Source organism: Miscanthus floridulus, chromosome 2, assembly GCF_019320115.1.
Source record: "Miscanthus floridulus cultivar M001 chromosome 2, ASM1932011v1, whole genome shotgun sequence".
NCBI classification, from domain to species: Eukaryota; Viridiplantae; Streptophyta; class Magnoliopsida; order Poales; family Poaceae; genus Miscanthus; species Miscanthus floridulus.
Genome location: NC_089581.1, coordinates 135,186,821 through 135,258,609, shown reverse-complemented (window position 1 = coordinate 135,258,609; position 71,789 = coordinate 135,186,821). Strand labels below are relative to the sequence as shown.

At 44.3% G+C, this 71,789-nt stretch overlaps 3 protein-coding genes across 4 annotated transcripts; all 3 read left to right on the top strand.

The window, feature by feature from the left end:
• The first annotated feature begins 25,805 nt into the window (after positions 1–25,805).
• Positions 25,806–30,287, top strand: LOC136530633 (uncharacterized). The gene is made up of 5 exons (XM_066523360.1): positions 25,806–26,036; positions 26,160–26,233; positions 26,374–26,497; positions 29,372–29,647; positions 29,732–30,287. Exons 1-5 carry the CDS (start codon positions 25,917–25,919, stop codon positions 29,999–30,001), a joined length of 864 nt encoding a protein of 287 aa, XP_066379457.1. The 5' UTR covers positions 25,806–25,916; the 3' UTR covers positions 30,002–30,287.
• A 2,431-nt stretch (positions 30,288–32,718) lies between these two features.
• On the top strand, positions 32,719–38,765 carry LOC136530622 (uncharacterized). Its single transcript, XM_066523348.1, has 5 exons — positions 32,719–32,923; positions 33,034–33,110; positions 33,267–33,372; positions 37,861–38,124; positions 38,210–38,765. Exons 1-5 carry the CDS (start codon positions 32,816–32,818, stop codon positions 38,483–38,485), a joined length of 831 nt encoding a protein of 276 aa, XP_066379445.1. The 5' UTR covers positions 32,719–32,815; the 3' UTR covers positions 38,486–38,765.
• A 1,273-nt stretch (positions 38,766–40,038) lies between these two features.
• Positions 40,039–47,042, top strand: LOC136530606 (protein LNK1-like). 2 transcript variants are annotated; one of them, XM_066523341.1, is made up of 11 exons: positions 40,039–40,335; positions 40,748–40,777; positions 41,023–41,136; positions 43,232–43,701; positions 43,801–44,080; positions 44,174–44,245; positions 44,773–44,983; positions 45,101–45,366; positions 45,672–45,820; positions 46,347–46,482; positions 46,569–47,042. In XM_066523341.1, the coding sequence occupies exons 3-11, from the start codon at positions 41,113–41,115 to the stop codon at positions 46,680–46,682; spliced, it is 1,722 nt and encodes a 573-aa protein (XP_066379438.1). In that variant the 5' UTR covers positions 40,039–40,335; positions 40,748–40,777; positions 41,023–41,112; the 3' UTR covers positions 46,683–47,042. The 2 variants fall into 2 exon arrangements, with proteins under 2 accessions (XP_066379438.1, XP_066379432.1); XM_066523335.1 differs by having other exon boundaries at positions 40,040–40,335; positions 44,767–44,983.
• Positions 47,043–71,789: the final 24,747 nt, after the last annotated feature.

The window sequence follows — 71,789 nt, the reverse complement described above, 5'->3', positions numbered from 1 at the left end:
TTAATGCTGGAAAATATTGTTCATGCTGAAATATTACGAGAGAAAAACACTACTCCGGCTAAAAAAAAGAAGCGGGACAAACTGGCTTGTAGCTTAGCCAAATAAGCATCGTCCTACCTGAGAACATTCTGCAAGATTCAAGGACACTGATCATTTTTTTGTGGAACACACTCGCCCCACTTCCAAAGTGTCGTTCTCGGTCTGCACTTCCTTTGCTTCACGTGTTTCGCCATGGGCATCCAAGTAGAGTAGGCTGTACGCAACATTGCGAGGGGTCAGCCGAGGGCAGCCATCACATCCGAGCGGGCCCGACCGTGGGCAGAAGCACGGGCTAGCCATGGGAGGAAACCGCATTTAAGAGAGGCTAACCGTGGGTGCGGGCCTGCGTGTGCCCAGGTGTAGGCATTTGCGTGCGGCCTCCGACGTGAGCTCTAGCGCGGAGCTTCAAACAGATGTGGAGGTGGCTGAAGGTGGGCGGAGGTGGCTAAATCGAGACACAGTCTAGAGGGCGGTGTGGAGACGGGGCTGGAGGGTACGGTGACATCTACACGAGGAAGAAGATGATAAATTAGGCTTTTAACAGTAGCATAATAGATCTAAAATGGTCGTGTATCCTTTCTCTAGTCGTCTCCTACCAAACGCAAAACAGGGATGTCCATGTTCCCCAACCAAACACAAACATGTGATGGTCCTATTTTAGAAAACTAGAATGGATCTATCACATCTCTCTTTGTCTCCAAACCAAATGCAACTATGGCCTTACTATCGACAAATACAACGTCTATCATTGAAAAAGTACCATAACATAAGAAGTAGCAAGTGTGCATTCATCTTTCTCATTAGGCTTGTTTAGGTCAAGTGAGAGTTTGTGCTTGTTACTCTTGGTGATCGGTATCATCTAGATGGCTTGGTGATGATTGAGAGCTTGGTGATCTCTCGATGGTGATTTGTGAGAGGCCCAGCTCATGTTGTAAATGGTTGTGGGCGATTCACCGTGCTGGAGTGGCAAAGAATCAACCCGCAGATAGCACTTAGTCCTTGCACGGATCGAGTGGGAGCGATATCCTTGCACGGGTGCTCCAACGAGGACTAGTAGAGAGTGTCGACTCTCCGATATCTCAGAAAAACATCGTCGTGTTCGTAACCCTTCTCCTTTACATTTGAGCAATTTCATTCATGTCTTTACATTACTAGAATTGCCATACTAGTGTAGGGTTGGAACCTAGGATGCAAAACTTTTGTGCATAGCATAGAAACACAATCTAGACACAGGGGTGAAGCGGGCTAAGCAGTAGGTTTTAATTGTTGCGAGAAAATTTTAGATTGGCCCAATTCACCCGTCTCTTTTGGACATCTTGATCCTTTGTAGGACATCCTCAACAATAAAGTCAACTTGCTTGTTTATATGAACTTAAAAAAGAATAAAAATAGCATGCTAAGTATAAATTGTGTAAGCATAGACACATAAATCAAAAGAAAGTATACAAAGCTTAACTCTTCATAAAGAGTTAGCTTATGATTCTCTTCTTTTGATACGAATAAAATATTTTATAAAAGCTAGCTCTTTTAACACTATTGGAGCTGCCTTAAGTGGACGATTGAGTGTCAGTGTAGCTGCGCGTTTTTTTTTTGGCAACGTAGCTGCGCGGTGCTTGTGTGTGGCGTGTCCGGACTGGTTTCTTCATGTAATCCAAATGCTGGCAATTATATATAATCGGTTTTCCTTGTCCCACGGTTATTAACAGTATATACTAAAAAAAGAGTTAGTTTACATGCATGGAGCATTATTATATTATATACGGAGAGAGAATTAGATATTCGATACCACCGGAAGTCCAGAACCAGCAAAAGCTCGTCTTATCAGTCGACTTATAAGCTAAAATCTATAGTATTTTTCGCTAACAACAAATCAGTTTCAGTCGATTTTAATAGCAGCCGAACAGACCCAGATCATGTGTGCCCTATGGTCTGCTGGTCTCCACACGGTTTGCGTAGTTACGGTGCGCTCAAGACAGAGTGCTGTGTGCCCGCCCGGTGGTGGTTGACACTGGTGGACCCTTGTGCACGTTCTATATTCGCTTGTCATCCGCCAAGGACACATATTATATGCATGCATGGTTGGTGACCACATGCATGTGGCTCGACCTACGTACTATACTCTGGCTAGCTACTCTCTGTAGCTAGTCCAAAGTCCCTATTGCTATTTCCAGTGAAGGGCCACAGAGCACTCTAGCTAAAAAGGATTGTGCATATGGTCGGCTGGCTCGTTGTTGGCTTCTCGAAGAACATGACGGCATGACATACATATCATGCACGCGTCATTTTCTTCCATTCTATTTCTAGGTTTATGTATGTACAATTATAAGTCGACTTAATCTAGAATGGAGTGAGTACTAGGAAAGAACTGTTTCTAAATATGGCACTCATCCAAGACGACTTCGCGTGTGTTGTACGTGTCGGGTGTTTGTAGTTGCGACACGCATGGGCGCATGGCTCCCACACCCATCGAGGTTCGTGAAATTTTCGTATTTTGGTCTCTTTTGAAAACAATTTTTAGAAAAATACCAACGTCAAAACATTTTCTGAAAATAGACCATTTTTAAGCGTCTTAGCACATGACGCCGAGATATGAGGCTCGGCGTCGTGTCACTCGACGCCGAGGTATTGCCACGTCACGGACGACCGGGATCGTCGTCGACACGTTGGCGCGTGGGTCCGAGACGTCGGCGTCGTGTCATCCGACGCCAAGTACCCAACCTCGGCGCGGTCGGACTGCGCGCCGAGCTCTGGCCCCATCCGGAGCGCGGCCCAGGCGGCCCAACAAAGCACGGTGGCCCAGCAGCTCGGCGTTGGGTAACTTAACGCCGAGCCTCCAGACCTCGGCGTGACCCGACTCAACGCCGAGGTCTGGACCCTTTAAGCCGAGGCCCCCTTCTTCTTCCCTCCCCTCCTCCATTCCCCCACGGCCCCCACGAAACTCTAACCTCCAAAATCGACCCCCAGTGCCCGGATCTTGTCTCCCGAAGCTTCCTCGAGGTAATGGTCCCTCCCCTCCTCCATTCTATCCGCGTAGATGTGCTTATATTGTCCCTAATCATGTGGAATCATGGTTGTTTGGTGATTTGGTATATTTGTGTTTGCATTTGCAAAATGCATGGCTTAGGATGATTGAGTGCATTGTTGTTTAACTGTTTTATGTGATGAACATGTTAGGTTAGTTTGGTTTCTAGTTATTTTGGTCATTAGGGTTATTTGTTTATTGTAGGTGTCATTAGGGTTAGTTATTTGTTGGTCATTAGGGTTACTATGTATTTTATTTATTTGTTGATCATTACATTTCAATTTGTTATGACCAAGGCGTTTTGCCAAGGTACTCCTCTTTCCCCTCTTTCAATTCATCCATTTAGATTCGTTTGTTTTTGAACTTGGCATTATAGGTTTGGTTCATGTTCATGTCATTCGTGCAATGTATGGTGGTTCAAATGATTGAATGACCCAAATGTATGGTTGTTGGTGTTGTTGTTGTTGTATATGTTATGGTTTATAATCATTGAGTTAAATTTTGTGTTTGTTGGGATTCAAATTTGTTTAGGGTTTGTAATGAAAAGCTTATTTGGGAGGTATGGTGATGTAGTGTTAGTACCTTTACATTCGTTGCAAGGTACTTTGGATTGATTTTTTTTCTACGTAATGTTAGGATGCCAAGGCGTGGTAAAGCTCGTATTCCAAGGTAATCCCAATGTTTATTCATTATCTGTGCAACAAATAGAAAACCCTAGGTTTAGGTTTGGTTCTCCGTTAATATGACTAAATTCTTTCAATTGTAGCTATGGTCGCCAGAGGGCAAATCCCTACGACCTAAAGCCTCTCCCTGAAGGTGTTCCTCGACTAATGTGCTTTTGTGGTGATCCTTGCAAGGTAGACATCTCTGAAGATGAGGAAACATATAGACAGAGGTACTGGATGTGTCCCAATTATGCATGGGAACCTACAAAGCAACAGCGCCGTGCATCGTTTGTGAGGAATTTTTATTGTGTTAATTAATTTTCTTGTGATATTAAGTATTGCTTATTTATTTGTTTTGTAACAATTTGTTTTTCTTGCAGACCGTTCCACCACTGTGTGACTTTGAGCAGTGGATTGACACTGAGATCAAGGAGTCGGACAAGCAGCGTCTAAAAGGCCTAAAGGAGTGGGATGCGGAGGTTAAGGAGAGGTTTGAGCAGAGACGCAGACTGGAGGCTATAGAAAAGGAGCATAAGGAAGAGGAGGAAAGGAGGCGTGTTGCTGCGTACAGGGCGGAGAGGGAGAAGAAGCTTGAGCGTGTGCGCCGAGCGAAGGCAGCGATGGAGGAGAATCCCGATGCCGAGAGGAAGGGAAAGTGGCCTCGTTGCACTCAGTAGGTATTTGGTTCATTCACGAGCGATGTCGTGTAGCCCTGGACTTTTTTTACTATGTTGTAATGCACTCTGCTTTTATTTTAGATGAACTTATTCCCTGGACTTTTTTTATTATGTTGTAATGCACTATGATTTTATTTTAGATGGTCTTATGCCCTGTACTTCGTTAACTATCCTAAGACTGTAGTGGTACTGTTTGTATCACTGAAAAGACTACTTGTGTTGTTGCAGTCACTGAAAGGGCTACAAGTACTGTTGCAGTCACTGAAAGGGCTACAAGTCTATTTGAAAACTCACTGAAAAGCCTAGATTCGTTTACTGTTGTATCCGTATACGCAATGAATTAATATCAGAGTGATGTACTGCATTTAGATGAAGTGACAAAACACAGGTGTAGCCTTTTCAGATGAAATGACCAGTCATGGTTGTAGGCTTTTCAGATGAAGCATCTAGGCTTTGCAGATTCAATAAATGAGTACGCACACATGTTTTTTGTCAAGTAGCATTCATGGTGAACCTGCCTTCATCTCTATATATAGTGCTCCATGTCTTGCTCCACATCCACACAACTTGTTTTCTGGTTTAGTTTTAGCAAATGTCGAGCGGAGGTTCCTCGAGTGGAAAGGGTTTCGGTGGAGGGAGAGGAAAGGGGGTGAGGAAGGGGCCTCCGATTGTGTGGGAGGGTTCTCTGGGTCCTGATTCTTTTGAAGAACCAATAGAGGAATTTCCTTTGGAGAGGAAGAGTGACTTCACCTGTGAGAGACCTCTTAGATCATACGAGAAGCGCATTGAAGATTGGCCAAAATACCGCCACGGTTTGGATTGCGTTGTGCAGATGTACAACGATAATGAATAAACATTGGGATTACCTTGGAATACGAGCTTTACCACGCCTTGGCATCCTAACATTACGTAGAAAAAAAATCAATCCAAAGTACCTTGCAACGAATGTAAAGATACTAACACTACATCACCATACCTCCCAAATAAGCTTTTCATTACAAACCCTAAACAAATTTGAATCCCAACAAACACAAAATTTAACTCAATGATTATAAACCATAACATATACAACAACAACAACACCAACAACCATACATTTGGGTCATTCAATCATTTGAACCACCATACATTGCACGAATGACATGAACATGAACCAAACCTATAATGCCAAGTTCAAAAACAAACGAATCTAAATGGATGAATTGAAAGAGGGGAAAGAGGAGTACCTTGGCAAAACGCCTTGGTCATAACAAATTGAAATGTAATGATCAACAAATAAATAAAATACATAGTAACCCTAATGACCAATAAATAACTAACCCTAATGACACCTACAATAAACAAATAACCCTAATGACCAAAATAACTAGAAACCAAACTAACCTAACATGTTCATCACATAAAACAGTTAAACAACAATGCACTCAATCATCCTAAGCCATACATTTTGCAAATGCAAACACAAATATACCAAATCACCAAACAACCATGATTACACATGATTAGGGACAATGTAAACACATCTACGCGGATAGAATGGAGGAGGGGAGGGACCATTACCTCGAGGAAGCTTCGGGAGCCGAGATCGTAGCACCGGGGGTCAATTTTGGAGGTTAGGGTTTGCTGGCGGCGTGGGGGAGAAGAGAAAGAGAGGGAGGCCGGCGGTTTCAGAATGAAGGGAGGAAGAAGAAGGGGCCTCGGCGCGGCCTAAAGGGTCCAGACCTCGGCGTTGAGTCGGGTCACGCCGAGGTCTGGAGGCTCGGCGTTAAGTTACCCAACGCCGAGCTGCTGGGCCACCGTGCTTTGTTGGGCCGACTGGGCCGCGCTCCAGATGGGGCCAGAGCTCGGCGCGCAGTCCGACCGCGCCGAGGTTGGGTACTTGGCGTCGGATGACACGACGCCGACGTCTCGGACCCACGCGCCAACGTGTCGACGACGATCCCGGTCGTCCATGACGTGGCAATACCTCGGCGTCGAGTGACACGACGCCGAGCCTCATATCTCGGCGTCATGTGCTAAGACGCCTAAAAATGGTCTATTTTTTAGAAAATGTTTTGACGTTAGTATTTTTCTAAAAATTGTTTTCAAAAAAGACCAAAATACGAAAATTTCACGAACCTCGATGGGTGTGGGAGCCATGCGCCCATGCGTGTCGCAACTACAAACACCCGACACGTACAACACACGCGAAGTCGTCTTGGATGAGTGCCATATTTAGAAACAGTTCTTTCCTAGTACTCACTCCATTCTAGATTAAGTCGACTTATAATTGTACATACATAAACCTAGAAATAGAATGGAAGAAAATGACGCGTGCATGATATGTATGTCATGCCGTCATGTTCTTCGAGAAGCCAACAACGAGCCAGCCGACCATATGCACAATCCTTTTTAGCTAGAGTGCTCTGTGGCCAGTGGCGGATCCAAAGGGGGGGCTCCAGCCCCCCTAATTTCTTGATTTCAATGCTAATTACTGTAGCAAAAACTTGATTTCACCGTTAAATCTTCGTGCAAATCAACATCTCTGTTGTTTTAGCCCCCCCTTATCCCGCATCCCACATCCGCCACTGTCTGTGGCCCTTCACTGGAAATAGCAATAGGGACTTTGGACTAGCTACAGAGAGTAGCTAGCCAGAGTATAGTACGTAGGTCGAGCCACATGCATGTGGTCACCAACCATGCATGCATATAATATGTGTCCTTGGCGGATGACAAGCGAATATAGAACGTGCACAAGGGTCCACCAGTGTCAACCACCACCGGGCGGGCACACAGCACTCTGTCTTGAGCGCACCGTAACTACGCAAACCGTGTGGAGACCAGCAGACCATAGGGGACACATGATCTGGGTCTGTTCGGCTGCTATTAAAATCGGCTGAAACTGATTTGTTCTGAGCAAAAAATACTATAGATTCTAGCTGATAAGCCAGCTGATAAGACGAGCTTTTGCTGGTTCTGGACTTCCGGTGGTATCGAATATCTAATTCTCTCTCCGTATATAATATAATAATGCTCCATGCATGTAAACTAACTCTTTTTTTAGTATATACTGTTAATAACCGTGGGACAAGGAAAACCGATTATATATAATTGCCAGCATTTGGATTACATGAAGAAACCAGTCCGGACACGCCACACACAAGCACCGCGCAGCTACGTTGCCAAAAAAAAAAACGCGCAGCTACACTGACACTCAATCGTCCACTTAAGGCAGCTCCAATAGTGTTAAAAGAGCTAGCTTTTATAAAATATTTTATTCGTATCAAAAGAAGAGAATCATAAGCTAACTCTTTATGAAGAGTTAAGCTTTGTATACTTTCTTTTGATTTATGTGTCTATGCTTACACAATTTATACTTAGCATGCTATTTTTATTCTTTTTTAAGTTCATATAAACAAGCAAGTTGACTTTATTGTTGAGGATGTCCTACAAAGGATCAAGATGTCCAAAAGAGACGGGTGAATTGGGCCAATCTAAAATTTTCTCGCAACAATTAAAACCTACTGCTTAGCCCGCTTCACCCCTGTGTCTAGATTGTGTTTCTATGCTATGCACAAAAGTTTTGCATCCTAGGTTCCAACCCTACACTAGTATGGCAATTCTAGTAATGTAAAGACATGAATGAAATTGCTCAAATGTAAAGGAGAAGGGTTACGAACACGATGATGTTTTTCTGAGATATCGGAGAGTCGACACTCTCTACTAGTCCTCGTTGGAGCACCCGTGCAAGGATATCGCTCCCACTCGATCCGTGCAAGGACTAAGTGCTATCTGCGGGTTGATTCTTTGCCACTCCAGCACGGTGAATCGCCCACAACCATTTACAACATGAGCTGGGCCTCTCACAAATCACCATCGAGAGATCACCAAGCTCTCAATCATCACCAAGCCATCTAGATGATACCGATCACCAAGAGTAACAAGCACAAACTCTCACTTGACCTAAACAAGCCTAATGAGAAAGATGAATGCACACTTGCTACTTCTTATGTTATGGTACTTTTTCAATGATAGACGTTGTATTTGTCGATAGTAAGGCCATAGTTGCATTTGGTTTGGAGACAAAGAGAGATGTGATAGATCCATTCTAGTTTTCTAAAATAGGACCATCACATGTTTGTGTTTGGTTGGGGAACATGGACATCCCTGTTTTGCGTTTGGTAGGAGACGACTAGAGAAAGGATACACGACCATTTTAGATCTATTATGCTACTGTTAAAAGCCTAATTTATCATCTTCTTCCTCGTGTAGATGTCACCGTACCCTCCAGCCCCGTCTCCACACCGCCCTCTAGACTGTGTCTCGATTTAGCCACCTCCGCCCACCTTCAGCCACCTCCACATCTGTTTGAAGCTCCGCGCTAGAGCTCACGTCGGAGGCCGCACGCAAATGCCTACACCTGGGCACACGCAGGCCCGCACCCACGGTTAGCCTCTCTTAAATGCGGTTTCCTCCCATGGCTAGCCCGTGCTTCTGCCCACGGTCGGGCCCGCTCGGATGTGATGGCTGCCCTCGGCTGACCCCTCGCAATGTTGCGTACAGCCTACTCTACTTGGATGCCCATGGCGAAACACGTGAAGCAAAGGAAGTGCAGACCGAGAACGACACTTTGGAAGTGGGGCGAGTGTGTTCCACAAAAAAATGATCAGTGTCCTTGAATCTTGCAGAATGTTCTCAGGTAGGACGATGCTTATTTGGCTAAGCTACAAGCCAGTTTGTCCCGCTTCTTTTTTTTAGCCGGAGTAGTGTTTTTCTCTCGTAATATTTCAGCATGAACAATATTTTCCAGCATTAACAATAAAAAATTTATACCAGCCGAACACTGCCCTTGCCCTTGCCTGTCTAAGAATCAAACACTGGGACAACTTATCCCTGGCCCGCCCTGAAACCAAACGCTAACGCCGCCGCGTGTAACATATATTGTCTAAGATGCTCATAAGGATAGCGTGTATGGTTGCCCTGAACCAAACGCTAACGACGCGTGTAAGGTATGCTATCTAAGACGCTCATAATGATAGCGTGTATGTGCGTGCGTTCAAAGAGATAAGTGCTTCGTACCACAAAGAATGTCATTCTCACTTCATGAGGATCGGAGTCCAACAATCTCAACTTTGACCAAATATATATTAAAAAATATTAACGTTTATGGTGCATAATTGGTATCATTAGATGAATCGTTGGATATATTTAATGAACTTATCTAGAGATATAAATATTACTAATATTTTCTATAAATATAGTTAAATTTAAAAAAGTTTGACCGGCACAAACCCAATAGCTTTCTTCTTTTTGGGACGGAGGGAGTACGAGGACAGGATAGTTGATTTTTTTTGAAAAAGCATGGGTGTCGGTGTTTTCGGACCACCGACGAGTAAATTTGTATTTACGCGTCTGGCCCGGATGGTGTGCTCGGAGGACACAAGGGTTTATATTAGTTTGGGCGGTCCCTACGTCCAGTTCGTTGCTGCTCATGTGACCGACACTTGGTTTGCAGTAAGGGTTACAAACAGGCGAGAGAGGGAGAGGATCTCAAGTCTCGGGTGAAAGGAGTGAACGGGTGCTGAGAGCTCGCTTGCCGCTCAACCGTGTGCTCATGTCGTGCTCTTGTGTTCTGACTTCGTGTTTTTTTGCCCCCCTCCATGAGGTGCCCTGCTTCTCCTTTTATAGATGAAGGGAAAGCACGGGTTACATAGGAGGAAAAGTAGAAGAATAAGAGAGAGAAAAAGGCTTTTAAGGTTGCTAGGTCCTTCTTCCCCTTCACGCGGGTTCTGCTGGTCCTATAGATGTCAACAGGGACGGCTCCATGTCGTGGCCCGGTTCGTCACTGGCGCCATGCGCGGCGTCATCTGCCGGACATGGCGTTCCACTCTGTCCTAACGGACGTCGTGGTGAACTGACGTGCATGTCAGCGTCCGTACGAGGATTAGGCAGAACAGCATCGGCACGCCCGACACTGTTCTTGATGTGAATCCCCTGGTATGGCCCGTCACGGTCATGGGTTATATCAAGGCGTGCCATCCTCTTCCCTAGCATCAGAGTTTTGACCCAGGCCCATATGCTTGGACCTAGAGTGGTTGGCGACGGTATGGGTCCCCGTCGGACGAGACGGAACCCACGTCCTCGAGGTCGGGCGACACGGAGCCCACGTCCTTGAGGCCGGGCGAGACGGAAACCACGTCTTTATGGTCAGACGAGACGGAGCCCACACCCAAGGGATCAGCGAGAGGGAGCCCGTGGCCTTGAGGTCAGGTGAGATGGAAACCGCATCCTTGGGGTCGAGCGAGACGGAGCCTGCACCCAAAGGGTCAGGCGAGAGGGAGCCCGCGGCCTTAGGGTTGGGCTAGATGGAGCCCGAGGTCGGGCGAGACAGAAACTGCATCCTTGGGGTCGGGCGAGACAGAGCCTGCACCCAAGGGGTCGGGCGAGACGGAGCCTGTGGCCGGATGAGTCAGAAACCGCGTCCTTGGGGTCGGACGAGACGGAGCCCGCACCCAAGGGGTCGGGTGAGACCTTTTAATACGTCTCGAGCCATTCAGAGAAGTCAGCATGGGCGCTAACTTCCTTGCTTTGGGTATCCCTACTATCGATACCCGATAGTAGCCCCCAAGCCTATGGAGGAGTAGAATACTCCTTTGGAGGCTTTTCCGGATGAGAGGACTCTGAGGACCTTGGCCTTCTTTTTTAGCCCACGGCGTGTCCTGGTAGGACGGCGATTCTCTTTTGTTGTGATCGGTCTTCTAGGGGGCATGCAACCGTTGAATTTGAGAGGTCAAAAAGATTGTTCTTGATTCTGGTCCCCTAGGATCCGATCGATCTGCTGTCATACTACGCCTACGCGTTCGGTCTCCTTGCGAGTTCAACTTCCCTCGAGCCCCCGCACGTAGCAGGGATCTGGTCGAGGGTCGGCTCATCTTTGCGATTGTCATCGCTCAAGCGATTTTTCAATAAAACGGAGGGGCTGAGTCGTGCCATGTCAAGGTTCGTCGGAAGAAGAGGAGGAGGAGGAGGAGGAGGATGACGGCTCCATATCGCCCATCCTGTGGGATGATCTGGCCACCGGGGACGAGGACCCATCTTCGCCGCAGGTGGGGCCCTTCTTGCGGCATGCCACGAGGCAGGAGGGGAGGACGTGCCCCTGGAGCCGACGGAATCAAAATGCCCCGCCCTATCCGGACCTTCAACGGTAGCCTCAAAACCGACGAAATCAGGCCACATCGCCTTGTCTGAGCCTTCGATGATGGCCCCGGAGCTGGCAGAATTTGACCACCCTGCTCTGTTCGGGCCGTCTATGGTGGCCCCAAAGTCGGTAGAAATAGGTCACCCCGCTCCATCCAAGCCCTCGACGGTGCCTCCGAAGTCGGTGGGAAGCTGCCGTTCTGATCTATCCAAGCCCTCCGAGCCGAGGGAGTGCTTGAAGTGGCAACGTGCCGATGAGGAGCAACTGGGGGTCAAGCAAGCCAGCCCCAAAACATCCTCGCATGATTGCGTCAGGGTGAGTCAAAAGTTTTTTTTGTCTTTTTGTCTTAACGAATTTTTGTCATGAACTGACCATCATGTCCCTTGCAGTGTCAGAGGACGTGGGACTCTCCTACGGCTTGCTCCAAAAAGATCCTCCTCCGGCAAACGCGCCAGGAGCCAGCTGACATTGCACCGGTGGTGAGCGTGAGTGGCATTGGGGCGGACACGGCATCGACCGAGGAGGTGCGGCCGATGGCTGTATCTATGGGAGAGCAGTAGGAGGAGGGAGTGTCCGAGGCGCCCATGGTGGGCGCGGCGTGGTCAGTCATGTCCTTAGCGTCGCAGGCGGAGGTGGCACGGTCGGAGTCGTTGTCCGTGCAGGTGGCCGTGTCCACAGCGGGACCTGTGGCATCCTTCACGGATGTGGCAATAGGGCAGGCCTCTATGTCTGCATCACCCACTCCCTCTATCGCTAGAGGAGCTGCCACTACAAGATAGGTTGGTGCCGCTTGAGGTTGGCGCGGGGACGTCCCGGTCTCTGGTCTGAGTGGCTGCCCTTGATGACGCACCAGAGGAGAGGGAATGGTGGAGCGTCCACATGGAGGTTGGGGACACGGTTCATGCCCTAACCACCATGCTAAGCTCAATGCGCGACATTGTCATCCCAGTTGGCCAGGTATGATATGATCGTGCTTCCGACCCTCATGTTCTCTTTCCGTGCCTCTAAGTCTTGTCTTCTTCATAGGTCCTTATGGTCCGCAGCCGGGAGAAGTCCTAGTTCCTTCCTAAGGAGATGTGGCAGAGTGAGGGGCTAGCTGCACAGCTCGCTGCCGCCCGTCAGGAGGTGGCTGAGCTTGCCCCTACCGTCCGGGAGGTGGCCGACCTCCAAGTCAGGGAGAAGGATGCTCACGATGATGCCCGTGAGGCCGAGGAGAAGCTCACAGCCCTGATCGAGAGGGTGCGCATAGACGCCATGGAGGCCGAGCGGCTACAGATGGAACTGGAAGATTTGCTCCGGGCCATAGAGGAGCTCCGCATAGGGATTGACCTTGAGGATGAGCTTTAGAGGGAGAAGGACCTAAAGGTTGCAGCCGATGGCGTGTCCGCTAGGCTCGCCGTGGAGGTCGATCAGCGCCAAGAAGAGGTCCGACACCTAGAGGCCGAGGTGACCCAACATCGCGATGAGGTGCGCAAGCTTTGGGTGGACGTGGATGGTAAGTCTTTGGTTTCTCTTGTTGTCTTTATCCCTAGAATCCATGGTAAGCCTTTTGACACAGTCGGTACGTGACTTGGGTAGGCCTCGACGACAAGCTCGGGGCAGAGGTGGTGAAGAGCCATGGCTTGGAGAAGGATATCAGCGAGGTGAAGGATACCCTCTAGAAGGAGAGCGATGAACATGACAACCTACGTGTCGCCGTCCAGCTGGTCTGTGACGAGCTCAAGCTGGCCCCAGAGCAGGAGACAAGCTCGCTCGCGGTTCACGCCACCTAGATCATGGACCGAGCATGTGACATGTCAAGGGGCGCGCTTCATTTTGGCATTCACCGGTCATTCGCGATCGCCCGTTCTCATTAGAAGAACATCGATCTGGCGATGATGAGCTAAGGCTTCGCGCCCATCTATACCGATGTTGAGCTAGACGACATCGAGAAGGAGGTGGCCCCCCTGGTGCATGACCTTTCTGTCAAGATAGAAGATGAAATCATCCCCCCGAGGGGTTAGTTTAGTTAGATAGGTCAGGCGGCGCATTTGTAATAAGCTGACAAGTTCCAACCCTTCTGTTTCGTTTAAACAAGTTTATTCTTTTGTTTTGGTTGAATAAATTTGTTCTTTCTCTGTTTTATGTGTAAAAAGGGTTAATGTGTTCTGACCCTTCCTATTGTTAAGACCGTAGAGCTCGAGGTATGGGCAAGAAACTCTGATCATGCTGGTGAGCAAGAGTGCTGTAGCCGCTGGGGCATAGGTTTCTTGCAGTCCAACGAGTTTTACTCAGCGTTCATTTCCACAAACCTTGTCTCTAGGTTTTTAACGTGAGAAAGGGTCGGGCACGGTGACTGTCTTAGAAAGGATATATATATACCTTTATCATCCCCTGAGTGAGGCCTGATCCCTTGCCGTTGCTGGGGTCAGGTTTCACTAAAGATCGAGGAGACGATAGTGAAACTTGTACGAGGAAGCATTTTTTGTTTCAGAAATGTTATTCTTAATTTTTATATGTGCCCCTCCCAAGGATCTGAGCCATCATCCTACGATCGTACATTTGGTCTCCTTGTGAGTCCAACTTCCCTCGAGCCCCCACACGTTGTAGGGCTTTGGTCGAGGGGTCAGCTCATCTTTGTGATCGTCATCCCTCAAGTGTTTTTTTCGATAAAACGGAGGGGCTGAGTTGTGCCATGTTTTTCCTCAATGCAGGAAACATGGTGCTCAATGAGCTATTAATAGGCTAGTCTGAGTGGGGCCCTGGCGTCCCGTTTGTGGGAGTCCGATATGGGTCAGCTGGTGACCAACTCTAGATTCTCAATGGCCAATCCATATAGTTCTTGGGTCCGTTCGGCCGATCCCAAGGGCTCATTGCCTTTCTTTGAGGAAAAACCATGGATTGGGAACCGACCAAGACTCGAACGTAGACCGGGATACCCATGGCGCTCATGTGCCCGGGTACTGGCTGCAAGTAGGCCCATCCCTTTCCACCCCTCACTCTAAGGGTACCCTAGAGCGGCTGTGAACCCATCGGAGGGCCAGCCTTTGAAGTCCTAGGCCTGAATGGGCCGTAGGAGCGTTTTCAGCTCTGTATCCCACCTTACCTATGATGGTCCTCATGCCTATCTATACCGATGCTGAGCCAGACGACATCAAGAAGGAGGTGGCCCCTCTAGCACAGGACTTACCTGCAGAGATAGAGGATGAGATCATCCCCTCAAGAGATTAGTTAGGTAGATAAGCCAGGCGTCGAACTTGAAATAAGTGGACAAGCTCTTAAATTTCGTTATGACCAAACAGATTTTTAGCTCTTCTTCCCTTTTTTGTAAAAAGTTTAATGTGTTTCGACCCTTTCCGTTGTTAAGGCGGTAAATCTTGGGGTGCTAGTGAAAAAACTCTGATCATGCTGGTGAGCAAAAACGTCGTAGCCGTTGGGGTGTAGGTTTCTTACGGTCCCACCAGTTTTACTCAGCGTTCGTTTCCACAACCCTTGCTTCTAGATCTTAACGTGAGAAAGGGTCGGGCATAGAGAATGTTTGATGGGTAGATATACTCTTTAATGCGTTCTGACTCTTTCTGTAGTTAAGGTTAAAAAGGTCAGGGTGCGAGCGAAAAACTCTAATCACGCTGGTGAGCAAAAACGCCGTAGCTGCTGGGGCGTAGGTTTCTTGTGGTCCGACCAGTTTTACTCAGTGTTCGTTTCCGCAACCCTTGCTTCTAGATTTTAACGTGAGAAAGGGTCGAGCATAGAGAATGTCTACCAGATAGATATGCTCTCATCAGCCCCCGAGTGAGGTCTGACCTCTTGTCGTTGCTGGGGTCGGGTGTCACTAAAGATCGAGGAGTCGATAGCAAAACCGATAAGAGAAAGCGTGCGTAGATTTAAGGGTAAGAGCAACGTAGGTGTTCGATGTTCTAGGCATTGACTAAGACTTTGCTATCGATGGTCCTGGGCCCCTTACCTTTGCTGGAGTCAGATGTCACTAAAGATCGAGGAGTCGATAGCGAAACCAATAAGAGAAAGCATGCGTAAATTAAGAGTAAAATCGACGTAGCTGTTTGATATTCCAGGCATTGACAAAGACTTCATCATCGATGGTCTTTGTAACACCTTTGTGTTAATCATTGCACTTGGCATTTGCATTTCATGAGCACAAGCATCATCCAAGCATTCATGAACAAGAGCATATGAAATTTCATCTCATTCTTATACATTATCACAAGAAATGTTGATTTATATATATGTTTATGCTTGCAATTATGTATGACCAATGTATGAGATGGTTGTCAGGTCTTGAAAACACCCTAGACACATCTAGGATGGTAAATAGAACAATGTTTGTATTCATGACCTAGGCCAATTTTGCTTCTAAGTGTTGGTTTCATTTGAAATGTCATTTTCATGATGCTAGTTTGACTAAAGTTGAACAATAGCTTATAGTATTTGCATGGTTGTGTAACCTAAATGAAAGTTGTAGTACTTGACTAGGGTAACAACTTTTATTATTGGATCAAGGTCTAATTCATTGCATAGCATGCTCAAAAACAGCTCACAAGTTTCAACAAAATGTTATTTTGAGACTTGTGAAATTTTCTAAGTGTGGAATCGGTTTTCAATTTCAAAGTACCTCATTTTGGAGCTCTGTAGTTTGTTAACCAATGAGAATTAGATAATGGTTCATAAAGCAAAGTTGGATATCTCATGTACCTCTACAATTTTTGTTATTAGAGTTTTTGCAATGGATGAATGGATTAGGAGTTACATGGGGTTGAAGTTACGCTGTTAGACGTCGATCGCGGCGACTGAACTTGCACCTGCACGCCCGGCAGTGGCCAATCGGCCATAGGCCATGGCCACCGTGTGGTGGCAGCACGTCGGCATTGGCCCGGCCGATCAAGCCAGTGCACGCGCATAAACGTCGCGCATCCTCCACTTCATCCACTCGCCCGCTCTCACTCCCTCCTGCTTGCTCCACCTCTCCACAGCACCACGCCGAGCACCACCACAGCTCCGCCGTAGCCGCTCGCCACCGACGTAGCTCCACCGACCGATTCATCTCGGCCATAGCTGCTACACCATCCCATCCACCTCCTCGAGCTACCAGCACCGCCTACCGACCATAGGTAGAGTGACATTTCGCCTCGCGTAGCCGCCGTTGTGACCGGAGCGCCGCTACGCTCACGGCTCACCGTGGCCCTGCCATCCCACTGCATCATAGGCCTTCGTTTTCTTTGGTCCATCACCGTGCTATAGTCTAGAAGCTTAGGCCAAAGTTAGGGATGACGCCACCACTTGACGACGTCGGAACGAGTCGCCGACCCGCGTGCGCTTGCCATGGTCGACGTGGCACTCGAGCTCGCCATTGTCGAGTTGGTTCACCGTCTCACTCTTTTCTCGTGCGCCTTAGGTCAAGTAACCCTAGGCCTCGCTAATGGCATGATGGAGACGCGTGGGTCCCCGTTGACTGCGGGCCCCGACTGTCAGTCTGTTTAGTGTTTGATTTTCTGATTTATTTTCCAGATTTGAGTGCATGTTTCAAAAATTCATATCTAGAGCTAGGAGTGTCCAAATGGGGTGAAAGAAAAATTTCTTAGTTTCATCTTGAAGTGTAACATTTGATAAAAAATATGAGATGCACTGTTTCTGGTATTTTTCTGATAGAATAAAATATAGCTATATAAATGCTTTTTAAATGGTTTCTATCTTATAAATTGCATAACTTGAGTTAGAAAAGTGATAAAATTTTTATTTCAATTTTGCTGGTCTTGTGTTGATATGGATAGCTAGGAAAAATATTAAACCTACTTTAAGAATACTTTGAATATGGTCTTCATATTTAATCCTAATTAATTGCTAGTTTCTAGTGGAATTAATTAAGGTAAAAATACATAACATATGGTCATGCAAATTTGTACACATTAGTCTTATGCTTGGAGTAATGTAATAAAAATATTAAATCTATTTCTTGACACTTTTCACTGTGTTAAACTATTTTTGCTAAAATAAGCCTATCTAACTTATTATTTTTGTAAAGGTACTTGTATTTATCCAAATAGCATGAGATTTGTACAGTAGTGTATTAAGGTCATTTTTAGTCTACTGTAATTTTCTCAGAATTTATTAAGTAATGGAAATATTTATCCTTTAAATCACCTTATTATTTAAGGAAATTAATAAATAGATATAAATAAATTAGTTATGTTTAACCATGATGTTTTCTATGGTGCTTGTGATGCGTATGATCTGTTGATGTTATTAATTAGGCTTAAAAGCAACTGGTAGTATGCAACTAGTTAATTATTGCTTTATAATTCAACTAGATGGCTGCAAGTATAGTTTTGGTTGTGATGATAATTTCATGATGATGATGGTCTTTTCTATAAAACTTGTTAATAACAAAGTTGTAGATAATTTACTGATCTACCTTGTGTTAAATTTTTATAGTGATAGGCCTTATGGTTTAAGAATTATAGCTGTTAAAATTCTATTGTCCGAAATGCTTGCTCTCTAGACAGATTTGAATGATTGAATTATTTGATCTAGATAACTTCTGAATCACATTAAGATAATTAAAATAAAGTTGTAGGCAATTTCATAAAATTTCTAGAATGTCCACAACCAAATTATTTTGATGTGTATAACTCTAGTTACAGTCTATACTAGTGACTACTATCTTGTAGTCCAGAAAATGATTTATAAAAGTGTTTGCTTAAGAACTAGGGAAGAGATATGCACCTACTTAGTAAAATAAGATGCAACTTGTTATTACTTTAATGCAGGCCGGGCCTGAACGTCCTGGCAGTTGGTTGTCTCAGATTGTGCGGCGTTGGGCGAAGCCACGAAATGTGGACGTGAGTTGTACCAAAGGTGACCTAAGATGGCCGTTGATCTGGTCTGCCTGGGTTTATGTTAGGAATGAATTCCTAGCTAGTTGAAATCGATTCAAATTGCTGTCTCTCTCGGACGGTGAGAAACTTGGCTAGCTTCAACATCATAGTAACTGTGTTATGAAATATGATGGTTCAGATGAACATAGAATTACTACACCGACTATGGTTACTATTATATGCTACTAAATGTTATACTGCATGTTTGGCACATGTTAGTTGCTAATCTAGAGATGAATAGCTATAATTAACTTGATAACCAAAGTATAATTATATAATTGAGTTAGTCGCTTTTATACAAAATATTGTCAAGCTACATCCACTTATAAAGCCTTGCATAATCCTTGGAGTCACCTTATTTTTTATTTATGACAGGTAAGTCTAGCTAAGTATCTTTTTATCTCAGGGTTTTATTCCCATTGTTGCAGATGGTACAGTTTATCACGGCTATTGCAAGAATTGCTTCTGTCCCGCCGTGGATGAAGAGTGAGTCCTGGATAGGCATCTCTTAGTAACCCTTCTTATATGCTTTTGTAGGGGTGTGATCGTGAGTTGGCACTGTGTTTGAACTATGATGGCAAATGTTAGCTTCAAACTTTAATTTGCTTCTGCTACTATTTATTGAACTTAGTTTGTAATAGCCTTAATTCGTACTCTGATGAATGAACTGTATTTGTGAACTTTATGTAACATGTGGTGTATGTTGAATCATGTACGATCTTGGTTGTATGTTGATAGTTAATCGAGACCCGTCGTGGTACTCAACGGACTACCGGGTTTATATGGGCTTAAGTATGACAGTGCGACCACTTGCGGGCTACCATTGTACTTGTGCTCTTATAAATTGGACGGTTCTGCTACAGCTGGCATCAGAGCAAGATTCAACATGAATTGCCACATATGTATTTAAAACAAAGGGTTTTGTTTTCCTAAACTAGTTTCTAGCCACTTATAGCTATATATATAGGTGTTTAAAACCTTGAGTTTGAATCTAAAGTGTGCCAGTGATCACTTTCCCTTATGCCTAGTTAAGGACTTCAGGTGGCCAATTAAGTACTAACTTGGGGTTTTTTTATTTTTGTCGTCCATACGGCGTGCTATTGTATGGATGCCATTCACTTGAGTGGTAATATATGGATCAAATACCTCTACGCCCAAGATAAGATGCCAATCATCATCACAGTGGCATGACCGCAAGATGTGAGCGTGCGGTCTATGGGGAGAGTTAGCTTTGATACTAAAGTATATATGTCTCATCTATATGCGGAGGTATTTAATTATGGGTTAGCTTTGATATGACTGTATATGCATATTTATATGTATATATAGGACATATTTACTTTTGGTATCTTTGATACGGAAGTATATATATATATATGAGTATATATATATATATGGAAGTATTTAGCTTGCAACCTAGAGCCCAGATTTACATTCTACATATATAATTGCGGGGTTGGGCTGAAATGAAATTCTTGTGCAGGAACACTAAAACATGTAACCCGACTAGTTACGTTATATATGAGAGAACGTATGTATGACACTGTATATGCCATAGAAGTTTTTAAATTTTCCTAAGTTTGTGAGAACGTACGGAACATGCATGCATCATGATAAATCATCATTATTACATACTTGCATTGTTCCTCCCCTTATAAATCTCTTATTCGGTTATGTAACTCTTATCCATTATGACTTTATGTCACGAGAGTTGCACCATGTTGTTGGTATAGATGGCAGCATCAGCTGGAAGTGAGAAATTCCTATTGATGTTTGGTACTCCTGCCCTACTTTGGAGAGTCTTGCATTATGCGGGGTATTATGAACCGCCCCTCTATTACTGGAATGAAGTATACCTGGAGGGACAACCATGGTATGAAGTACAGCTGACCATACCAGCTCATAACCAAGCACCCTTTTGGCAGGAATGGAAGGTGGAATCCGAAGGAAGAACTCCTTGGGAGGCTGCCTAAGTAGTGGCTTTTGAAGTGCTGAGTCAGATTAGTCAGCAGCACGAGGATGAGCTTACTGGCAGTGCCGTTGGTACTTTTCCTCGGGTGGATCCATCCACGATAGTATGGACACAGCGCAACAACAATGCGTTGATCCGAGACCGAGATGAGCGGGCAGACAGTTCTAGTCCTGCTATGAGCGCAATGTTTGTAGTGATGAAGATGTTCTACACTCGTTAGGACACCAGGGACTTCTGTCACAAATCCTATACCACCTGCATGGATAAGCTCATGAGAGCCGAAGCTGCACAACGTAAGCTAAAGAAGTATGTGCGCAAGCACAAAAAGGCAGCAAGTGAGGCTCGATGGGAAACTGATCAAGCTTATGTAGCTTTGGGAAATCTCCACAGCCAAATGGAGCAAGTTGATTAGTAGAGGGCTGCTAACCAAGAGGCAAGAGCAGATGATCAAGCCATGTGAGCAGGACTGCGAGAGCAGCTGGAGGCCACCCGTGCCAAGGCGTTCATAGCTGTACGCCAGCGGATCCTAACAAACAACTGTGCGGCTATGGCAGAAGCAGAATGAGATAGGACCCAAGCCTTCAATGTGTAGCAAGACCATGTCAATAGGGACTTGCACCAGCAGCTTGCACATACCTAGAATGTGGTGGTTGATCTTCAGCATGAGGTGCATTTCCTGAATAACCAACTGTACCCTATCCTTAATGAGGAAGAAGAAGATCCAGTGATGTTGGTCGAGGTTGATGGTTGGGAGGAAGAAGAAGTAGAGCTAGAGGATGAGGATGAGGCTATCTCTGACCTCGACAGTGAGCACACGGAAGATTAGAATCACCTAGTGACTAGTTAAAGTGCTAGATGTATCTTTATTATTCATGTAATGGACTTGTAGTTGGAGTTTCGTATTCATGATTTGACTTCCATGTACTATTGGCACTTTGTATGTGGTTTCACTATGGATTGAACTTTAATGAAATTCCAGTTTCATTTTACTGGTGGTTATGACATGCATGTTAACGCGCTGCGAGCATGATAAGTGATCAAATTTGGGATATCATGTTGCGAGAATGAATTATTATGACTCTATTTTATTGTATGAATTTAAGATTCTCTCTAGTAATTTCAGTTGGGCATGATTATACAACTCATCTGCAATTTCTTGACTTCACCCAATAATCACTTATTGTTGCAACTTTGCAAATAACTCTCACTCACACTGGAGCTGGCAACGACGGTGACTTACCACCACCGCCACCATCGTCTGTGAATGAATTCTTCACACAGTTCTTGGGTAGTCAAAGAATGATGGAGGAAACACTGCGCCTTATTGCGTAGAATACCGCTCACGCCCGTCAGCAACAACAAGGGCCTGAGCCAAATTAATACAGCTCTTTCAAGGATTTCCTGGACATCAAGCCTCCTATCTTCAAGGTGGCTGAAGAACCGCTTTAGGCGGATGAATGGCTAAACACAATCGAGCAAAAATTCCGTCTATTGAGGGTTATGGAACATCAGAAAGCAGAATATGCGTCCCATCAGCTGCAGGGGCCAGCCAGAATATGGTGGACCCATTTCGTGTCATCTCTACCTGCAAATTCTTAGGTCACAACGAAGCAATTTAAGTTAGCCTTTAGGGGACATCACATTCCCCCAGGGCTAATGCGCATGAAGGCACCTGAGTTTATTCGACTCACACAAGGGACCAAGACCCTTACGGAGTACATGCATGGTTTCAACAACTTGTCCCATTATGCCCCAGGTTTTGTTGATACAGAGGAAAGGAAGGTTGAAAGCTTCAAGGGAGACCTTAGCACGAAGCTAATGAAAACTATGGCCAACTCGAGGTGCACCATGTATAATGAGTTCATTAGTGATGCCTTGACTCAAGAGAACCAGAACAATCTGCATGTAGTGGCGAAGGGCCACAAGAGAGCAGCTGAGGCAAACACCTCAGGATCTTCCTAGTCTAGAGCTTCAGTGGTGGCTAGGCCATAGTTTCGTCCACCTACGCCCAAGTTCAGGCCTCCTCCGCCAAAAGCCCAAGCCAATCGACCTCAAAAGGTGTTTCATATGGCGTTCACCATTGCCCTACCCAAGGGAACGGAGGGCAAGGAAGCTCAGCAGGACCCAGGAGCAATTAGCCATGCTTCAACTGTAATCATTTGGGTCATTGGGCCAAGGAATGCACCCATCCTAAGAAGAACAACAATCAAAATTAGGGTAATTAGAGACAGGCAAATCCTAAAGCATGTCCTAGATACATGCATTACATCATTGTTGAAGAAGTTCCTGCGGGAGAGGTTGTCACAACCGGTATGTTTCTTGTTAACAAACATCCCGCCATTGTTTTATTTGATTCTGGAGCTTCTCATTCATTTATGAGCCAAGCATTTGCATCTAAGTATGATTAGAAAATAATTGAGGTAAAAATGGGAGGTTATAGTATAAGTTTGGCTCAGGCTACTATCTCTATAAATCAGATAGTCAAGGATGTGCTCATGTCTATACAAGAGAGGGAGTATACAATGGATCTAATAGTATTGCCTGAATTAGCCATAGATGTGATCTTAGTCATGAGTTGGATGAGTGACCATGGTGTTCTCATTGACATATCCACTGGGACAATTATGTTGAGAGAACCAAAGGGAGGTAATGCTTTTCTAGTACCACTTCCCCAAAGTTTTGATCTCCAAAACTTGTCTTGTGCTATCCAAGCCACTATACTTTGTGATATTCCAGTGGTTTGTGAGTTTCCTGATATATTTTCGGATGAGTTGCCAGGTTTACCGCCTGATAGAGATGTGGTATTTAAGATTGAGTTAGTGCTAGGTACGACACCTATCTCAAGGAGACCCTATAGGATGCCACCACATGAGTTAGCTGAACTTAAAATTCAGTTACAGGAACTATTGGACAAAGGTCTCATTCAACCTAGTTAGTCTCTATGGGGATGTCCAGCTCTATTTGTAAAGAAGAAGGACAAGTCCTTGAGAATGTGTGTGGATTATAGGCCGCTTAATGCTGTGACCCTTAAGAACAAGTATTCCTTGCCCCGTATCGATATCTTGTTCGATCAGTTGGCAAAAGCAAAGGTATTCTCCAAGATTGACTTGAGGTCAGGCTATCATCAGATTAAGATCAGGCCAGAGGATATACCTAAAATAGTTTTCTCCACTAGGTATGGTTTGTACGAGTATTTGGTCATGTCTTTTGGACTGATGAATGCTCCTGTCTACTTCATGTATTTGATGAATTTAGTATTCATGCCTGAGCTCGATAAGTTTGTGGTTGTGTTTATCGATGATATCTGAATTTATTCGGAGAATGAGGTAGATCATGTAGAGCATCTGAGAATTGTTTTGTCCAGATTGAGGGAATATAAGTTATATGCCAAGTTTAGCAAGTGTAAATTTTGGTTGAGCAAAGTACCTTTCTTGGGTCACATCTTATCTAGAGATGGAATTTCTGTAGACCCATCTAAAGTACAAGAGGTCATGGATTGGAAGGCCCTAACTTTGGTTCATGAAGTTCGGAGTTTTCTAGGGTTAGCAAGCTACTATCATCATTTCATTCCTGATTTCTCCAAGATAGCTAAGCCCATGACCAGGCTACTCCAAAAAGATGAAAAGTTTAGTTGGATGCCAGAGTACGAAGCTGCTTTTCACACCCTAAGGACCTTGCTAACTACAGGTCCTGTTCTAACAGCACGGGTGGCAATACCTCGGCGTCGAGTGACACGACGTCGAGCCTCATATCTCGGCGTCATGTGCTAAGACGCCTAAAAATGGTCTATTTTCAGAAAATGTTTTGACGTTGGTATTTTTCTAAAAATTATTTTCAAAAGAGACCAAAATACGAAAAGGAGAAGTGGTTGTGCATCCTTAGTGGAAACACTGGAGATTATCATGGGCCAAAACATATCCTCAAAGAAACGGGCCCTTGAACAGCACGGGCGGCCTGTGTTATTGCCACGGTTCCTCTCCTCCCCCGTGGGCATGGGCCATCTCCCGCAGCCGACAGCGCCCGTGGCTCAAGCCAAGCCCACGTCTCGGGCGAGTGCTGGGAGGTCGCCGGCCGTGAGACGTGACGATGCCGGGTCGGCGCTGGCGACTTTTCGCTCGCATCACCATATGCTCAGCATTCTCAACAAAAGTCGAAAGAGAATGGATGGCACAGGCAGGCATCGACCCGCAGTCGTCCCCCACCACGAGCCGCCCGGCCGGCCTGACCTGACGCTAACCGCTCGTCCGAATTCCTACTCTGTTTCCCCGGCGAGTCACGTCAAGTGCGGTGGACAGAACCGACAAGCGGCCGCCGGACTCCGGCACGCGCCGCGCGTCTCCGTCGCCGCCGACCGTCCGCCAGCACCACCATGGGTGCGGTCTGCCGCGGTGACGAGCGCAGTGCCCGTGCGACGACGTAGCGTAGCGCACCTTCTTTCCGCCGCGCGCGCACATGCATGCGTGGTCCGAGGCAGGCAGGAAGCAGTGCATCGACGGCGATCCCCCACCTCCCAAGTCAACGGCACGTCTGCGACGGCCAGCCAACTACAGGCATCGCTAGCAGTGCCTGCGCCGCGCGCCACACGGCCAGCGGCGCGTGTTGGTTGCAGTTGGCAGCTGCAGCGGCCGCCGCGGACAACGATGCGGTACCCGGAACACACGGCACCTTCTGCTGCTCTCTTTAAAGTATTGGATTGGAATATTTCGTGGTGCAAGGCAAACACGCCATGTTAAAAAAAACATATGCAATGACCAATGAGAATATGAGATGCTAGTCGCTCTGGGCTAGGCCTGTTTGAGTTAGGAGGTAGAGCGGCGCTTAACTTGCAGCGCAGAAATCCATCGCGACAAGTGTTGGCGAGAAACCTAAAGATATATATATATATATTTTAGAAAAAAACTTGAAACCTAAAGATTTTGCTTTGGCTGTCAAATACTTTCACCAACAGTATTTGCTGTGGTACTTCTAAATAACCGTGGACCGTTGATCTAAATGGTTATTAGCACATATTACTTCATAAGAGGTAATATAAGGAGTACATATTTATATCTATTTTTAGTTTGAGAAATAGGAAAAATAAAATAAAAATATCTATCAAACAAATCTATATCAGCTAACAGTAGGGATATGCAGACTATTAGATATGAATGGATAACCCTCTAAATAGATTGAAACTGTCATATTTTTTAATTAATGAAAAATATGCGAACCATTTGCAACCCCTCCACCTGGCCCCCATGTCAGGCTTGTAGGCCCGAATCGCGGACCCCACCTGTAAGTGATTGCAAATTTAGTAATGGTAGGCACGTGCTGCGTCTCCGAAGAGAAAAGGATGCGAAGAACAGGGACCCCGCACCTTCCTGCCATCCTGCTGCTGCCGCCGCTACTCCAGCTCCACTCAACCTCACGAGTCTCACACCTCCCCCCCTCCTTTTTAGGGAGAGAAAGCAACGAAACGCCGAGAGAGGGGCGTGCGAGCGGAGCGGGAGGAGGAGATGGAGCGGGCGGCGCCGGTGAGGAGCTCACACACCTCCACGGCCGACCTACTCGCGTGGCCGCAGCCGCAGGGCCCCGCCCCCGCCGCCACGCCGTCGCCGCCGCGCCGGCCCGGCCAGGTAACAGCACCACCACCCTTCTTCGCTCCCCTCCTTCTCCCTCCACGCGTAGCTGCATCTTCCTTCCCCGATGCGTGCCGCTCTTGATTGACCATCTAGCTCGCATCGCTCCGTTGCGCGCAGCCGTCGGAGGCTATCAGGAAGGTGGTGTTCGGGGGTCAGGTCACCGAGGAGGAGGCCGGCAGCCTCACCAAGAGGTCAGATTGCTTCCTACTCCCAATCCCCGCTTCTTCTCCTGCTCTCGCGCGTGGTACTTCGATTCGGGTCAACAGATTCGTTCACCTCGATTGATATTGATGTGACTCTCATCCCTGATGAGTGATGACCGCTCCTCCAGGAAGCCGTGCTCCGCGCCCAAGTGGAAGGAGATGACGGGGAGCGGCATATTCGCTGCCGGGAGCAATGACGACGCTGGGGAGGCAGCTGCTGCCGCGAAGCCCGCCCGAACCGCCTCGCGCCAGGTGCCGAAATCTGTGCAAACATTTTGTTTGGATCGACATTTCTGCTTGATTGCGTGCTACATTGCTGTTTGGATGCGCTTGGATTCACATGCCATACTGGGTGGCTATGTACGTGGTACTTGTTCTACATATGCTGGCCATATACCCCCTTGTTTCATGCGCCATTTCACGACGAAATTAATGAAGCATATCTGTCACATTGGGTGAACATTTGTTGGGTTCAGTACGCACTTTTCGTCCATGTGCAATAATTCTATAGATCTTAGGTGCATGGTACTAGAACTGCAGTTGTGGGACACTCTTTGCAATGTGCGGATGTTTAATGACTACGACTGCTCTGAGAATGTTTTAACTTTGCTACCATGTTACTGGATTTTCCATGAAACAAATTAGAAATTGAAGTTTAATTGGTGGATGGAGTCTAGAAATTTTAGTGACCCACTGCATAAATGTTTGTTTCAATAGGTAATGGGTTTTGCTTCGCTACACCTCTTTTGCAGTAGTAACAAATCTGAAACCATAGTTACCAGGAATTAAGGAAAGTATTCTTGTACCAAAAATTTAAGTTAACTAACTCTGGCTGATACTAACTGAAAAGGCTAGATTGCAGATTAAAGTATTTCAGAACATGAATCTCTTTTTAGTCTAAAAATCTATTTTGATCTACTTGATTCATCCATGCAGAATTTGGACAGGAGATGCATGCCATGGCTCCTTACCTATCTCATCTCTGACAAAGTTTGGATCACAAAATGATGCCCATAATAGCAATTTAGTACTCCCTCTATTCCAAATTATAAGACATTTTGCCTTTTCTAATTACATAGATTTTACTATGCACTTAGATATACACTATGTCTAGATACATAGTAAAAGCAATGTATTTAAAAAGGCAAAAGCGTCTTATAGTTTGGAATGGAGGGAGTATATATGTGCAGAAATAAGTCTAGAGGAAAGCAACCAAAACCTATCCTGCCATCTACTGAATATAAATTAATATGGAACAATTGGTTGAGTATAAGAGGTCTGCATTCTTTTATGCTATATATGCATGGCTGAATGGCTCACACATGGGGTGTTCTTCATCTATGACTTTATCAAATCTCACCAAACTTGAATAAGCTGTTTACTGATTTTCCCCAGCATATGTGTGGTGCCAGCAACTTATCACATGGGGGATTCTTTCATCTTTGACCAGATCAAGTCTCACCTAGATTGAATCAAAACTGATTATTTTTTCAACAAATTGAGCAGCAACTTACAGTTCCAAATTTGTAGCAACCATAGTTAACCTATATTTTTTCAATTTGCCCCTGCTCGCAGTGATGGTGGTGTTGTTTTTTTCTTATAAGGTTGTCCAAAGCAAAATCCAAGTTGAAATAGTCATGATTGTGAATCAAAATGCATAAAGCAGAGGTAATGGTTCCAATGATCGTACCGTAATTATTTGGCAATCAAATCAATAATAAGCCTTTTCTTTATATTAACAGACCATAGTTCCAAAATCATGGTTCGTCAAGTTAGTGGTAGGGGTTCATGGTTCACCACTTTCAAGAAGTTGCATGCACCAAACGGTTCAACCCAAAAGTTTAAGGTGAGGGGGAGAGTCGGGCAATTCACTTATACTTTGGCACTCCCTCCTCACGTGTAGGCTTACTCAGGCCTCAAATGTGGAAATATGAGTTAGCTGTAATATATTTTATTTAATTATGCCCGTCAGGATTTGAACTCGAGACCTTTGGCTCTGAATCTCTGATACCATATTAAGTTGCATGCACCGACTAGTTCACCCAAAAGCTTAAGTGATGGGGAAGGTGGGAAATTCAATTGAGGCTTTCTCAGGTCTCAAACATGGAATAGGAGCAAACAACAATTATTTGCAACTCAAGCTTAAACTAATGGGGAGAGGTGAGCAATTCACTTCTATACTTTAATAAGGGGTATACCTCTTCGGTCTGTGAATCAAAACATGTGTTTGTGAATCACAAACGGGTTCACGGATTGGATGAAATGTATTAATGTAGTGTCAGTCAGATTGATGAGAATATGGCACAAACCAATAGCTGCAGAATATATGTTTAGAGGAGCCAGAGAAGAAAAGTGAATAAAGAAAATAAATAAATAAAAGAGAAGGAAACATAGATTGTGCTGCCATGTGCTGGCCCATCTAGCCAAATGTCCATCTAACGGAACCCTTATTCTTGTCTTTTCTCTCAAGTCTCCATTGCATGAGGAGCTGCTGCTTTCTTGTTTCCTCATCCACTTGTCTCTCTGTTACCGAAAAAACCAGAACTGCCACACAGAAATTGATCACTGCCGACCAGCATTGTGCACCAGAGGCTAGCAAAACCTGACGCCCATGGCCACCTCTCTCTCTCCATTTCTCAGTTTCATTGGAGATGGCCTGAGCAGTTTTTGGGTCATGTGGTGTCTGCTGATTGCGGGTAGCCCTCTTCAATGTGAGATCTGATGAAGAGTGATGGCTGCTCTTGCGTCATGGTTAGGCCACTGCTCTATGCGGAGTGACGGCTTCAGTGCTTGTTTGCTGCCATCAGGACTTTGGTTTGGCCAAGCCCCTGTGAACCACTGCCCTTAGCAATTCAGATTGGGCTCGCGTCTTCTGTATCGTGGTGTGTCCTACATGCACTATTCTGGTAACTATGTAGTCTGTAACAGACTACTGTTATTTAGTGATTCTCTTTTGGCTAATTTTGGTGTAGTGATTCAGTAATTAGCTGTGTGACTTCTTTTCTTTCTTTTGGGGGTGGGGGGGTCATGACCTAGAGTTTTCTGTCTTGTACTTGAAATGAATCAAGAAAATGAATTGTAAAGCATGATTTACTGGTGACTGATTCAGTTTCATATTGCCTGCAGGCGATCAGTACTGTAAGCCACATCTCGTTCGCTGAGGATGGAACTGATCCTCCCAAAAAGCCCACTTCAGTAGCTGAGGTGGCAAAGCAGCGTGAGCTTAGTGGTACTCTTCAAAGTGAGGCAGATAGTAAGATGAAGAAGCAGATATCAAATGCAAAATCCAAGGAGCTCAGCGGCCACGACATCTTTGCTGATACTCCGGATTCCAGATCTAACAGGGCAAGGAACTCATCAAATGGCAGCACAGCCTCATACACACCTGTCAAAAATACAAACGTATTGCAGCTGCAACATATCTGGTACTCCATTTGCCTTTTGCTGTTCAGAATGTTATTCAACTAATGTTGTCTTAAACAACAGGCGAGCACCTTCTCGTTTGGAGAGGCCAACACTGACAGCGTGACGAAGACAGCAAAGAAGATAACTGGCAAGAAGGTCAACGACCTCACCGGCAATGACATCTTCAAGGGAGATGCGCCACCAGCTTCTGCAGAGAAGCATCTGAGCACCGCAAAGCTGAAGGAGATTACTGGAAGCAACATTTTTGCAGATGGGAAGGAACCAACCCGTGAGCGTGTAGGTGGAAACCGCAAGCCTCCTGGCGGTGAGAGCAGCATCGCGCTGATTTAGCATATCCTGGAATGGTGATGGACCCTGTCTTAGTCCGGGACTCCGTGTCAACCCCTATAGGAGGATTTCGACCAGGCAGGCTGTTGGATCGATCGTCAGTTTGGTGTCTTGTTCTTGATCATGACTCGGCAGTGAAGAGCCCCGTTTTAGTCCTCATGATGATCTAGTTTAACTGTTGGTGTGTGCATGTTTGGTTTGGTTGTGAGATACCCATGCCATTCTCACGTCAGTGTGTAGTGTGTACGGTTGATATGTTTTTACAAATAATAACTTGAGTCTGAACCGAGCTCACGTCTTGCACCATCAAATTACTAGCAACAGCGGGGCGGTCGGCTGACCCAAAAACACTGTAGCGAATGAAAAGTTACTGTTTATAGAGGAATTTGTGAGAGAAAAATACTGTTCTGGATGAACAAAGAAGCGGTACGATGTCAGCCGAACGCAGCTAGTGTATCTACCAAGCGATTGGCTATTTTGCAACCTGAAAAGATGCACGATACACCTTGCGTGCAATCAATTTACAATCGACGGATATATGTTATACATCACCCGATAAATGTTCATATCGTCAAGATTATTATTATTATTCTATTTTATGATGTTTTGCTGTAGTTAAATTTACTGAAAAAGCATGACAGTCTTAGTGCTCCATTCTATCAAGGACATAAATTTGTTTCCCAATGACAACAATGAAAGTTTCAGTAGCGAAGTAATGTAACGTTCAAAAGAGAGACAATTTGTCGAAGTGGCTATTTTTAAAGTATTAATTAAACGTTTGTACAATTCAATAGTCCGAGAACTAGTGTTGACATCTAACATTTTCAAAAAGAAGGCGATCCTAGACTGGCTTGCAGAAACCGGGCCTAGCCGGTGTTCTAACTTTGTTAAATGTGGATATTTTTAACCTTTTTTTAAAACAAATTTTAAATCTAACACCATTGCTTTTTTATTTTCGAATCTGTTTGGCCACGCTTAAGTCTTTGGTGCTGCCAAAACATGCTGCCGCGCCACATGCATCGGCGTGACACGATCTACCACCTTGGACAAGATTTCCACGTGGAAATCCTTGCCATGCCAACCAAATTGGCGCGGCAAGCACAAACTTAGAAAAATTATATATTTTTCATATGATCTCGGATGAAGATGATATTTATATAAAAATTGTAGCCCTCGCTGAGATCTACAACTTTCTAGTTTTGAGTTTTTTGATTTGAAGTTGCTAAGATACTAAAAAAAATTAAATAAATTTTCAGCAATATATTAATCGCGTACAAGAGCTTGTCGCCTTGGAAAAAATCGTATCTTTCTTATATGGTGTCAAATGAAGATACTTTCTATACTAAAGTTGTAGCTCTCGATGGGATCTACAACTTTATAGTTTCGAGTTTTTCTATTTGAGGTCATTAAGATGCCCAAAGAAAATAATATAAAATTTCAACAACATATTAATCGCGTATAAGCTCTTGTCGCCTTAAAAAAATCATATCTTTTTTATACGATGCCAAATGAATATACTTTTTATATATATATAAAATTTGTAGCTCTTGATGAGATTTATAACTTTATAGTTTTAAGTTTTTTTCATTTGAGGTCGTTAAGATGCTAAACAATAATAAAAGGTTTCTACAGAATATTAACGAGAAGAAAATCCCTGCGCGTTGCTACGAGATTCTGCATGTGGCGCGGCAGTGTGTTTTGGCCACGCCAGAGACTTAGGCACGGCCAAATGGGTTAGGTTCAAAAATAAAAAAGCAACGATGTTAGATATAAAATTTGTTTTAAAAAAAGTTAAAAATAAAAAAAATGTGTAACAGGCTCTACCACTATACGTGTATACGTGATATCAGTCAAAAACAATATATAACACTCAATACTGTAGTGATATGATTTTCAATCGAATCATATCGGTTCATCTAATGCCATCATAACTCTTAAATTTACACAATCCTGCCATGCATGGAAATAATAGTTTTGTACTGGCCTATATGAACCAACTCCGCTCGTTAAGAAAACGAGCTAAAATTCTACATCCACTTGCTTGTTTAGCTTGCGAGCCAAGGCTCTCATTAATAGCTACAACCAATGATCATGCAAGAGCTACTAATTAGTTCCATGTAAAAAAAAGAGATCAATGCAAGCATTAAGCCCAAAAAATAAATACAATGCTTATCGTATATCAGTTTCTAGACATCAATTCATGCATATAACATACTCAAGTTCCATTATTGGCGGTTTAAGGTGTTGGACTACAAAGTACTTAGCCCTTTTTATCAAGCTAGCTTGTGAACCAACTCAGACTAATCTATAAACTTAACGAACTAAAATGCTAGCTCGGCTCATTTAATTAGTTGCTTATAGAGAATGTCCAATGTTCTACATAACCTCTACGATCATAGTGGGAATGCATGTGCCATTTTCTACCGGTTCCTGGATTCTAAATTGTGTCGTGTTGGTTTGTATAAATATATATAGTTTTTAATAATATCAATCTAAACAATATATATTTAGATACACAACAAAAACTATATATCGATAAAAAAATAAACCGAATTATAATTTGTAACCGATGGAGTACTAATTATTATCATATAATATTAAGAAGATGATGCTGAGTTAGGCGAGATATTTGCAATGCCAGCATGATTTACCTGGGACCCACTTCTTCAATTTGATGAGAGAGCTTACCGACATTCCGCCCCCACTTCCTCCACCTCATGAGTCGAGCCTCCGTGGACGACGCCGCATTTGCCTTGATCTCCAATCCCTTCCTTCCTTTGGAGAGAGAGAGAGGGAAGGAAGGAGAGGGGCAGGGAGATGGAGAGGGCGGCCCCCGTGAGGAGTTCCCACACCTCGACGGCCGGCCTGCTCGCGTGGCCTCACCCCGATGGCGCCGGGTCGCTGCCAGCACGCCGGCCTAACCAGGTGACCCCGCTCTTCTGTTCTCCTTCTCCCTGTTCCTCCACCGTTCTCCCCGCGCGGCGCGCTGCTTGTGATCGGCGTTGATCTCTTATTGTTCCTCGCTCGCCCTGCAGCCGACGGAGGAATTCAGGAAGGTGGTGTTTGGGGGTCAGGTCACCGAGGAGGCCGACGGCCAGAACAAGACCAAGATGTGAGATAGCTTCCGCGCCTTCATGGCCGGATTCCTCTCTCCGCTCCTGTGATTCGGATCTCAAGTCGTTCAATGCGATTGGTATCCGCATGCATGATCCCGACCCCAAGTGTGCCTGCTTACTAATTTCGGCTGCTCCTGCTCTGATTATTACAGGAGGACGACGGGCTCCGCGCCCAAGTCGAAGGAGATAACAGGGATCGGCATATTCAAGGCCGAGAGCGCCGCCGCCGCCGTCGCAACTGCCTCCCGTGATCGTCAGGTGCACAACTTTGGATCTGCATTCTATGTGGGGTGGGACATTGTTTGGCATTGATCTTCTGCACAGAGTACTCGTTGTGTATGCTGGGTAAAGATTTCCAAACGTGCCAGCACGGCACTACACGGCCCTAGCCCACCTAGGCACGGCCCGTCTGGGCACGGCACGACAGGCACCGTTAATGAGGCGTGCCGTGCCGTGCCACCGTGCCGGAGTTCAGGCCCAAGCACGGCACTAAACTTGCTGGATCGTGCCTGGCGTACCGTGCCGGCACGGCAGTCCAGCGTGCCCCGTGCCGGCCCTAGCACTGAAATTATAAAAACATTCATTCAAATCATAAGTTCACAGAGATAACTTCTAACTCATCAAAAACATCAGACAATGCCAGCAAAAAACAGCAAAGAGCAAAGAACAGCAAAGAAAACAGGCAAGTTTTGAAACTAAAACTAATTAAAGTAGGAGCTGTGCAATGGCTGTCTCATTAAAAACCTGTTTAGGTAAAACTCACCCTTGTGAGAAACCCTAAACAGGAAAAGAGTACAGCCAGCTCCTAAGATTGTTCATAAGTTTATTACATCCAGCCTCCAGCATGTCCAAGTCTTAATAGCTATTACAGAACCATTACATAAATGGGGAACTTAATCAACATTAAGATAAAGTGCTTCAAAGGCCTCTTCCAGCTCCTTATCCTCCACCATGTGCTGCAGTCTTGATTCAGCATTCTCCCAGTCCTTGATGCAGGTTAGTGCCTCCACAGTCTCAGGGTTCAGCCTCCGGCGACGCTCCTCGATGATCCTGCCAGTAGTGCTAAAGGTAGATTCTGAAGAAATGGTTGACACAGGCACAGTAAAAATATCTTTTGCAAGAATAGAAAGCACAGGATAAGTAAGCTTGTGCTCATGCCACCATTGCATGAGGTCAAAATCATCATCTAACTGGCTGACTGTGTCAGAGTCCAGGTAGGATGCAAGCTCACTAGAATTAGAAGCAGAAGCTGCCTGTAGCAAAGAAGTGGCAGAAACGCCCCTGGACTGATCAAGATTAGGAGGGAGGGAAGAACAGCCAGCTCCAATGTCAAGCTCATCATCATCATAAATGTCAGCCCAAGCTGTTCTTTTTTTACCAGAAAGGGATGCGGGAACAGCCATTTTGAGCCTAACAGAGCCATACTTTACATCATACCTGTTGTACATTCTAAAAAGAAGAGCTCTGGTGTCCAGCAACTTGTTAGTGTAATCAACATTAAAAAGAGAATTCAACTTTCTAAGCACTTTGGTAAAGCCCTTAATCTTAGCTCTTGGATCCAGTATGATTGCAGTTCTAAAGTTGTCAATGAGAAGATTAACAGCAGCCAATGCTTCCTTAACAATCAGGTTAATAATATGACAAGCACATCGTTGATGCAAAAACAGATCAGCACCTAAATACTCTTTAAGTATAGGTTTCAGTTTATCCATTGCATTTTTATTGGCAGATGCATTATCCAAAGTCACAGAAAAAACCTTGTTAAGTATACCATACTCAGCAAGGACAGTTTTAACACGCTCAGCAATGTTTTCAGCATTATGGGAGACATCAATCAACCTTAAACCAAGCACCATTTTCTCTAATTGCCAATCAGCATTAATGAAATGAGCCACAACAGACAGATAATCTTTTTTGGCCTTTCCAGACCAAATATCAGAGGTAACAGCAACAGATGAAACAACATTGTCTTGCAAACAAGTCATTAATTTTTCACGTTTACCATTGAAGTGCTTAAACAGATCTCTAGCAGTAGTTTGCTTAGAGACAGGTGCAAAGGCAGGGTTATGAGCAGTTTTAATGTAATCTTTAAAGGCATCAGTTTCACCAATCAGTAAAGGTAAATCTAGCCTAGCAAGCATACGAACAAGCTCAACACGAGCTACATCAGCATTGTACTCCCAGCGACGAACAGAACCATCAGGATTAAAACCAATTTGAGTTTGAGACATGCGACATTTCTCACGACGCTTAACACAAACCTTAAGATGTCGAGTAAGATGTCCAGTGCCATTAGCAGAATAAGCAGAGTACTGTTTCTTGCAATGTTTGCAAGTGGCAGCATACCTGACGGGTCTCGCCTTACCTGGCACCTTCTTGAAGTGCTTCTCAAAATCATCCCAGACAGCAGAGGTAGAAGGCCGATTGGAGCCTGCCACCTCACTGTCGCCACCGTCGGCTTCGGGATCGGCCCCTTCCCCGTGGATCGGGACCGCATCTTGGTCACAGGGAAGGGGATCAGCAGCAGACCGCCCAAATAGCTCGGCGCAGTCCTCGCGGACATCGTCCTCCTCATCATCCCCGGCTAACCCGCACATCCGCAGCTCGTCGTTCTGGGAGTGATCAAACTCCCCTTCATCAGCGTCGCCTACGCCTCGGGCCATCTTTGCCGTCTCCGGTTCCTCGACGGCTGCATCAATCAACAACAGAAAAAGACGGTTAGGGTAGGGGATTAGGGTTAGGGTAGGGGGTTAGGGTAGGGGATTAGGGTTAGGGTAGGGGCCCTTACCTCTTGAGCCGGAGCGCCGGAAACGACGATGAGATGGACCGGATGCACACCCCCGGTACCTCAACGGAGACCGGAGCCCCGGAGGTGGCGGCGGCCGGCGATGAGAACGACGGACAGAAGACGGAGATGCGTCGAGGATGCTAAGAACGAGTCCCAATCGACTTTCAGGGATGAAGAACAAGGGAACAGATGGAGATTGAAGGCGGGAACCACCAGATCTGAGAGAGAAGAGGGAGATTGAGGGCAGAGAGGGAAAGCAGGGAGATTGAGGACGGAACCCACCAGATCTGACCCCTTACCCACCGGAGAACGCCATGGACACGGCGGAGCAGGGGAACGAGGCGAGGATTAGGTAAACGGGCGAGAGCGAGGAGCGAGACGACAGCGGGGGAGAGCGACGAGCGAGACGAGAGCAGCACGAGGGAGACGAGAGCAGGCGAAATGAGCTAGGGTTTGGATGGTGCGGGACTGGGGGGGCGGCCGCGGCGGAGATTGGGGACGGAACCCACCGGATCTGACCCCTAACCCACCGGAGAACGCCATGGACACGGCGGAGCAGGGGAACGAGGCGAGGATCAGGCGAACGGGCGAGACCGCGAGAGCGAGGAGCGAGACGACAGCGGGCGAGAGCGACGAGCGAGACGAGAGCGGCGCGAGGGAGACGAGAGGTCGAGAGCAGGCGAAATGAGCTAGGGTTTGGATGGTGCGGGACTGGGGGGGCAGCCGCGGCGGGTGGCTTATGTACCGCAGCCCCGCCGGCGCCCCGCCATGCCTGAGCCGTGCCGCCCGTTGTAACGGGCCGTGCCCGGGCCGGCACTACGGGCCGATTCCTCGGCCCAGGCACGGGCACGGTACCGGGCCGGGCCAGGCACGGGCACGGCTGTGGCGGGCTAGGGCCGGACTAGGGCCGGGCTTTTTCGCACCGGGCTCGTGCCAGCCCGTTTCAACCGGCCCGTTTGGAAATCTTTAATGCTGGGGATAGTTCCTTTTGTTTCACGTGGCATGTCGACAGGATCAATGAAGAATGCCTATGAGATTTTTTTTGAAGGTTAATGCCTATCAGATTTGTTGCATAAAGTGCCGGGATTGATTTCCGGTTTTGTCAATGTTCAATAATGCTATAGATCTTATCCTCATGTTACTAGAAGTAGAGTTTTCAGTGTTCTCAAGCCTTGTTGGCAGATTTTTATTCAACAGAGTGGAAGTGCAAATCTGATCGATTAAAAAAAGATCTAGAGATTCTGCATTGTCACGACATTACTGATCTGATTGATTGAGATTCAGTTAACCTCTTATGCTGTTCTGTGTTGTTCTTATTTACTCTTCGTGAACCAAAATTGGTGTAAAGCAGAAGTCTTATGTTATTCTTAATTCTTATAATAAATAGTAGAAGGGCGGGCCTGGTGCAAGCGGTAGAGTCTTACCGCCTGTGACCGGAAGGTCCCGGGTTCGAGTCGCGGTCTCCTCACATTGCATAGGCGGGGGTAAGGCTTGCCACTGACACCCTTCCCTAACCCCACACAGAGCGGGAGCTCTCTGCACTGGGTACGCCCTTATAATAAATAGTACAGTAAAAAATATCTATGTATCGTGATTGAGGGGGGAAACGTAGGTCTGATCGTGATTTCAGTTCCAACCATCATATTATCGTGATCAACTACGGTTATTGTTTTTCATTAAAGGATGATCAACTTTATAATTAGCCACTTCATGTAACAGACTACAAACTCTTTGTCAGCACTTCGCATCTGGATATCTTTTGTTACCTATATGCCATAATTTGGTGGATCCATATAGTTAATTATGCATTTTATATTGTCTGCTGATGAGAGAACAGGAAAATGAACAAACGTTTCCCTTCTAAATGGCATACATATTACTTGAAAGAGATGAAGAAAAATTGATCATACCATTCCGTGTGATATGGTGAGACAATCAGCTTTTATAATAATCTGCAGGCTAGCCAGATCACCTTTTCTCAGGACGGGACCATTCCTCCCAGGAAGCCAACTTCAGTTGCAGGGGTGGCGAGACAGCGTGAGCTTAGCCATACCTTTGAGAGTGAGGGGGACAGTAAGATGAAGTGGCAGGTGTCCAGTGCGAAATCCAAGGAGCTCAGTGGTCATGACATCTTTGCTGATCATGAAGATCCCAAGCCCAACAGGTCAAGGAGATCAGACTATGGCAGCTCTGCTGCTCTGTCACCTGTAAAAAATGCAAATGTACTGCCCGAGCCATTTTGGTAGCTTATTCACCTTGTGGTGGTTCCAAACTCTACTGAACAACTGTCGTTATCTTTGTTAACAGGTGAGCTCCTTCTCGTTTGGAGAGGCCGACACGGACAGCACATTGAAAACAGCAAAGAAGAAAGGGACCAGCAACAAGTCTACTGATCTGAATGGCAAGGCCATCTCCGAGAGGGATTCAGCGCCTGCAGAGAAACAGCCTCTGAACCGCGCGAAGCCGAAAGGAATGAGCGGTAGCAGCATTTTTGCAGACGGGAAGGCCCCAACAACCGGAGATCATGCAGGCCGTCGGACCCGGCAGCCTCCTGGCGGCGACAGCAGCATCTTGCTGGGCTAGCGTGCATTGTCCTATGCCGCCGCACGGGTGGTTGGTCCGTCAGTCTGCGGCCTTGTTTTCGTGATCAGGCGATAGAGTCCCATCTCCAGTCCTTCAGATGATCTGGTTCACTTCTGGCTGGCGAGTGTATGGATTTGGTCTGTGTTGGTTGTGACATGCCCGATGGAACAACCCTCTATCCCTACGGCGTTTGGTGCCGTTTTGTTGTGTACAATGGATGGCGTGTGGTGCCGTTTTGTTGTGGATATGCGTTTGTTTGGTTAAATAAGGAATTGGTGTATGGTACCAGTAGTCCGATCGAGCTCACGTGCAAAGTGGGCGAAGTTGCAAACCCATTGCGCTGACCTCATCGAAGGTTGCATGATAGCGCCACATAACCAATGTGTCTTTTCATTGTTTTTTTTATTTCTTGATTGACATAGAGCAATATATCATCCACCAAGTGTCAGAAAATTAGGAATATTAGTTCATTTACCATGGTCTACTAAAAGTTTGAAACAAGACCCGGGAAATAAACTTTTTACCACTAATAGTAATTCTATCAGAATCTAAATTCATTAACAAAGTGGATTTAACTTTAGCATGCTCTCTCCTTTTCGCTTTGTAAGAAGTCAACAAATTTTCGATCTAACCAAATCTGTAGAAAAAACACTAACATTTATGATACCGAATAATTATCATTAGCTTAATCATGTGATATATTTTCATAGTGCATCTATTTGGAGAGATAAATGTTTTTTAAAAACTTAGTCAGGGTTTATATTGGTTGACTCCTTAGAAATGACAAAATGCACTCGTTTCGTGTTGGAGGGAGTATTTTGAGAAACAGAGACAGATATGGTTTCTGAGTTCGTAGTGGACATCTGGATGAGTGAAAAAACAAAATCAAAATGTATACTTGTTTTCCCATCACAATGCAAACCTCAGCACTGCTTGTATCAGCATTTATACAGGTTAGTTTATCCATATATAATATTAAATGAAAATGAAAACATGTTAAAATCGCTCTGACTGTGAGACTGAGTGTAAACGGAGCGGAGCGGATATGCTCTCTCTGGGCCTCTGACATTCCACGCGGCCTTTTGGCCCAAACAATAACAAACCAGGCCGGGCTGCCACTTGCCAGATACGACGGCGCGACCCAAACCGCGGCGCAGGTCCGGCCGTCCGAAACCCGCCCGGTTTCCCACGTCGGCCATCCGAATCCGAACCCAAAAGCCAAGCGGCGTCGTTGTTGCTTCGGCTGGGAAGTGGGAATGGGAATGGATGAGTGCAAGCGGAGCACCGAGCACGGCAAGTCGGCAGGCAACTTGCCCCGCGAGTCAGTCACGTGCCGGGCGCCACCTCCACCCTCCGGAGTCCAGAAGCCTCTGCCGCCCTCCCACTGGCCGGCGGGCCCCGCGGATGCGGACGGGTCCAGCCAATGGGGCGTCGGCAACTGATCGGATCGCGCCGGCGCGTCGTGTCCACTACCTCCGCGCCGCCCCGGGGCCCACCACGCCCGCTCCCAGCCGCTAGTTAGTAACCAACCCCGCCGCGGATACGCGCCAAAGCCAAACAATTTCTTTCCTTTTTTTTTTCTCCTCCTTCTTCTCTGAAAAAAATTCCTTCTGGTAATTTCGGTGCTCAAGACGCCCATCTCTCCTCTCATCGTCTCTCTCATCCATCCTGTGCCAAAACAAAACGAAAAAATACTCCTGCTGCTGCTGCTGCTAGAGCGATAAGAAAAAAAAAGAAAAGAAAAAGAAAGGAGGGTAAGCTCAGGAACCATCTAGAGACAGCGAGCGGCCCGTGGAGCGGAGCGAGCAAGCCTACTGCGCCGGCGGCGGCGTCCTCCCGAAGCAGAAGCGGTTAGGATCCATCCATCCCGTTCTTGAGTTCTTCTCTCCCCCTTTATTTGCTCGTTTCCTGGACGCGAATTCGGGCGTCGGCTTTGAGGTGGCCCCCGGTGCTGTTCTTGCGTCTTTTGTGTGGTGGGGCTGCGAGTTTTTGAGTTCCCCTCTGTTCTTGGGTCTTAAGAGGCGTTTTCTTTTTTTCCCCTTTCTTTTCTGGTGGTTCTGTGTTCGCTACCTTCTGTTTGATTGGTGTTTGGTGTCCTTGTGGCGATTCTTCATTCTCTCTGTGTCTGAAGGGTGTGTGTGTGTGTGTGTGTGTGGGGGGGGGGGGGGGGGGGGGGGGGGGGGGGGGGAATTGGATCTTTGGTGAAGTTGCTACTACTGTCTGCTGACTTTTTCCTACTGGTGATTTTCTTTGCTTTTGCAGGTTCTGATCCACAGCTCTCGATTCCGGAAGGTGAGAACATGTCCATTCAACTCCCCTGTTTCTTTGTTCTTTCTTGTATAGTTCTACTAGGTCCTTTTGGTGAGATGTATGCACCCCAAGGCAGGCAGGCAGGCAACTGAACGTGGCTGTAGTAGTTTTGTTTAGAATAATTACTGTTGTAGCGACCTGTCTCGGAATATGATTGTTTGTTTAGTTTACAGTTTCTTTCATTTTTTCGGGTAATTCATCTCATTTTCTCTCCTTCTGGTTTGTAGGAGTTGGTCAAGAACTGGGGATCCCGAGTTGAATATGATATCAAATCCGGTGGACTGGTATAGTTTCGGACCCGGATAGAATTTGCAGGGATGCCAGATTGGAGGGTGCGTGAGGTAATCTCTGTTTCATGAATTCCTCCTCTTTTTCTGCCAAAAGTTTCATGAATTTCTTGTTGGACAATTGGACATAGCATCTGCATTTGATACATGAGATTCTTGATGGACAACTGGACATAGCAATCTCACTACTTTTTTTAGCCACTGCATTTGATACATTAGGTTATAACCAATGATGTGGAATGTATTTGTTTGCAACTTAGGAAAAAAAGAAACAATTTAGAAATACCAGTGTCCTTAGATTTAGTGGATGATACCCAAGTTTTTCTAGGCGCTAGGCGAAATCTAGGCGATGACCCCTAGCCTAGCGACTAGTCCAGCCTAGGCTAGCCTAGGCGTTTTGCCAATTTAGTATAATATATAATATATATAGCATAATATATATATTTATATAGCAGAAATCATGAATAATTTAGATAGACATACCTTAGGTCCTTAGTCCTTACTTGTAGTTGATACAGAATAACAGAAGTGATGTTCCTTACTTGTAGTTGATGCAACAATCAACAAATTACAAACATACACATGCAATCAAAGCAATCAGCCAATCAGTATATGCAATCAGATTTCAGATTTCAGAAATCAAAGCAATCAGTATGCCTGTAGGCTGTAGCAATCAACCAATCTGAGTTTCAGAACATGCAATCAGATTTCAGAACAAGCAATCAGATATAATGATATATACATGCAGTACTACAGCAATTCACAGATTCATACTTCAGATTTTAGAAACAGAGGAGAGGAGAGCAGCAGGGAAATAGAGCAGAGCAGTTCAAGGGAGCAGAGCAGAGCAGGGGAGGACATACCTTCGGCTTCGGGCGCTGGGGCTCCGCCTGAGGGAGATGACCGCCGGGGAGGGTACTGGGCGGCGGGGAGTTGGCCGGCGGGGAGGCCCTTCGAGGCTTCGATGCAGGGAGGAGGACGAGCTGGGCGGAGACCGGGGAGGAGTGGAGGAGGACGAGGTCGGAACGGACTGGCGGGCGGGGAGGAGCGTCGGCGCCGGCGGAAGCTGCTTCCCGGCGGAGAGGAGCGTCGCCTGGCAGCGGAATAGCGTCGCGCGCGGCTTCGGTACCCATACGCGGCCTTATCCGTCGCGCGCGTGCGGCAATTTCCCCCCGGCGCCAACCTTTCCCGCGCGCGCTCGCCTGCCGCCGCGTAATATTTTGCGCGCGCTGGGAAACCCGGGCCGACTCGAGTCGATTCCGCGCCGCCTAGGGCTTCTGGGCGCCGCCGAGTCGCGCGGAGGCACCGCCTAGCGCCGCCTAGGCGCTCCCGTCGACTTGAGGGGCGACTACCCCCCTAGTCCAGGCGCCGGGCCGTAGCCTAGCGACTAGGCGCGACTAGGCGCGTCGTAGTCGTCGACTTTCAAAACTTGGGATGATACGATGTGGAAAAATCTGGAAGAACAATAGGTCAGTGTGTGTGAGGATAATTTTATTCAATTCCATATAACCTGCGTAGGTGTACAGGTTAATAAATCAGCCCGCCAGGATTTGGGACTCTGTATATAAGGTTCTTGGTACAATATACATGTTTATTCTCATTTCTATCAACTGATGTAAGAATGAATAATATTTCTATATTCTAGCATTCAAGCTAATTGGGTTATGCTTCAAATTTGTTCCCTGCTTAGTTAGCTTGAATGGCTTAGTTTTATTTATTGGTACTCAGCATCAGTTAGGTAAGCAGGTTAAGCCTTGTGTTGCTTTATGGAAGTGTCGGTGTTTATTTCATTGATGAATTGCGCTTGCCACCCATAATAGATCCACAATTGTTTTTGCTCCGGATATATGAGTGGGGGTTTAGTGGGCTAGCCCCTCATACGTGAAAGTGCCTAGTGTCTGCTTTGGTGAAGTAAGTTGACCAGTGTTTTAAATTTCAATGTTTGATTGACACGCTACAACTGTAGCATTAAATAACTTGATGTTGAACTCTGTAATGGATCATACCCTGGTCACAGTCAGCTGTTGTGTTGGACCTTGTCCACTAACAGTGCTTTGTTATGTTCTCTGGACCCTCGTTTATCTTGGCATTCCATTAGAGATGGCTAAATTTTTCTGCTCTAGGCCTATGACTAATAATGCTTTTACAGTTTGAAGGTAAATTCACTGATGAGTTTGCCCACAGTAATAGCAACGAACATGAAGGTGGAGTTGAGGCTCCTGGTGTCACTAGTAGTAAGAAGTTGAAGCATGCAGTTGCCAGTGAGAAAGTCCAAGGTCCCATCCCCAGAACAAATAGCTCAGATTCACCGAGATTTAATTCAGAGGACATCCAACGTGAGAACAGGATAGTATCCCAGAATATAAACAGTGCCGGTGACTGCATAGGAGACAGCAAAAATGGTTCCAATGCCTTTCCTTCAAGAGAAGAAAATACAGTCGCTGAAACCAGATGTCCAACAGATAACTGGAACTTCTGTCAGTTTGCACTGAGCAATGGTTCGTCCATTCTCAATAACCACAGTGCTCCGCAGGATAGCCTCACTTATGGAGATAATGATCTAAACTACATCGATTGGCCTGGCATTGATAATTTTGAGGATGTCGACACATTATTCAGGTATTCAGAACTTCTAGCTTACTCGTTAAGATCTTAATTTGTATAAACAGGTGATAACTCTATTTATTTTTTCCCTCTTTCTTTTTTTTTTAAAAAAAGGTCGTCTGATTCCACATATGATCAGCAGCAGCTGGAGAATGCAGATGGGTTGTCTTGGATTCCTTCTTCAGATGCTGTTTACTCTTCTGATGTTGCTATGCAGCAAGGGTTTGACTCGTCTTATTCAGATTATGGTATTCTGGATGATCTCTCAGCATTCCAATGCGCAGAAGATAAATCACTACTCTCAGTTGATCCTTCATCAGCTTTATGTGATAATCAATTCAATGATACCTACCTGTTCAATGAGCAAAAGAATGTGAATGGATATGGCGAACAGGCAAGTCAACTGTTCCATTTTCCTTCTGTATTAGTTGACTCAGTATTTATCTTCTACCTTCTTTAATTCTTGTATCTCTTTTGTCCACAATAGATATACCAAGGGGATGTGATGGAGTTGTTGCCCACTGACCAGATATGCAGTGGACATGAAAACATTGATATGGTAATTTCCTAGGGCTATTTAATCATTGAAACAACACTGAATCGTTGTAATCGATGCCTCAGGGGCTTTTTATTAGTTTGGGTTTAGTTTATGGTCTAAGCCCCTTAAATGGACATATAGTTGATTTAATGTTCTATTACAACTGACTGTGATGTGAAAACAGAAATGAAAAGGTAGTTAAGTACAATCATGCTACTTGCTTTGCTATTGCTGTTACTCCCTCCGTTCCAAATTCTAAGTCATTTTAGCTTTTCTGGATGCAGCTATGCACCTAGATATATGCCATGTCTAGATATATAGTAAAAACTATTATCTGGAAAATCTGAAACGACTTATAATTTGGAATGGAGTGAGTATATTTCTATATTTTTGTGCTCCAAGGCCTTTGCTTGTGTAGTTTTGTATTGGGTTTATCACTGGAATGCTTGTTTTTGAGGATGGTTAGTGCATAAGAGGTAGTGCCATAAGGATGGTAGATCATTATGCACATGTTCTTCATTGATTTAATGTCATGGTCCCAGTTGCAGGATGGAAACCAGTATTCATCTGAAAATGCAATTCAAGGTATTGAAGACAAGAAATTCTCTATAGTGTCAACTTCTCAGCTGAGCTCCTCTCAGAATTTACTGAATCAAAGGCACCACTTAGATTCCAGTTCACCAAGCAACATTACTTCTGAGTCCTATCCAGAAAAGTTCGGTCCACCTAGTGGTTCTTTTGCACAAAGGAATTCAAAAGGTAATGTTACAAGCGAAACGTCAGATGGGGTATTTTCTAGTTGTTCTGAACATGTTTGTTTATCTTGTACTCTTCTGGTGTGATTAGCTGATGTGACATTTAACTCTACAAATGCAGCGCAGAAGAAAACTGTGAACATGCAACCAAGACAGCCAACAAATGATAATGTCATGAACAGACATCCTCAAACATTGACAAGAAGAGCTTATCCTTGTGAGAACTATGAAACTGAAAGAAGAGGATTAGGGAAAAGAACTCTGGGGGATCCTCAAGTTACAATGGGTACTTCAATGGTAGTTGATGGCTCATTTGTATCATCTATATCCTCTGATAACTCAGTTGAAGAAAGCAGCTTTCGACAACTGCAGGATGCTGTTAGTCAGGTATCATGGGTTACTAGCTTCCTTTTCTTTTCTTTTAATGTCCCATGAATCAGAAACTCCAGCCTACAGCAGTACAGCCCCTTCATTTTGTTACTGCAAATTCATGCTGCGTTTGCAGATTTTTTTTAACTTTTTTTGGCCTTGCCTTTCTGATTTCTCTAAATGACCATAAATTTGATCAAAGGAGGGACCTTGGTTTTGGTAGAACCAAAGTTCCTGTTTTCATCCTTCCTCTTAGAGGAACTAAACTAGTTCTAATAAACTATGTACCGCAGTATTAAAGTTACTTTGCATGTCTGCTTCAGCTGGATGTGCAAACCAAATTGTGCATTAGAGATGGTTTATACCGATTGGCACGAAGTGCGCAACATAGGCAAGTTTTTCCAAATATGATGAACAGCAATGGAGATAGCCAGGATGTAAAGGATTTGCAGAATGCAGAAACTTCGCGCAAGTATGTCGTTTCTAACAAAGATCTTATCTATACTTACACAAGCATGAATCAGTATCTATGGCTTTGAAAACTGTAATCGTTGGCATTCTCCTTATTGTTTAATTAGAAACTTCACAGTGTTGTCTAAAGGCTCCTAATGCAATGTCTTTCGCACAGCCTGTTATCTCTAAAATATCATTTTGAGATGTTGAACCATGTACCAGAAGAACAATTCCTGACATCTTGGTCCCTAAGATGCTAGTTGATTGAGGTTTAAATATAGCTCTTAATTTGAGTCATGGATTAACCGGTTTGTTGACTGTTTACATGTGTTATTTGTGATGCTATAGTATCTAGTCCGTTATATGTAGTTGCCTGCTTTAAAACAGTAAGTAAGAAATATAAGAAAGGAGGCAGTTGATTATCCTTCCATGGCATGGCACAATGTCTGAAGTTGATACTCGTTACAGTACTCACAATGCAAAGGAGGCGAGAAAATGGCTTTGCCTAAGTGTAGCCTTTCCTTTTTGATGTTTCTGTTTGGCAGGTTCGTCGATCCTCGGAGCATCGAGACGCAGACAAACCCGATCGATCGGTCTATAGCTCTGCTACTTTTCCACCAGTCATCGGACCATGCGGCTGTGGCTGTTGACGATGCCTCATCACTAAAATCCCCTGCTGGTGTATGATTTCCTCCCTTCTGCATTGTATAAATCCATCTGCGGCTATAGCCCTTCGTAAGTATGACGAGGCTTTTTCCACCTTGCAGAACAAACAACACCAGGGCCCTGCTGCTAACCAAGCCCTTATGCCAGCTTCATCGGTGTATTCCTTAGGAGGTCAGGGGATCCCTAAGGATGTACAATCCCTGGACAAGTACTGAATTTATGGCGCTGCTCTCCATGACCTTGTTAAAGCGCCATGATGTGGAGCTTTCAACGTCCGTGATTTTTTTCAATGCAATATTGTTACAGACGTATGGGTTCTAGGCTTATATGTAAAAACAAGCATATTGTGTACCCAGTAGTCTGTAGTCGGTTCCAATCACATTGGTTTTGACATGCTTGTACCCTATTGTTAGATGGCCGCTGTGCTCCCTAGTGAGTGTTGACTCACATTTCTTGTGTAATCTTAAAAAAAATCTTTCTTTCCGTGCATCTCTAGCTGTACCTTTGAACTGATGCACAGGAGTGGATGGATTCGCCCAACAATCATTATACATTTGTTCCATGTTGCTAAGAAATGATTGCATGAGCTAGCTGGCCCTCACTACACCTCATGTGTAGTGGTACCTTCTTTTTTCCGTTGCTGCAAGCCTGTGATCCATCAGCGTGGGTGATGGAGACAGGTGGCCCTGAGCAAACCTTTGCTTGATTATGAGCAAGCAGACTGTGGGTCCAACAAACCATTAGCGTTTGACATTTGCTTGATTAGATGGTAGACTGTGGGCCTAACAATGCATTAGCGGTTGACATTTGCTTGATTAGCTAGTTAGCAGAAGATGGCAGGTATCTCAATCCGATGACTACTGATACCTCGATCCGTGCCATTAATCGCTGGATTGCTTATTCAAAACGTAAATACATTGCTCATTCAAAAGGAAAATACAAAACGATGCTTCCTTCCAGAGTTACAAGGGAAACGAGCTGATTTTTCTTTAATCATCAAATCAACTGGAAGCAAGCATAAACAGACAAGTGGGCTAGGTAGACAACAACTTTATTAGACAACAACTTCATTAGATAACAACACACAACGGATTACAAAACAGGAAGCGAGCACGTGGCCAGTGGCGGACGCACTAGGAAGTTTAATTTAGGAGGCTCGTCTTCAACCTACAATAAAGAGGAACACCTCTAGTTCTCTAGTCTGTTCTTTCTCTTCATTTCTCAAAGTTTGATTTAGGCTCACAGGAACTTCAATGAACTACCAGACTTAGAATTGAGCACTTGAACCCGTTGTGCTGCCACGTTAAATCTAACCCTACGCTTGGGATCCTTTTTAACTTTTAAATTTTTAATCAATATTTTGAAAATAATCTACTTCATTTATTTTAGATCTAACTTTTTTGGTTGCACTATTCCATGCGACGAAAAAATAACATCGTGTGATAATCTGCCACGTTAGTGAATCATAGGGCCGTGACCACCTCTTCAAGTTACATTTTCTCTCCTCAAAAGAAAAGTAAATGGATTAAAATATCACAGAGCTCGACATGTGCGCTACATATATTGCAAACATTCCATTTATGGGGTGTTTGTTTAGTGGAATGATGCGATCCATCACCATCTCACTCTCTAGTTTTTTTTGTTTGGTTTGGATGGCTCCACGATTCTTCAGGGATGGCCTTTTGGAGAAGGTCAGGGGGTCCTTTTATAGGAGAAGATGGAGTAGGGGATAAGACATTGCCAAGTCATCAATCCGCGTCAACTCCCTCAACTACCGTTGGATGAACCGACCTTAAACCACCTTAAAATCAATGGTGTAGATGTTAGAAATGTGCACGAGGCGACTGACACCGTGGAGGCCACCAGAGCAGGTCGACCGACCTACACATGGGGTCGGCCGACCCCCTCTCATGTCGTGTGGGCCTCCCATTCTATCATGTAGGTCTATACTCTGTCCTGGGTGAGTTTTCGCGTGATTGCACATTTGTTGACGTCGGTTCGTTTGCTTGATGTGTATGATGATGGACCCTTTGACATGTTTTCTGGATAAATCAACCTGCATACAAATATTCAATACGTGGGGAATTAGGTAGTTTAAACCTCTACACCTATGTTTGATGTTTGATTTCAAGGATAAATGCAGGTGAAGTTGAGGACTTATTCTTGTGGTAGACACCGTCAAAAACGGGCACCAGCTCCCGCGGCACGGTAGCGGTACTTCGCGGGGTACCCTGGCGTGGTCACGAGCTACTTGGACAGAGGCGGGAAGGGATAAGGAGAGTTGGAAGAAAAGGAAAAAAATAAAAAAAACGGACAAGTGGACCCCACCTATCAGTGGTCCCACTTTTGATGTTCCTAGACCAAATAGAAAATGGACTGGTTCTATCCCTTTTCAACCAAATAGAAATTTCCCATCCCCTCCCCAAAATCAGAGATGGAGTGACTTAGCTTTAAAAAAATTAGAAACATTTTCAAACCAATAAACAAATTAGAAAAACCACTCAAATCTGGCAAAAAGAAAAAAAACGTACAAACACAGACACACCTGATCGATCGGCCTTCGGTCACAGTACCTCTTATATTAACCATAAGACTGCATGAATGTGAAAAGCTAACTGAAATATGTCACTAAAATACATATATCATAAGGTCTAAGCAAGATATAATCAGGTCGTACTTCTAAAATCCAGTTTCCAGTGTACAAGTAAAAACAGATATGGCTTTTACTCCCTAACTTCCTATTTTTTATTCTAGGTAATGTGGTGATAGGCAAACATCACAAGTAAACTAGCACAAAACAACATCACAGGGGTTTGACAGATTGGATATTAGCACACAAGTGCAGAATATTTCTGAACATTTCCATTCACATTGGATATTGGCACACAAGTGCAGAATATTTCTGCACATTTCCATTATAAATAGAACAATATTCTCCGGCATAAGAAGATCATCAAGACAAGCATAGGCAGAACCAAAGACAGTAGTAGCTCTCCAACATAACCAAAACCAAATAGTAGACTCAGCATAAGAAAAATGGAGACAACATCATAGTACCCTGTCCAGCATAGTAGCTAAACTACCTAGTTGAACACAAACATATCTCCCATAGTGACTGGGTCATCTTACGAGACATCTCTCTCATCGCCTTCTTCTCAGAGGAGTGTGGGGATGAACAAGAGGATCGGGGGAGTCGGGACGCCAGGGGGAGCGGGGGGAGTCTGGACGCGAGGGGAGCAGGAGGAGTCAGGACGTCGGGGTAGTAGGGAGAGCCAGGGGACTTGGGGCTCATCCTCTTGCTTGTGGCCTTCTTAGAGAAGTTGCAGAGGAAGTGAACAGGCTTAGTGCATATAAAGAAACAGAAGCCATGCATCATGTCAGCAATTAGTGGTTGATTACATTACAAATAACAAGAAACCTGCAATATTCATCAACTAAAATAGTATGATGTACTGCATGTTACTAGTATAGATATAAATAAAGGACTATGCATAAACAGCACATTGAGCAATCCTGCTTTCTGATTTATACAACACATGTCATGAAGATGATTTGGAAATCAGCAAAAAAAAACAATAGTTTTTAGTCAAATTTGTCTAATTTGTACGCTCAATCCAATTACCTTGAAGTTGGGGTGGTGGTGGATGTCTTTGGGGCTGGATGTCTTGGGGCACTGAGAAGAGGTCCTCAATTTCGTATGACTTATCATTAGATTGGATACTACACACATTTACACATTATTGCTAAAGGATCTAAAGGGCGACAAAGAGAACCATGCAACAGACATCGAAGGTTAGGTTTAATAACTCAAAGCGATGAAGGTTAAGTATAGAGATTTGAGGACACCATACCTAGAGAAAGATCCCGTCTTCTTCGATTCGGTTGGAGGGGTGGCCATCGCGTTGCAGAAAGGAAGGTTAGGTTTAAGAACTCAAAGCGACGAAGGTTAGGTCTACCTTTTGGAAATGTCTATGTCAAATCATTAAGGCTATTCAGTTCCTTAATTACATATTGCAATATCAATGAATTGCAAAAATGCAATGTTCAATATGACTTTTCTCGTTCATGGTTTGATATTCTGGTGTTCTAGGCTCCTAATTAAAGAGGATTGGTTGATAAATATCAACTAATTAATAGACACTTACCAAATTTATGTAACTATTTAATACAAAACTATTTTCTTTAGTCCTCTAAAAATTGATTACATTTGGGTACAATTCTTTAATGCTAGAATACACAATATTACAGGACGGAGGGAGTACATAACATAAAACATCACCAAACAGAGAGGAAGGGAGACGGGAGAGGGAGGCATGGAGAGAGAGCAAGTGAATTATGTCTCCTTCACCTTGCCCTTCCCCTTCTTTTATGGGGGAGGCGGGAGGTGGAGCGCCCCTTCCATCTAGTGCTTTCCACACTTTTTAGGGAGGGAGGTGGTCGATTTCACATATTCCCTCAATGGGGCTTAAATTATAAATAAGCTCCTATATTTTATAGGCATGCCCCTACATGATTACAATGATGCCCTTGGGCTAGTGGTCGATTTCGCATAGTTGGGCTTAAATTACAAACAAACTCCTATTTTACAAATAGGTCTATATGATTACAGTGTTGCCCTTGGGTTGGTTCTATTTATACACTATGGGCACCCTCGATGGTATTAGCTAGTTACTAGCTCTAAGATAACATCTCCAATGTCATTAACTTTTAACACATATCTCATAATATGAGTATCCCTCACATGATCATGAAGTGTGTGTATGAGACTAGCCCTTGATCAAGAGATGGTTTTCTCTCTCTTCTATTAAAATCACTACTACAACAGACATATATCACAGTCAGCTCGGAACCCCCCATTGCAGTAGTTTTTGGCCTCGACAGTAAACACTCGATGGTGATAGTTGAAGTCATCACGGTCTGTTCAGAACGGACTATGATGGCTCATCGACACCGCTGCATTAGTCAATGATCTAACTATAATTGTGATAATTGTCGTCGCCTTGCACCATGACTTGATTGTGTGCAGTGCAGGTTTACCCTCGCCTTCACGTCCGATACATCTGTGATGAGGTGACCGTCGTTTGGGCATCCGAACTGCTTGGGTAATGGTCATGGTCACCATCACATTGCACGACCCGACTATGTTTAGTGCACATTCACCATCGCTTTGACGTCCGACACGTCTATGTCGAGGTGAACATCACCATCACTTGGTTGTATGAACCATCTGTTCAAAGGTCATGATCACTTGTCGCCTTGTAGTATGATTTGACTAGGATGATCGTCTAGTCCGTGTCGGGTTACTAAACGATTCAACAGTGATTCACTTTTCACCAACGGGTATGCAGCGGCGGTGATGACAAAACAGCCAACGACGCTTACAACCGACAGTGACAAAAAACGTATTTGTTAATTCAGCTAGGCCTTAATAGCTTACTGAACACATATATAATCATTACATCCATACATCATGTCCACAAACAAGAACACTTTCTACAATAATAATCCATACTAACATAACAATTGTGTGAACTGATGTACTAACACAAGTGGTACATAGATTGCAGAATAGAGGGACTGCTCCCTATAACCTATAATTTTCTTTTCTTGTTTTGAACTCTCTTTTGTTTTTTGTTTGTAACTCTTGGCTAACATCTTGTTAGTCCTTGAACCCTTTTTGGGTTCTTCCTTTCTTTAATATAATGCCGTCGGGGGGTTAATACCCCATGGTTCCTATTCAAAAAACCACTATTTGTTAGTCACTGGATTGCCGACAACATAGCAAAACCCAACGCACCAGCAAAGGATGAGACTGCGGCAGCAATATGAGATCACAACATCCTGAATGGGGAAGGGCAAGAAGGACGAGGAGGGGTATTCACCGGTGACGCTGGTGAAGTTGTGTTTGCCTTTCTAGCTACTATAGAAGAATCCGATGACAATCTGGGGTAGCTTCTTATGGTACTCAGATTCCAAGATGAGGCAGTTCTAGGAGCGATAGACACACTTGCAGCTGCACATGGACCGGGCGGTGAGGTGGAGGAGGATGAGAACTAAGACATGGTCTATGAGGACAGCCACTTCATTCCTCTTGTTGGGGGCCTTCTCCATCTCAATAAGGATCTACTGGTGTCGACACAGAATTTTGTCCCGTGCTGAGGACACCGCAGCAAGCTGGAAGGGTCCGCTCGATGGAGCAGATCCGCCTAGCTTCAGTGCAGGGGTGGTCGATCCTGTGCAATCCTCCCAAGGCGTGCCAGTCAATTTGACTCTGCAATTGACAAGGAGAGAAAGTTCATCAGTAATTAAGGACAGAACTTGCCGGTGCTGCCAGATAGTCCCGAATGTACGACTGTGAGAGCCGATATGAAAGGATTTCAGTATATTCATGAGAATAAGTCAGTTAGAGCTCATGGGGTCGTGTGAAGAGAATCAGTTATCATTTAGGATAAACATCATTTAAATGAATATTAGTCAATAGCAATAAGATATCAATGATGATCGGTCCATACTGAGCCAATGATTATGAGTAACCGAACTCCTTTTTGTATAAAGAAACAATTCAACATCACTTAATCATTTAATAAAGATAAATCTAATGAACATGTTAGATCTCATCTATCGCCATGACTAGTGGGGCATAAGGCAGAATCATGCAGGCCGTAGAAACAACAATAGACTCGACGACCCTAACTCATTACTAATATCAGTGGGGCATGAGGCAGAATCATGTAGGCCATAATACAATAACAAGATCATGGGGCTAACACAACTTTCAACTTATCTCTACTTCAACGATCTCGTGATGTGAACTGTTCGTGAAAGCATTCGATATCGACTAAACAGCCGATTCATGCATAGCGTATAGTTAAGGTCATGTCTTCTTAGGAACGGATCTATCAACCAACGATCCCCACTCTATGGTGCCAACAGTGGGGTGAGAGGTAGAATCCCATAGGCCATGATGACGGGCCATAAAACGGTTCTAGCTAACCGATAGATCTACTCAAGATCGAACATGCCTTAACCGCACGCTATGCACGATTAAGATTGACGCAAAACAGCCGATAAAAACATAACTCATCGCTTAAGATGTAGATTAGATCAGTTTTAGATTAGCAAACGATGAGTTAAACAAGATATGAGGCCGATCCAGATCAATCTCAATCGGGCAGAGTGATATTGCTGTAATTAGATAAGCAATGAAAGCAATAAGCAATATCGGTAACTTAATGAATCTACCAAAGACTGCCACTCTAAGATAGAGCCGATAACTTGACCCTGATCTAGTTCAAGCAGTGGGGTGTGAGGTAGAATTGCACAGGCCATACTTGAATTAGGCAAGAGTCGATAACTAGTTTATACCAGAGCCGCAGTGGTGGTCGACCGGATCGATGCAGCCATATAAATAGAGGTATAAACCATGATGGTACTTACAACAAGCAGTGGACATCGACCGGATTGATGCAGCCATACTTGCCAAAGAACTCACCGAGATCTACTCTACTCCTACTCCTAAGGGGTGGCCGGAGCCAAAAAAAGTAATTGACTTGTATTTGATTGATTGATTCTCTACAATAGCCGGGGTTTGATATTTATATCCGGAGCCTAAAACGAACCCTACTCGAGTATGACTTAATACAATCTTTGGCATAATGAAAACATTCCTAATTTAAGATAACTTGGACTCTAATCTTTCCCTTTTTGTAGAGTCCAACACGTTTTCATCCTGGCATCGAGCGTAGCCTCCGTCGTTATCTGCTGGCGCTGTTCGAAGAAAGCCGATTCCTAGATTTTGCATCTGAATCAGCTGTTTCTGATTTGCCCGCAACTGATCCCTTGATGATACGATCCTAGGAGCTTCTGGGTCCCTGTGACTCTCCTTCCAAATTTTGGTGTAAACACATGCCCCCCAAGTTTGGGACAAAAGAAATTTTGTTCCAAAATTACCATGTCCGTGCTCCCGATAGGCCTGTAGTCATGGGTAAGGAATCTTGATCTGGGGTCTACTATTCGTCGCCGTCCATATCAACTCATGAGCCCATGCTTCAAAACTTTTTTAGAGCATTATTGCTTCACGGGCATTTTGGATTCATCCTTCCAAGCCGGCTATAAAAATGACTATCCGACCTTGGTGAGAGCAAACTCAATGATTCAGCCATGTTCTACTTCTATCTGCCTCCTCGGGTGTTTCTGATCCCACTAGATCCTCCGTGGTTTATCATTTTGCTATGTAGATCTTGAGCGGTTAGGAGAATTCTTATGCATAGGGTGATTGTGTCGCTCATTCTAGCGCCTTATCGAGCAAGAGAATCAGCTACTGCGGCTAGAAGAAGTCTTGTGATATCACCTGTGTCTTCTCACCATGCTCGCAGAGCTATTCTAGTGTTTACAAGGGCTAAAATACGTGGACACCTTTCCCTTGTCCATTCCGCTAAACGCCCACCGGGAAAGCTACTAGCTTCTTCCCCATAGTTTCCCGATTTACCAAGAAATCAGCTGATCACATGCTAGGCGAGCGGTTTTCCCTCTTCTTGGGTACAACGGGCCGATGTCGATTTGTGTCATGATGACCTTTGGCCTGACAGGGTTCAGGCTCCCTTCAATCCAAAGAAGCCTTGATAGGTTGATCTCTGGTCAATCTTTGAATCTATTTCTGATATTTCGCAATTTTGGGGGAGCAATGGGCCTGAGTCTGCTATCTCTTCGTTATCCGTCCCCTGAATTCCTAGGGGTGCCATTCCGCTTTCGTCTCTGATTTCCATTCCACAACTTCGGCGAGAGCTATCTCCTCACCTTCCTAGGCCATATATATATGGGCCATGATTACAGATCTAACAACAACCCGCTTCGCCTCAAATCTTTGGTATCCCTTAGTACAGCTCCTGCTTTTCCATAGGTTCAAGATCATGGAGAACATTAAGAGATCTACTGAGGAGGCTCTTAATGAGCCCGCATCATCACGCCAGCGCCTTCATCGCCAAGAAAGTGCATCTTGCAATGCTTCCATAGTTCCATAGCAGATGACGACTCTGCCTAGCCCCTAGGGTCGTCCTTGGCACCAATTTGTCGCTGGCTCCTGAGAGATAACGATGACCTGATCGTCTCCATTGGCCGGACTGGTGAGAAACTTGCTGACTGCCTTTCTATTGTGGAATCGGCTCTGGCCATAATTCAGGGCCGATCACCTCCTGAGGCCAACCCGGTGCGGGAGAGGCTTGCCAAAGCTGAAGTAAGAATTTTTGGTGAGATATTTACCATGAGTTTCTGTTTCTCCCTCACTTCACCTCCAGGATTCTTGATCATTCCTTTCTTGAATCTCTTAGATTTAATTGCTTAGTTGGAGAGTCTCTGGTCAGTTGTAGATCATGCGGCGGGATCTGTTAATGCTAGGGGTGCCGCTCCAGTGATTCGCTTGCATGACATTCCAAATCACGTTAGGGAGGTCACCGTCCACGGTGTTTGTCATGGTGCAGCTATAGCGTTAGCTGCTGCCCAAGTCCGTTCGGGCCAAGATCACCGGCTCCTTCCCCATGACTTTCTGGATGTAGCGTATCCTAGGGAACATGAGCGCTTGGTTGAGGATTTTATGAATGTAGCCAATTCTATAGCTTTCAATACTCTGGCTGATGATGTAGTAAGCAAAGTATTCTCTGGCCCATAGCTTGTAATAGGCGATGTTTAGCAAATAACTTCCCCGTCTTGAGTGATTTTCTTTTGCTTCATGATTTGTATACATCGCTTTGTCTGTGTTTGCCTCGCTTCTATAGGCGATACATCGTATCGGCTCTTACCCCCTTGGGTCCATTTTTGTGCTGGAGGTGATATCTTTCCGACATCGGCTATTAAAAGTCATCGACCGAATCAAATCCCTTGTTAAGTATTGATCCAAACGCTAGGATAATATTTCTTCAAATATTTCCCATTGATTGCTCGGCCAAATTCTTCCTTTCCATTCAGTGTTTCCAAAATGTAAGCATTACTAGGTGCACAACGTTTGATTCGATAAGGTCCTTCCCAGTTGGGCGACCATTTGCTGAATTTATTATCCTTTGACCCGATCGACAATTTCACTTTCTAGACCAAGTCTCCTTCAAAGAATTGCTTAACCTTAACCTTTTTATTGTAATATTTTGCAACCCTCAACTTATTGGCTTTGATGTTTTCGAGAGCATGCATCCGAAGGCAACTCAAGTCCTCCAAGTTGTCTATCATGAGATTCTTGTATACTTCTGTCGACAAATCATTCTGCAGTGTGACGTGCCTTGATCCCATCTAAACTTCCCAAGGAAGAACTACATTATGGCCATACACAAGTTCGTAGGGTGATGCTTTAATTGACCCATGGCAGGCCATCCTATATGCCCACAACGCCTCACTTAGCGTCAAATGCCACTTCCTTGGCTGTTCCTCAATCTTCTTCTTGATCAACTTGATCATAATCTGGTTGGATGCCTCTGCCTAGCCATTAGCCTAAGCATAGTAAGGAGAGGAATTTAGTAGCTTGATACCCATACTAGCAGCAAAGTCCCCAAATTCTTCTGATGTGAACATTGACCCTTGATCGGTAGTTATAGTTTGAGGGATCCCAAAACGATATACAATGTGTTCTCTGACAAAATTGATCATGTCCTTTGAGGTTACCGTCTTCAAAGGAATTGCCTTGACCCATTTGGTGAAGTAATCTATTGCTACCAATATAAATTTATGCCCTTTGCTCGAAGGCGGAAAAATCTGGCCGATCAGATCAACTCCCCAACCTCGAAACGACCATGGCTTAATTATTGGATTCATGGCCGATGCAGGCGATCTCTGGACATTGCCAAAGCATTGATAATCCTGGCACCCCTTATAATATTCAAAACAATCTTCCAGCATCATTGGCCAAAAATATCTGGCTCTACGGATAATCCATTTCATCTTATAAGCCGATTGATGAGCTCCACATATCCCTTCATGCACTTCTCCCATCAATACCTTAGCTTCTTCTTGGTTTAAGCATTTGAGCAACACTCCGTTGACTATTTTATAATATAACTGCTCATCCAACAAAACATATTTAGTCAACTTATACCTTAGCTTCCTAGTAACTTTCTGAGACGGATCCCTAAGGTAATTGGCTATTTCAACTCTCCAATCATCAATTGAGGCTTCACTACTCAATATTTCCTGAAATACTCGATACCATGATGCACTCTGAGCCAGATGGTTAGCTTCTTGGTTTTGCGCTCTCGGGATATGTTGGAAAGAGACGTGAAGAAACCCCTTGATTAAATTTTGGCAGCCATCATAGTATTCTTTCAAAGTCTCTTCTTTGCACTCATATAGGCCGATCAACTGATTAATAATTAACTGTGAATCTCCAAATACCTCAATTGCTTCGGCCTTTACTTCGTGGAGAAGTTGAAGTCCTTTGAGAATAGCCTCATACTCCGCTTGATTGTTAGTAACCATTGGTTCAGTTGGGAAAGCAAACTCAAAGCTTGCCCCCCCCCGAGGCGAAACGATAACAATACCAATGCCACCACCCTGCTTGCATGATGATCCATCAAAGAACAGTGTCCAGGGCATCGACTCTGCATAACTAATGCTTGGCTTGTGATGCTGAGTGATAAAATCGGCCATTACCTGTCCTTTGACTGCTTTAGCCAATTCGTACTTCAAGTCGAATTCCGATAACACAAGAATCCACTTTCCCATTCTTCCATTTAGTATTGGCATTGATAACATGTGCTTAACCACATCATCCTTGGAAACAACCGTGCACTCGACCGATAATAAGTAGTGTCATAATTTAGTGCAAGAGAAATATAAACATAAGCATAACCTTTCGGTGGGAGAATATCTTGTTTCTGGATCCAGTAGCCTCCTACTTAGATAGAAAACAACCCTCTCTTTTCCTTCGAATTCTTGCATCAGGGCCGATCCAATTGTCTTGTCGTCAGCTAATATGTACAACTTAAATGACTTACCTTGCTGAGGAGGGACCAGCATGGGTGGACACTTCATATATTCTTTTATTTCTTCAAACGCCTTCTGTTGTATGTCACCCCACATGAATTCTTGATTACTTTTCAATCTCAGCAAGGGAGAAAATGGTAGGATCCTTCCCGACAAATTTGAAATGAATCTTCTGATGAAATTAATCTTTCCTAGCAGAGACTGTAACTCTATTTTGGTGGTTGGGGGAACCGCTTCATCAATTGCCTTTACACTTTTCTGACCAACTTTGATTCCTCTTTCATGAACCATGAATCCCAAAAATTGTCCGGCTGATACTCCAAAAGCACACTTGTTAGGATTCATCTTTAAACCATGCTTCCTCATGCATTCCAAGGTTTCTCGCAAGTCAGCTTGGTGTTCTTTGTATCCCTTGGATTTTACCATCACATCATCGATGTAAATCTCAACAATCCTACCGATCAACTTATGGAAAATGTAATTCATTGCCTTTGATAAGTTGCACTGGCATTCTTCAAACCAAAGGTCATTATGACCCATTCAAATAGACCGATTGTGTCGGGGCACCTGAAAGCGGTCTTTGCTATGTCTTCCTCAGCCATGAAAATTTGGTTATATCCCGCAGTACCGTCCATGAAGCTAATAACCTTGTGTCCGGTTGCTGCATCCACTAACATATCAGCTATCGGCATTGATAACCATCCATAGGTGTGGCTCTATTCAGATCCCTGAAATTAATGCAAACCCTCAATTTCCCATTCTTCTTATATATAGGGACAACATTCGATATCCACTCCACATATCAACACGAATAAATCTTGCTTTTAGCAACCTTTCAGTCTCCTTTTTGATATCATCAAGCACGTTCGGGTTGAATCTCCTTGGAGCTTGTTTAAACGGCCGATGTCCAGGTTTGATTGGCAACCGATGTTCGATAATCGATCGGTCCAAACCAGGCATCTCATAGTATTCCCAAGCAAAGCAATCTTTGAATTCCTTTAATAAACCAATCAATTCTCGTTTGTACTCGGGATCCAACTTAGCACTTACATACGTCGGCCTAGGTTTATCTCCAGAACCAATATCTATCTCTTCTAATTCATCGGCCAACGTGAAGCCCTGTCCTAGTTTGCCATTTGTGCCATCTATTGGATTATCCAAATTCTCAAAGATGACTGCTTGGATCGGCTGTTGGCTTTCACCATTGACTCTGAATTCTGACGGCAACAGAAAAACCATTTGGATATTAGCTGATGGTTGCTTTCTATCGGCTATTTGCTTGGTACGCCACACTTGAGTTTTACCGGGTGCCTGAGCCTGTTCCATCTCTCTATTCCTTAGGCGCTACACCCTCCTCTTTTGGTTTCTCGTCAAATCTCCTAGGCACCACTGGCCTTCCTGCCATGTCTATCTTCTTTCAATGCCTTCCTCTTCATGATCAGCCCAGTCCTGTCCAATGACTCTTTTTCCCAACCGATCATGAACACTTTCATTTTTAAGCGTCGATCTATGTTGTTATGATGATATGCATCATGAGCATGGATAGACCGGCGGTTGGTTCGAGATTGCCTATACTCTCGATATTGATTGCTACATTCTAGATAGTCGTGTCTGGTAGGCAACTTGAAACCTTCATTCCAGCAATGCCTAAAGAAGGGACAATTCCAATGTAATTTAGCTTGTTCCCTTTCATACCTCTCTTCTTCTAATTGATGCTGGTATACTTGATCTTTTAACCAACGTTAATAATCCTTTTTCTTCTACCACTGCCATTTATTCAGCAGAATCTGAGATGTGACCCATGGCTTTGATGTCTCTGCTTTCGACATCTTCCTCTACTCATATCGGCTCTTTTGTTCAGCACGACGTCTTCTAATCTCTCTGTACTCATTAGCCGATATTTGCATTTTGGGATCGACTGTACCAGCTTCTGTCGATTTGGTCGATGTTAGGACCTTGGTTTTTCCTTCGAACAGCCCAGCATCAATCATGTTCTGATCTCCTAGGAAAGGATTATCATTGACTTTCATCTTTTGAGGTGTATCAAATTTGAGCCTCCCTTGCTGAATAGCTCTCTGTATATGCTGCCTGAAGATTCTGCATTCATTAGTGGAATGAGAAGTAGCGTTATGGAACTTGCAGAATTTCTTATTCTTCAACTGATCAGGGGGCAACATGACATGACCATCAGGCAACTTGATCTACCCCTTCTCAAGCAAGAAATCGAAGAGCTTATCCGATTTGGTAACATCAAAGTCATAACTCTCCTCAACTCCTCTTCCCCAAGGATTTGGCACCATCACTGTCTTCTCGCCCCAATTCCATTCAGCTACAACAACCTCTTCTTCTTCATCTTCATAGCCATCATCGACTGAATATGGATCGTAAGCTTCGGCCACTGAGGTACTCTTCTAGAATTGGGTATCTCTGCGTATGCTCTAGAATTGGCTATTAAGTGCTGCCACTCGTTGAACCAATTGACCCAAGTTGTCAAATTCTTGTCCTAGCAGCTTTTCTTTCCACATTGGCAGCATTCCTTAGACGGCTAAAGCAGCTAGTTGATCATCGGCAATGAGAAACATAGATTCTTAGTCTCTTAGAATCTCTAAAGAAATTCAGTGCCCGATTCATTAGTCCTCTGTCTCATGGTTGTCAAATCGGTTATTTTCTTCTCTCCAGTCCCAGTGTAAAAATATGTATGAAACTTCTTCTCTAGGTCAGCCCAATTGACAATGGAGTTGACTGGTAGTGACGAGAACCAAGTGAAGGCTGGCCCTAACAGGGACAAGGAGAAGAAACGAACTCGATGGGAATCCTCAACTGACGCTTCACCCAATTGTGTAAGATACCGACTGACATGTTCTATTGTGCTTGTACCGTCTTGTCTAGTGAACTTGGTGAATTCTAGGAGCCTATAATTTGTAGGAAGGGTGATCAAATCATACCATTCTAGATATGAGCGTTTGTATAAAAAAGTCATTCCTTTTGGCTTCAGACCAAACTAATTCTTCATCATCTCGGTCACCTTGAGCAGCAACTCGTTAGCTTGCGGATTTGGATTTCTCGGTACTTGCTGACCCATCTATGGATTGAAATCCCACGTGCCTTGATATCCTAGATTTGGTATCATGTGGAGGGTGTTATAATCCATGCTATAATGATAGCCTTGTGGAATCTTAATCTGTTGGGTCCTTTGCTGGCTTGCTGCTTGAAGTCTCTGATTATAAACATAAGGATCTATATCTCTACGGATCCTCTGAATGGATGGTGCTATCTTCTGAGCCAACGACAGTATGTGGCCTGATGTGCCAAAATTGATCATCTAGTTTTGACTTTGCCCCGCCGGCTGCTGCACATGATGTACTGATGGTCTAGGATTGTATTGTATCTGATTTGTAGCAGTACCCAGAGTTTGTTCATATGAACCTTGAAGCATCTGGACGCCACCAATACCAGTTGGTGCTGCTTCTTGAGGACTAGTACCAACTTGATTAGTCCCTTGGGTTAACGGACCTAGAATATTATAACAAGTTGATCCAACCTGACCAACTGGAATTCCATGAATCGCCTCTTTCATGGCGTCGTGAAATGCGTCAACGAAAGCTTCATTGCGGCTTGATAGAGCATCACGAATAGACTTGTCTATGGCTTCCGTAAAGAAACGCCTTTCTTCAACTTCCACTGTATCTGTCTGTCCGTGCAGTAGAACTCTTGGTAGTGGAAATTTCTGAATAATTATGCTGTCATGTGTTTTGGTGTAGGACAACAAACACTTCTTCTGAAATTCTTCTGTAGCTTTGTTGATGGTATCCTTATCTTCATCAGGTAGGTCTTCATAATGTACCATAAGGATGTTGTCATTGTTATGAACCGCCATGATGATTGTGGTGTCCCACCGGACGTGCCAGAAACGTGTGTCGACACAGAATTTTGTCCCATGCCAAGAACACACGCAGCAAGCCGGAAGGGTCCGCTCGATGGAGCAGATTCACCTAGCTTCAGCACAGGGGTGGTCGATCCTACGCAATCCTCTCGAGGCATGCCAGTCAATTTGACCCTGCAATTGACAAGGAGAGAAAGTTCATCAGTAATTAAGGGCGGAACTTGCTGGTGTTGCTAGACAGCCCTGAATATACGGCTGTGAGAGCTGATATGAAAGGAAATCGGCTAAATAGCCGATTCCAGTATATTCATGAGAATAAGTCAGTTAGAGCTCATGGGGTCGTGTGAAGAGAATCGGTTATCATTCAGGATAAATATCATTTAAATGAATATTAGTCAATGGCAATAAGATATCAATGATGATCGGTCCATACTGAGCCAATGATTACGAGTAACTGAACTCCTTTTTGTATAAAGAAACAATTCAACATCACTTAATCATTTAATAAAGATAAATCTAATGAACATGTTAGATCTCATCTATCACCATGACTAGTGGGGCATGAGGCAGAATCATGCAGACCATAGAAACAACAATAGACTCGACGACCCTAACTCATTACTAATATCAGTGGGGCATGAGGCAGAATCATGCAGGACATATTACAATAACAAGATCATGGGGCTAACACATCTTTCAACTTATCTCTACTTCAACAATCTCGTGATGTGAACTGTTCGTGAAAGCATTCGATATCAGCTAAACAGCCGATTCATACATAGCGCATAGTTAAGGTCATGTCTTCTCAGGAACGGATCTATCAACCAATGATCCCCACTCCACGGTGCCAATAGTGGGGTGAGAGGCAAAATCTCACAGGCCATGATGACGGGCCATAAAATGGTTCTCGCTAACTGATAGATCTACTCAAGATCGAACATGCCTTAACCGCACGCTATGCACGATTAAGATTGATGCAAAACAGCCGATAAAGCTATAGAAGAATTTTAGAACAAGTGTTTGTTGTCCTACACCAAGACACGTGACAATAAAGTTGTTTAGAAATATCTACTACCAAGAGTTCTGTTGCATGGGTAGACAGATGTAGATGAAGCTAAAGACAGGCGTTTCTTCGTAGAGGCTGTAAACAAATCTATTCATGATGCCATATTGAACCATAATGATGTTTTCTTGAACACATTCCACAACACCATGAAAGAGGTGTTTTATGGATATCCAATTGATCAGGTTGGATCGACTTATTACAACATTCCACATCTACCAACTCAGGGGACTAATCAAGCTAGTACTAACCATCAAGAAGCAGCACCAACTGGTAATGATGACGTGTAGGTAGTTTAGAGCTCATCTGAGCAGATTCAAGGTACCACCATCAATTAGAAACAGTATAATCCTGGATCGTCAACGCAACATGTGCAATAGCTGACGGGGCAATGTCAGAACTAGATGGTTAGTTTTGGCACATCAGGCCAAATACCGTCGTTGGCTCAAAAAATAGTGCCATAAGTTCAAAGGATTCGTAGAGATATAGATCCTAATATCTATAACCAGAGACTTCAAGTAGCAAACCAGCAAAGGACCCAACAAATAGAGATTCCACAAGGGTATCATTATGGCATAGATTACAACACCCTTCATATGATTCTAAATCCAGGGTATCAAGGTACCCAAAATTTTAATCCACAGATGGGTCATCATTTGCAGAGAAATTCAAATTCAAATGCTGATGAGTTGTTGCTTAGAGTGACCGAGATGATGAAGAATTAGTTCAGTTTGAAGCCAAAAGGATAGACCTTCTCGTACAAACGCCCATATCCAGAGTGGTATAATTTGGTCGCTCTTCCTTCAAATTACAGGCTCCCGGAGTTTGCTAAGTTCACTGGCCAAGATAGCATAAGCACAATAGAACATGTCAGTCGATATCTTACACAGTTGAGTGAAGCATCCATTGAAGAGGCCCATCAAGTTCGTTTCTTCTCCTTGTCCCTGTCAGGACAAGCCTTCACTTGGTTTCCATCATTGCCAGTTAACTCCATTGCCAATTTGGCTGACTTAGAGAAGAAGTTTCATACATATTTTTACACTCGGACAGGAGAAAAGAAAATTACTGATCTGACGACCATAAGGCATAGAACTAATGAATCGGGCACTGAGTTTCTTCAGAGGTTCCGAGGGACTAGAAATTTGTGCTTCTCATTGAACTTGACTGATGACCAGCTAGCTGCATTGGTCATTGAAGGAATGTTGCCAACGTGGAGAGAGAAGCCGCTGGGACAAGAGTTTGACAACTTAGGTCAGTTGACTCAACAAGTGGTAGCGCTTAATAGCCAATTCTAGAATATGCGCAGAGATATCCGATTCCAAAAGAATGCCACAATTGCCAAGACCTATAATTCATATCCAGTTGATGACGGCTATGAAGACAATGATGAAGAAGAAGTTGCCATGGCGGAATGGAATGAGGGTAAGAAGACAGTAATGGTGCCAAATCCTTGGGGAAGAGGGGTCGAAGAGAGCTATGATTTCGACGTCACAAAATCGAACAAGCTCTTCGATTTCTTGCTCAAGAAAGGATAGATCAAATTGCCCGATAATCATGTTATGTTGCCTCCCGATCAGTTGAAGAATAAGAAATTCTGCAAATTTCATAGCGCCACTTCTCATTCTACTAATGAGTGCAAAATTTTCTGACAACACATACAGAGGGCTATGCAGCAAGGGAGGCTCAAATTCGATACGCCTCGAAAGATGAAAGTTGATGATAATCCTTTTCCAAGAGATCAGCACATGGTCGATGCTAGGCTGCTCAAAGGAACGACTAAACTGGAACAGTCGATCCCGAGATGCAAATATCGACTGATGAATATAGAGAGATTAGAAGGCGTCGTGACCAACAAAAGAACCAATATGAGTAGGGAGAGACATCAAGAGATGGGGCGACAAGGCTGCATGTTACATCTCGAATGTTGTTGAATAAATGATAGCGGCAGAAGAAAAGGATTATCAGCATTGGTTAGAAGAGCAAGAATACCAACGTCAACAAGGAAAAGAGAGGTATGAGAGAAAGCAAGATGAATCACATTGGAATTGTCCTTTCTTTAGACATTGTTGGAACGAAGGTTTGAAGTTGTCTACTAGAAATAACTGTCCGGAATGCAGCGAACAATATTGGAAGTTTAGGCAATCTCAAGCCAACCACCGGTCTATTCATGCTCGAGATGAGTATCATCATAATAATATGGATCAGCGCTTAAAAAATAAAAGTGTTCATGATCGGCTAGGAAAGCGAGTTGTTGATCAAAACTGGGCTGATTATGAAGAAGAGGATAGTGAAGAAGAATATGTTTGGTAGGAAGGACAATGGTGTCCAGGAGGTTTGATAAGAAGCCAAAAAAGGAGGGTGCAACACCTAAGGAACAGAGAGTTGGAACAGGTTCAGACATCTGGTAAACCTTAAGTGTGGCGTGCTAAACAGACAGCCAGTAGGGGTCAACCATCGGCTAATATTCAAATGACTTTTTATTACCATCAGAATTTAGAGCTCCAATAGACCAAAAGTCTATTTGGATTTTGATGAATCAGAGTATGAAGAGATAGTTGCCAAGTTGATGGTTATACAACAGGCTATATTGGATAAGCCAGTCAAACATCGGCACTTAAAGGCTTTATATGTAAAAGGTTTTATTGATGGGAAGCCGATGAGCATGATGTTGGTGGATGGAGGTACTTCTGTCAATCTTATGCCCTATATCACTTTTCGCAAACTTGGTAAGGGTCCAGGAGATTTGATTGAAACTGATATGATGCTTAAGGATTTCGGAGGTAATGCATCTAAGACCAGGGGGGCAATGAACGTCGAATTGACAATCGAAAGTAAGTCTTTGCTCACCACATTCTTCATCATTGATGGAAAAGATTCATATAGTCTACTCCTTGGTCATGACTAGATTCATGCTAATTGTTGTGTGCCATCAACCATGCATCAATGTTTGATTCAATGGCATGGAGATGACTTTGAGCTAGTTCGTGCTGATGATTCTATAAATATCGCAACAGCCGATCCATTATTTTGGGAGCTAGAAGACTTTGAGTGTTTTTCTGGCAAGCTATGGGAAGGTGGCTTCATTAGAGTCAATGATGATAGCCAATAGCCAATCCAAGCAGTTGGCTTTGAAAATTCGTTTTAATGGATAATCCAATAGATGGTAAACTAGGACATGGCTTTACGTCGGTCGATGAATTAGAAGAGATAGATATTGGTTTTGGAGATAGGCCTAGGCCGACATATATAAGTACCAAGTTAGATCTTGAGTATAAGTAAGAGTTAGTGGATTTATTAAAGAAATTTAAAGATTGTTTCGCTTGGGAATACTATGAGATGTCTGGTCTAGATCGATCGATTGTTGAACATCGGTTGCCAATCAAACTTGGATATTGGCCGTTTAAACAAGCTTCGAGGAGGTTCAACCCAAACGTTCTTGATGATATAAAAAAAGGAGACTGAAAGATTACTAGAAGAAAAATTTATCCGACCGTGCCGATATGCAGAATGGATATCGAATGTTGTTCCTGTGTATAAGAAAAATGGGAAGTTTAGAGTTTGCATCAATTTCAGAGATCTGAACAAGGCTACACCTATGGATGGTTATCTGATGCCGATAGCTGATATGTTGGTAGATGTAGTAGCTGGGCATAAGGTTATTAGTTTCATGGATGACAATGCAGGATATAACCAATTTTTTATGGCTGAGGAAGACATAGCAAAAATAGCTTTCAGATGCCCTAACGCAATCGATTTATTTGAATGGGTTGTGATGACCTTTGGTTTGAAGAATGCCGATGCAACCTATCAAAGGGCAATGAATTATATTTTTCATAAGTTGATCGACAGAATTATTGAAATCTATATTGACGATGTGATGATAAAATCCAAGGGGTACAAGGAAGATCTAGCTGATTTATGGGAGACTTTGGACTACACAAGAAAACATGGTCTAAAGATGAATCCAAATAAGTGTGCCTTTGGAGTATCAGCTGGACAATTTTTGGGTTTCATGGTCCATGAGAGAGGAATCAAAATTGGTCAAAAAAGTATGAAAGCAATTGATGAAGCAAAGCCCCCGACTACTAAAACAGAGTTACAATCTTTGTTTGGTAAGATTAATTTATCAGGAGGTTTATTTCAAATTTATCAGAAAGAGTTCTACCATTTTCTCCCTTGTTGAAGTTGAAAAATGATCAAGAATTTAAGTGGCGTGATGTACAACAAAAGGCATTTGAGGAAATAAAAGAATATATGAAATGTTCACCTATGCTGTTCCCTCCTCAGTAAGGTAAGCCTTTTAAGTTGTACATATCGGCCGATGGCCAGACAATTGGATCAGCCTTGATGCAAGAGTTTGAAGGAAAAGAACAAGTTGTTTTCTGTCTAAGTAGAAGACTTTTGGATCTAGAAACAAGATATTCTGCCATCAAAAAGTTATGCTTGTGCTTATATTTCTCTTGCACTAAGTTGTGACATTATTTGTTATTGGCTGAGTGTATAGTTGTCTCCAAGACTGATGTGATCAAACACGTGTTATCAATGCCAATATTGAATAGAAGAATTGTGAAGTGAATTCTTCAATTGTTGGAATTTGACTTGAGATACGAATTGGCTAAAGCAGTTAAAGGGCAAGTAATAGTCAATTTTGTCACCTAGCATCATAAGCCAAGTATTGATTATGTAGAACGGGTACCTTGAGCATTGTTCTTTGATGGGTCATCATGCAAGCAAGGTGGTGGCATTGGTATTGTTATTATTTCACCTCGGGGGGCAAGTTTTGAGTTTGCTTTTCCAACTGAACCAATGATTGCCAATAACCAAGCAAAATATAAAGCTATTCTTAAGGGGCTTTAACTTCTTCATGAAGTAAAGGCCGAGGCAATTGAAGTATTTAGAGATTCATAGTTAATTATTAATCAGTTGATCGGCTTATATGAATATAAAGAAGATACTTGTAACACCCCTAGTGTTACGATCTCATTTAGCACCGCGATTTAGGCCTAAGTAAAATTTTTGAAACGAGTTCTTAGAATTTTTGGATTTAAAATGTACTTGATGCGATAAGTGAATCCTGTGTGACTCAGTTTTGTGGACTCAAATAAACGCCCAAGATAAATTACGTAGTGCGAAGAAATATTCAGGAATGTCCGACTATGATTCTAGAGAACGGTTTGTTCGGTTAGATTAAGCATGAAAATCAACTTTTATAAATAAAATAAAATCCATTAATAAATAGAATGATACATATATATAAACTCACGGGTTTATTTTGTTAAGCACGAACTGACGAGAAAGAGAGCGCAGCAGCTTCGTTTATTTTTCCGGCGTGCAACGTACTCGCCTGGCATTACTTTTGATTACTGTCCCGTTCTCATCGTGGCCCTGCAATTCGCTGCATTGCAAAGTCTCCTCATCCATCCGCATCCATGCTCTCTGGCTTTTGCTTTGCTTCTCTCTCTGACTTGATTACTTTTGTCTACATTTGCCGAGCCGCTCCTTATTTTCCCTCCCTCATTGTTTGTCTCTGTTTCTCTGATTGCCTGCCTTGCTTGTCTCTGCGGCTGCGGTCTTATCCGTGCCAACCGGCATGCCCTGCCGGCCACATTGGGCCTGGCCATCCTACCATCGTGTTTAAGAAGTAACCAAGCCCGCATGCATGTCCTTGCTTGTTTGTCTTGAGCTAGTCTGCGAATGATCTTCTCCTTCTCCCTTCTTAATTTAATTAGCACGCATACACACTTTATCGCTGATCAGCCCCGTTGGCACGGCAAAGGCACACTCGAGTCCAAGTCCATCATGAATCAACTAGCATAGTTGACATGTTGAAAGACCAAAGACCACTCAAGTCCATCACCTGAAATCCAAACATGGTTCATTGCATCTTGCACGCCCTGCACGACGGGGGCACTGTTCACCGCAGAATCACTGTAGCACGAAGGAAATACTGTTCACCGTGGAAAACGATGTTCGTCGTAGAAAACACTGTTCATTCAAGCATCCCGTCGTGCACCAGCAGCGCTTTATGACCTTTAAGCAAGCTAGTTAGCCACTAACCATACGACGCATCGCTGTTGTGCCTACACTTCTCCAGTTCATTCACAGTAGCCATGTCTAACCTTCTTGCCGTCCTCCTTATCTTCCTCTTGCTTAATTCCATCCCAGCGTCTCCTGCCTTTAAAAAGGATACGCCGAGTAGCCGAGCCTCTGCTCTCCATAGCTCCAGCTCTCTTCTCACTCTCTCAACTTCCTTGCGCTGTCTGCAAGCTGCATGCGGGTCGGAGTTGACCTTTCCTCGCCGGGCGAGGTGAGCAGCTCATGAGCATCCCCTCACTCTCCTCTCTTCCCCTGTGACCTTCTCCTTGCTCCTCTCCTTCCAACCCAAGTTGCCCACAAGCTCCACGAGCTCGGCCATGGCGTTCACGCATGAAGCAAGAAGAACGCTCGTAGCTTTCTCTCTCTCCCATCCCATGCATGTGTATATGATGCGTGGGCCCTGAGAAACAACACATGCAAAAGAACCATGCCAACACCCACGTGAAGACCAAAGAATATTCCCTAATCACACATTAGTCTTTTTCCACGTGATTAAATTGCGGCCACCTCGCACAACCAAATGCCAAATCCGATTCCATCGATTCTTCTTCTTAAATTCATCTAAAATCAAACTCTATCTCTCATATAAATTTCATGATTTTTAGAGCTCATTTGAATTTATGTGAATATTTATTTGTGTTTGTTTGCCTGTTTCGATCGTTGCCTGCTTTTAACTGACGGAGTGAACGAGCCAGAGAACGAGGACGTTGGAGGCCAGTATCGTGAGTTTGAGGCCATACCCGAGATCCTGGACTACCAGCAGGAGTTTGTCGAGGACGCCGATGGAGGAACGATGAGGGATCGTGGGATCAACTAGAGTAGCTGAAAGATGATGCTATGGTGATCATGTCATGGAAATGAAATGCTAACTTTTGGTTATATCTTACCCAGGCAAGCCCCGGTGCATAACCCCTACTTTTCTACAGTTTAAATTATATTTGTGCATTAAGTTTTAAGGAGTTGAATGAAACCCACTTCCATATATATAGCTTTATCCTATGAGTCTTACTAGTATGACAGGATCATGTAGATTGCTATGCTATAGGACTCTGATAGAAGTCGAGTGATTGCCTGCCACTCGCGAGAGATAGGAAATATATTACTGAATTATTATCACTTGAAAATTATAAATGGTGGAAAGGAAAAATGGTGATCGGACAAGGATATGGTTTGGGTATTGGTGGGTGTAAGAGGTTGTGTCACCGTGGATGCGGGGCATGGCTTGGTTACACTGTTTTCCTTGTCTGGTCGGTTAAGGACCGATCGTTGCATAAGGCTCTAGGCAAGTCATAGACTTATTATCCCGAGCACATACTTGGGTATGGGCACTTGGAAGACTTGTTGCTATCTTGTCGAGGATTTGGCTCTTTCTGGACCGACTGTCAGGGTTTTATTTTGGTGGAGGAGGTCCTTGCACCGCACTAAGTCCAGGACTTAGGAGCGGGGGCTTGGAGTCCTAGTTTGGATGGGGACCTAGACACCTGGGATAGAAGAGTGATGGGTTGGTCCTGCTTGTGCCTGGGGTACAAGCGGAGCGTGTGTTTTCGGGGTACCTAGCTGGGGGCATTGATTCGCTAATCGCCGGGAAATCCGGTACAGCTTGTCTACGGTTTAGCATCATAGTAAGAACTGAAAGATGAAAGATGGAAGATGGAAAAAGGAAATCTGATTGCTTACCACCTGCTTGAAAGTAGCACAGGTGCTTACATAGAATGGTTAGTTAATGAACCAATGTGGCTGTTAATAAAAATCGAATATAAGGACGCATGTTTAGTAATGCTTCCTACAAATGCAATGAACCCACAAGCCAGATAGCCTTTCATATCCTTAGAGTCTTTTCTTTTCTCCTATCGGGTAAGTCTTGCTGAGTACACTTGAGTACTCAGGGTTTTATTCCCCCTATTACAGGTGAAAGGTGGATGCTAAGGCTAACCATTGTGTGTGGATTCCTCCTGGTGGGCTCAGCGAGGATTTCCTTTACGCTGCGATCGTAGTTGTTATTTATAACTCTCACCAAAAGCTTTTATAAAGGAAAGTTTCATAATCTGTTGTCGTAGTTTATATATATCAATACTTCATCATGTCATGAATATGTACTTATTTTCGCTGTAATTCTGATCACATGTTTATATTCCGCTGTTACATTAAATTATTCATAACTCTGATAATATAATTACATTCCACTATTATAGTAATAAATATTATACTATGATGTTGTACTAAAAGTGATGTAAGAAATGGTTAAGAATGATGTAAGCTTTATTCTCTCATTTGTGATCCTGATGGTGAAAATGTGGATTTTTGGGTTCTCCCCTGGGT

Excerpts from the sequence above, each read along its gene's own strand:
- LOC136530633 (XM_066523360.1), top strand. The coding sequence starts at position 25,917 with ATGGAGCGGGCGGCGCCGGTGAGGAGCTCACACACCTCCACGGCCGAC. Across the intron at positions 26,037-26,159 it reads CGCCGCGCCGGCCCGGCCAG|CCGTCGGAGGCTATCAGGAA; the intron begins GTAACAGCACCA and ends CGTTGCGCGCAG. Across the intron at positions 26,234-26,373 it reads GCCGGCAGCCTCACCAAGAG|GAAGCCGTGCTCCGCGCCCA; the intron begins GTCAGATTGCTT and ends CCGCTCCTCCAG.
- LOC136530622 (XM_066523348.1), top strand. The coding sequence starts at position 32,816 with ATGGAGAGGGCGGCCCCCGTGAGGAGTTCCCACACCTCGACGGCCGGC. Across the intron at positions 32,924-33,033 it reads CAGCACGCCGGCCTAACCAG|CCGACGGAGGAATTCAGGAA; the intron begins GTGACCCCGCTC and ends CTCGCCCTGCAG. Across the intron at positions 38,125-38,209 it reads CACCTGTAAAAAATGCAAAT|GTGAGCTCCTTCTCGTTTGG; the intron begins GTACTGCCCGAG and ends CTTTGTTAACAG.
- LOC136530606 (XM_066523335.1), top strand. The coding sequence starts at position 41,113 with ATGCCAGATTGGAGGGTGCGTGAG. Across the intron at positions 45,821-46,346 it reads AATGCAGAAACTTCGCGCAA|GTTCGTCGATCCTCGGAGCA; the intron begins GTATGTCGTTTC and ends TCTGTTTGGCAG. Across the intron at positions 46,483-46,568 it reads CACTAAAATCCCCTGCTGGT|AACAAACAACACCAGGGCCC; the intron begins GTATGATTTCCT and ends TCCACCTTGCAG.